Below are 72,089 nucleotides of genomic sequence, written 5' to 3' on the forward strand. Positions count from 1 at the left end.
AGGTAATTGGTGAAAGTGTTGAGGAAGGAATTGAAGGACACCACTAAGTCCAAAGACTAGAATAGGTAGATATTCTCTATGACCTTGGCATTGGCATTGAAGGGGGACACCACTGAGTCCAAAGACTAGAATAGGTAGGTACTCTCTATGACCTTGGCATTGCCATTGAAGGAGGACACCACTGAGTCCAAACGCTGGAATAGGTAGGTACTCTCTGTGCCATTGGAATTGGCATTGGGTATATTTGGAAAGTTACCCCTTGTCTTTCATTTGATCATATGAAGTACAATGCCACCTTGAGGAAGGACATCTTAAAGCATCTCTCTTCTTCATTGTAGTCTTATAAAGGCAAATCATGCATTGTTGTTCATGTCTAGGATGTTGGGTCACCATGTTGATTGCTCTCCATATGCATCCTTTGGTCTCAATGCATGTTTAGCTCTCTAAGCCATACTATCCTTGCAATATTGACAAAAGCTTCCTTATCTAATTTTTTGAACAATCTCCCAACTGTAAAGATTCACATGACAATGAGTCAGTTGATGGTAATGATGTGTAGCACCGTCACAAGACTTTGAGGGTTAACAAAGTCAAACACAATGGGAACGTTGGGATTAAATTGTGATGTTTCAAACTCCTTAGTAGCTTGGTCAAACTCCTCCTCTTCAATCATTGACACATCAAATGGGATGTTGGACACACACTAGGTTGACAACCTCAACATTTTGATTATTCTGCTAACTTGTTCAAGGTTAAGTTGAGGAAGTGATTATTTCTATGATGGGGTGGGATCTCAACCTATCCAATGCTTCAAGTTGCACTTGGGATCACTCCATAGATGGCTCAATCATTGCATGTGTCTCCTTCTCCCAAGGATAATCAAACACTAGTAATGGAGGGGCCACTCTTGAGGGTTCTAGTGTAACTTTTCTTCCATCTTCAATGCTTGAAGATGGATATTGGAAGATGATGAATCTTTTAATTTGATTAGTCCTATTAATTTCATCTCTTTGATCTTCCAATTATTGTAGCTATCATATCTAAGGGTATAGACCAAAACTTCATTAGCACAATCATATTTTATCCTTGGAAGTGCACTAATAAAATTGTAATTGAGAGTAGCTTCTATGGTGGATATCTTCTTTATCAAACTCTGAATGTATTCCTCTTACACTAGTTTAATGGTTCTCTCTATGATATTCAAGCACATTTTCTATTGAATGTGTTATTGCCTCTCATTCCTTCAACAAATTATTGGCTATATTTATAGCATTCGTGTACATTTTCTATTGAATGAACAAGAGGTTGCTTGTTAGCATCATTCCCTCCTCTTCCTTTGAAAAATCCCTTTCTAGCATACTTTGTGCTATTAGATTAGAAGCAAGCCTGCAAATAGAGCCCTTTCTTCTTTCTTACTCTTGCTTTGCCTCATTCTATGTATAATTCTAGTGCTTCAAATTAAGGAGCCCCTCACTATTTCTTACAATGCCTAAAGTCTACCTCCAAAAAGTCACTTGACTACTTGTTGAATTGAATTTTTGGACTAAGCAAAGTAGTCATTGAATGTTCATGTGCTATTAGTTGTAAAGGCATATCGATCATCTCTAGGGCTTCATTTAAACTTTGTATTCAATGGTAGTAGCATTTAATTATGTTATTCTACTTCTCCAAGGTCTCTTTTGACCCTTGTATTTATTGAGTTACTTCTATGATGTCAAGACCTAAAACGGGCCCCGACATTGGCTCTCTAGTACTAGCCGAACCTCTAAGACACACAAGACACCCCGCACGGCCTCGCAGCCAGGCGCATCTAAGGCTCACACTACACTAAACTCTAATATCGATTTTGCGTGACATAGTCCAATGTTTGCCTTTCCCTACTCCTCAGAGGGAGATCCCATAACACACAGGTATAATACCTTGTATCACATACATAGGAGGCAACCTCTCGGTTGAAACACCACGGCCTCACTACAGCTCTCCTACATGTTGGGGATTGGCCCCAAGATGCGTTGCTTCAACATAAAGAACAAGCGTACAAGCTCCACTCTTTGATTTACTGAACGATCCAGGAGTTGATGTTTCCTCATTGAACTTATCCCAAGGAACCGCTCGTCTAACCTACAACAAGGACTTCCTCACACTCTCAACGTTGGTCAATGTTCGGCATACAAGTGCTATGCATCCAAGAGATTATACCATGTGGCATGTAAAATGCAGAGGTGGATGCCTATTGTGCACAAACATTTATTATTAAAAATTAGCATAGTGAAGTGTAAAACGAGTCCTTCAATGATTTTCAATCTATGTGTTGTTGCTGCGTTGCTTGAGACTAGCACCAAGCTTAATTGTTCTACTAGCACCTTAAAACTTAAATTTTTATCGTCCTATATGACGTGCACAAACAAAAGATCTGACTTTACCTCATTTTCAGCACTTACATGCTTCCACAACCCTTCTTTCCCCCTATCACTTATGTGTTGTATCGTTGCATAGGTGTAGGGTTTTATTTTTTGTCATTTTCGGTGTATAAAGCAATAAAAATGCACTAAAACATAAAAACAAGGGTGAGCTGATGCTTAATCTCATGCCTCAACCTTGTCACACATCCACAAACATGGATCACATTTTTTCTCATTTATGTATTGCAAAAAACCTAAAATTTTCCAATTTTTCCTATTTTTTCTCAATAAAATAGAGTATTTACCGATTTTTTTGATTATGAAAATTGCGAATCACTCATTTTCCACATTTCATCCCTCATGCATCATTTTTATCTAACCTAAAATGACAAAAAACCCCATTTTCTTTGTAAAATGAATGTTTTTTTTCCACCCGAAACACACAAAATCACATTTTTCCTTTGTAAAATGCAATTTTCGGGTTTTAGAAATTTATTTTCAGTATTATGGCATTATGTATTCTGATTTTTTTGACATAGAATCATCAAACATATAGCAAAAAAATTCCTACCAATTTTCATCCAATATGAACATCATTTGGCTAACCAAATCTAAAAAAGAAACATTTTTCCTTTATAAAATAGCATTACCTAGTTTTTTTTATGGTTGCGGATTTTCAAAAACTAGATTTGGGATAGCAGAATAGTCCACCATTAATGCTAAGCCCATTTCCAATCATCCATCTCTAGTCCCAAGTCGACTCGAAAGTGATCTGGTACCACATCGGACAAGCATTCACCACCCGGGCTTCATCTCCCTTCACGTGTAGGAACTGCCCCTTGCAGGAGAGAGAGGCAGGAGAGAGAAAGACTAAAAATATGATTTCTCATTTCTCAATCATATGACACGTGCTTATAGCCAAAACGGAGAGTCCTCTATATGGATCAGTAATCCATCTTCATCTCTCACAACCCGACCAGCAAAACGGAGAGACACCAACCATCAGAGCGCCATGAAAAACTATGCCCCCTTTTGTCTTGACAGTTTCATGATTTTCTTCCCTTTTTAATCCTTCATTAAGGTTTAAAGATTAAAATAGCATGTTCAGCCTTTCCTATTCACACTGCCCGGCAAATGGATTTTTCAATTTTGAAGCCCCAAACGAACTCTGATTTGCAATCCGACTGGATAGGCGGCTTCATGGCATCAAACTCCATCAACCTGGCCTCTCCCACACATTTTATGGATTCTTGATTTGGTAGTTGCTTTATAACACCAAACCTTGCGGGGATTAAATGGGGGGGTCAAACAACCTCCAGTTTGACGAATCGAGACTTGCATTGAGTTCCTGACGTCGAAATGTATCTAGGAAAACTCTAGCTCGGTCATCTACCACCATTTGATTTTTCATGAAAGTTGGCTCTTTAATGCCTTTCGGGCACTTCCTGGCTCCAAAACGGGCTCCAGCGCTTGAAGGGGTCCAAATCGGGTCCTAAAATCCAGCTTTCATATGATCTCTTAGGATACTTTCTTTCTATTGGCTTAATGCTTAGCCTTCTTCTCACTAAATATCCTTGGGGCTCCCATCGCTCTCTTGTTTCCTTATTCTTGTCTTCTTGTAGCTCTAAGAAGAGGTCCTCTAGAGAAAATATCACTTTTTTTGCATATGAACCACTTTGGAGGGGTGGTCCTCTATTTCAACTTCCGTGTCACAACTAGTCATTTTGTAGGTGAACTGATTGTAACTTCATCAATTGATTTCTTTTCCAATAGCTTTATCTTCTAAGTTATCTTTTTTATCATTATTGCTTGGCACTAGATGAGCTCAAGGAGCTCAATTGGAAGACTATAACAACCAAAGGATGGAATTTCCTGGCATATCTTCTCCTTCCATTTCCTTAAACTTCTCTCCTATTGCTCCATATACCAAGCTTAAGCCCAACTACAAAAAACATTCATTGCACTAGTTGTTGGAGTTGGTGATAGGGCTGTTCTTTGTTGGTGGGAGTTGCACTCATGGTTGGCACAAGTGTTCATGTTCTAGGGATTCTGTGTGGACGATTGTTGGTGGGCTTGCATGATGATAAAGGATAAGAATTTAGAGTTGAGTATTGATGAAGAGCTGGTGATACTTTCGTTGGAGTCTTCAATACCTGCAATTGAAAACCTCTCATGTGTGGTCTCTCCCTAGGGGCAGTGCTAGTCTTCTTATCGTGTACAAGACGTAGTTTGATTAGTTTGGGAGACTGGTCAAGCCGAGCATAATGTCCTGCACTTGAGGACCCAAACTATGTATAGATTATGATGCAGATATTATGTGAGTGCACTTGCATACTTAGATATTACATAGTTAGAAGACTCCTAGTCTGGTTCCTCTTAGCAATGTGTGGATGCAGCAAGGGTTCAATGGGGTGGAAAAATTGTCGATGTTGAGGAGAAGTACACACGAAGGCTTCTTAAGACATCATTTGTGATTTTGACAACATGATGTAGTATAATTGAGTTCATTGACGATCGGCTGAGCTTTTGGTAGCTGATTGCTAAGTGTATTGTTTGAAGAGTACAATGTACTTTCCATGGTCTTTTGTGCCTTGCTCACCACTATTGATTGCAATGGTACTGAGATGGAGTGCGAAAAAGAATCGTGCAAATGGGTCAGGGTGACTAACCATAGGCGAGACAAGCTCCCTAGGTATGTCCTACCCTTGATGTGCCCTGAATAATTGTGGGGGATGTGTAAGGGCTAGGGTACTAGGGACGGAGCCAGTCGACCAAAAGTCACTTGACGTACCTAATTTGAGAACCCCTAGGTGTTGTGTTGTGATCGTGAGTGCTTTTTTTCTCTCTCTCTCTCTCTGTGCAATGCCACTCGAGGTGCATATATCATCAAGATTGTCATGTCTAGTCATCTTCGCAGTTGTAGCTTGATGTTGTTCCATTCCGCTTTGACTAGATGCAGTCTGAATGCAATATATATATGTTTTTGTGGTGTGGTCTTTTTGCCCTTATTGGCTAGATTGGCCCTTTGAGGTTCTAGGGTCTCTAGTTGTCTTTGTTTGGGCATGGACTCTTGGTTATTGTTTTGCAAGTGAGAATCTATACTTGTGCAAAGCCATTACTACACTAGGATCTAATTTGGAGGACCTATCATGGCGCGCGTTTTCTCTTCAACATACTTGGGCGAGGTGCAGAGGGGGTAGGGCCCCCTCTGCGGGAGTCCGGGGGGGCAGTCCCCCCAGCCCACAAGGCCATTACGCTAATTACCATGCGCAATTTGAAGGACTGTTCATAGCCAAGTTTTGAACTACTTGCTCTAGATTTTAGCTCGGTGATAGATCTATGATATGCTTTCGACTCTATATGATCTTTGGGTCAGTTTTAGGGCTTAGATATGTCAAATTTGTATTCTATTCACCTGTCCGATTTTGACAGTTTTTTGTCCGATTCTCAAAGGTCCGATTCTCAAGAGTCCGATTTATCATAATCAAATGTCTGATTCTGGGTTGGGTCTGAGTGGTCGATCAAACGGTTCGAGTCCTAGTCGTCCGATTATGGGTTGGTCCGATTTTTGTGCATCCGATTGGGCCAATTGGATGGTCCGATTGCAAGAGTTAGTCCAATCGGACGAAGGGCTTGGTTTGATTGTCAAGAGTGTCCAACTGGATGGTTGGTCCAATTGGGCCCAAGGTGACGATCGACTCGTGGAATCAGATGGTCCAAGTGCCCAAATCTGGGAGTCAGACCAGGACACAGTGGTACTATGAGGCGACGAGGCACACGCAACAATTTTGGTTGACTTCTTCTGGTCCACGGCTTCTTGCAAGGCTCTACAGATCACACCTATGCCCATCAAGGAAGGGTTTTGCATACTTGGATCCAAGGAAAAGCTCCAAAATCGAATGCCACGATCTCCTCTAGTCAATATATATATATATATATATATATATATATATATCTCTCTCTCTCTCTCTCTCTCTCTCTCTCTCTCTCTCTCTCTCTCTCTCTCTCTCTCTCTCTCTCTCAAGCTCTCCTTAATCTCTTAAATGCAAAATGAAGTCTCCCTTGCCACTCCTGGCCTCTTATTACCTTGCCCAAGTCTGCATTCACCTTAACCTTGCTCCTCTTACTAGTATTTAACCCAAGATTTCATTTTTTGCTCTTCTTTTCTCTATTTCAGCCTGTTATACAACAGCAAAAACCCTACTGTGTGCTCACACTGTTTTAATCCTATCCTACCTAATGCAAGAAAAAATCACAAGATGGCATTCATACTTCTTTAGCCTACTCATCTACATATCCAAATCCAAAAATACTTACTTGTTTTCGATTATTAACATGCCTAAATCTCCTATCTACCTCAAGCTTCGATTCGGGGATGAGACCCTTACTTCGATACTTGATTTGAAGCGCGCAAGTGCTCAAGCTTAAATCCGGTGGTCTCGGCAATGGAACCAAAATGTAGAGGCAAGCTCAAGCTCAAGCTCAACCGCCAAGACCCACGGACCGCTTATTATTCAAGCATTTCAAGCGAGCACTAATAGCTACCTCTCACATAGCTGGCACGCCATGCTTCTCTACGAGTGTAATGAGCTTACCTCCATGCCCAATCGAGTCACCTTCTCTCTCGAGCACTCCGGTAGCTCCACAATCCAAGTGCAAGCTCCATCCTCAAGCTCCATGCTCCAAGTTCCATTGCCGCGATCAAGAGAAGAGAAGAGAAGAGAAGAGAATAAGAGAAGAGAAGATGGAGAGCTTCTCCACCACAGTCCCTCACCCTCACATACTCACTTCCTCACACTCTCACACTGCCTCTCTCAAGCACAAGCTCAAGAAGAAGAAGAGGAGAGCTACTTTTGGCCACACACAAGAATGAGCTTCTCATTCACTTTTCAACTTTATATACAAAACCCTAAATCTCTTTTAGGCTATCCCCTTTTTTACATGGCCGGCCACTAGGCTCTTTTTCCCATTGTCTTCCTATCTTCCTAGCTTCCTTCCTACTGCCCATCTACCTTTACAATTTACATGGGTGAGAGCCTGGCGCTCTTAAAATAAATCGTGGTATACATTGCGCTCTTTTACAAAAGTATTGACTTGCACTTTTTCTTGTGCGTCTTTCTCCTTGATTTAGGACTTTTCTACTGTGTTTCCATATTTTTCTTAGCGTGCCTTCGTCTTCCGTTTCACTTTTGCCTTGGCCTTGTCTTCTACTTTAGATTTTCTAGATTTTCAACCTTGTTCTCATCTGAGGGTTAACATAAAGGCATCTAATTCTCATGAATAATCAATTCATTTTTTCTTTGATTTCATATTGACTCCATTGCATCATGTACTCATTGCTACTCTTCTCTATCTCTCTCAACATTTCAACATGGTATCTTAGAGCTTGAAGGTGTGGATCCATGGAGGCCTTTTGTTGCCCTATTTCAAGTAATACTCACACCTATTTGGCATCCTGAAGGTGTTGCTCTCTGATATCTTTGATGGTGGTTGACTAAAGCTCATGTTTATTACAATTGTTCATGACTATTTGCTACTCTTCTCACAATAATAGATGCTATATGCTAGACTAAATGAAACCTATGATCACCCAAAATCTCTCTACTTCAGCTACTAAAATGAACTTCTTCTCAAATATTAATCTCTTACCTAGCAATGGTGAAGTTCTTGTTGTTCACGTTGCTAGAATGGGCACCATTGTAGGTTAAGAAGTACAACCATTGACATATTATCAATTGCTTCAAATGAGCTACCTATAGTTTTCCATTGTTCGTATATCTACTAAACTTTGCTACCGTGGCTATTAAAACATGCTGAAGCTTGAAATTTGGTGCATATAAAACATCCAATCAGTTGCATCCCAATCGCTATGTTCACAATGAGCTACTCCAACTCCATTCTTACTAGTTTAAGTCACAACTGAAGTCAATAGTGCTAGTTTTCAAAGCATTTAAAGGTGCAAAGTAATGTTATTCCCATGAGTCCATCTACTCTTCATATTGCTTGCTTTAAGGATACCATCATACTTGTTGATGGTGTTGTCATAAAAAAGGCACCATTTCTGTCAATTAAGCATTGAATATGCTATTATTTTTTAGTAAGTATTACTTTCCATAAGTATATCCTTTGGCATGGTTGAGAGTTGCCCTCCTTCTTCTCCTATTCATGTCATTGCAACTAGAACACATCTATACCATCTATATTATTATACATATATATCTCTTATATTTTTATATCTCTTATATATATATATATATATATATATATATATATATATATATATATATATATATATATATATATATATATATATATATATATATATATATATATGAGGTTTGCCTTTGGGATCCCAACTAACTAGAAGGCTCTTAAGCCTATGTGGCACAAGGATGAGAATTTGGTTTCAAGAAATAAATAGGGTTTTTTCCTAAAGGATGAGTGGGGTTTTGTAATGTCCCCCCCCCCCCCCATCAGCATGAACTAGTATTATGGGAGGCAGTGGATTATAAAGTTAAAAAATATCTTAATAAATAATAAAGGGGGTGGATTACAAGGTTGAGAAAAACCTCAATAAATTTTAAAGGGGAAATAAAAGAAAAGTCAGTTGATTGGTTGACAAATTGCTAGATTGAATGCCGCCAATTGTCTTCTCAAAATTTGTCGCCACCCATCTCTACTCCATACAATTGTGCGAACAACAACCACCTCGATAGCATCACGGACAATGAAGAAGGAGAGTAAGGAGGATTGTGAGCCTTGATAAGGCTAGAAAACCTTAAGCCTTGTCTTAGGCTTGGGCCAATACTTTTATTCTCCCCACCAGTTGTGTGTGTGTGTGTGTGTGTGTGTGTGTGTGTGTGTGTGTGTGTGTGTGTGTGTGAAGAGAAGAGCTAGTGAAGAAGAGAAGAGAACGAGGAAAGGAGGAGAAGAGGCAGGAAACAAGAATAGGGAAAGAGTAGAGAAAAAGAAAGGAAGGAGTAGATGAAGAAAAGAAGAGGATAGAGAGGAAGAGAGTGAAGAAGGAGAGAGAGAGTGAGTGAGATGAAGAAGAGCAAGGGGAGAACTTCATCTACCACGAGATAGAGGGTACCACTACGGAACTACAAGATACTCGTCAACCTTTGCACCTCTAGTACCCATGGAGCAAGCCCTTCTCCTCTCTATAGAGCCTCTATCTTGCAAGGTTTGGTGTTCCTAATCAAGATTGTCAAAGCTCGAATCTAGTGCATGCAAACTCCCTTCTCGCAATGGCCTTTAAGAGACGGTATTCTAGAGCAAGGAGCATGGGAGCTACCAACGGTCATAAACGTGGTCAACACACCATCACTTGTAACACAAGACCAAGTTCCTTCATAGATTAACATTTATTTAATACATGATTAGGAACATAAATAAATGAAGTTCAATATTCAATAAATAAGTTATAGTTTAGCAAAAGTGGAAATCCAACAGAAAAGAATGTAGAATAAGTAAGAGTTATTAAATTAGAGTTTTAAAATTTGAAAGGAAGAATAAATTGCATGACATTGAATAAATTACCTTTAGTTGCTTACAAACAAAAAAGTTACATAAAGTATAGATTCATTAGCATTTATAATGTAGGAAAAGATGAAAATTTACATTTAAAATATTTTTAGCATTTATAAATTATATAAATGTTTAAAAGTAAAAATCATGTTAATAATATTTTTAAGCATCTAAAAACTGTGTAAATATCAAGACAAGTAAAAATTATATTGATAATATTTCTTTTATTACTTATAAATTACATAAACATAAGAAAAGATAAAATTTATATCAAATATATTTTTTGTATTTATAAATTTTTCAAATATGAAGAAATATTTTCTTAATATTTATAAATCATATAAACATAGAAAATAGATTTCTCTTAGTAACTATAATTCATTTAAAGTGAATTAGGATAATCAAAGTAGGTGATAAAAAATTATTGATTAGTACTTTTCTTTGAGTAAGAAAATTCTATTATCATTAATAAAGTTAAAATAATGGCATACATAGCATATCAAAAAATATTAAATCGAACATGTAGCTATTTTTAAATCTAGGATATTCAAACCAATTTTCTTTGCCAACATGACAAAGCGAAATATGAGTCCTAAATTATGAGATAATAAAAAAGGAAGATTTAATTCTGACAAGAATAAAAGTTTAAGAATTCATGGGAAAAGTACTCACCTTGTTGACTCATATAATCTCCAAGAAAAAATTGTAATTTCAATATCCAATTAATTCCTGTAAATTAGGATAAATTCTAGATTTGTAATGAGGTTAAGTGACAACCTTTGACAATAGTTGCAAGCAAAAATTGCAAATAAAGACTAACATAACCAAGGAAATACCCAATGAAGAAAAGTTAATTGAAGTTTAGATCTCAAAAAGGGGACTTAGAAAAGACAAATATGAAGAAAAACTGGAAAATTCCAAGAAGATAGGAAGAGGGCCAAGTCTAAAAGAATTACCTCTAAGTTAAGATCTTGCTCAATTGTCTCTCTATTTGTTAGGAATATTGCTTGAAGAAGAATTGCTTGTGCTTGTAGCGATGCATATAAGTTTAACCTGATGCACTTAGAAAGTTGATTGAATGGGATAAAAAATCCTCATACACTAAGTCTGCAACATGATAAAAAGAAAAGCACACTAGACCTTCCCCACCAAGGCTAGTTGCAGGTCCCTTTTTCAAGGAGGATTAATTGCCACCTTAGAGAGTTTTGAACTGACCATGATGGCAAGATGTTGCTCCATAGGGTTAAACTAAAAATATTTGATGAACCTCTAACCTACAAAACCATTGATATATTTGAATTTCACAGTTAGGATTGTTGTAACCCAAAACTCTTGATTCCCAAAACTATCTACTTAATGTAATAATGAAATCCAGTTAGCCTTGTTGAAAATCATGAATAATAAAAGAGTCTAAAATTTTTGTAAGATTGTGTACTTTAAACTAACCTTATGCTGTAAATTTAAAATTAATGGATTCAAGTATTTGGAATGACCTTAAAGAGAGATGAATATTGTAAGCTCTCAAGATGTACAACTAATCTTGCAAATGTTAACAAAACCAAGGTATTGCACCTTCCATGTCTATACTTACCATGGCCAAAGCACAAGAGAAGAAATTATTCTTCTCTTGTGCACAACTAATCTTGCAAATGTTAACAAAATGAGGGTATTGCACCTTCCATGTCTATACTTACCCCAACCAAAGCGCAAGAGAAAAAGTTCTTCTTAAGCAAATCAAATTGCTCGATTATGATGACAAAGGAAAGGATGTTGAGTCTGAAGCAGAAATTTGGATTGAATCTATGGAGGATTACTTTGTTACTATAGGTACTACTCCTCTAAGTCATGCAATGATAACTAAACTAAAGTTGATGGGAGAAACCAATATGGAACTTCAATCAACATCCAAGAGTCGAAGATTTTGGAAACAAAGTTCTCCATACAAAGGCTTGTGAGGGTATGTTAAGAGAATCTAAGGACAATACCACACCAATCAAAGGAAGAAAGACAAGACAATTGCAACTGGAAACACCATACCTACAATCGGCAATAAGGAGTTACCAAGATGTTTCCATTGCAACAAACCCAGCCACTTCAAAAGATAGTGCCTAAAGTTAGGTCAACCAATCCACCAAGGGTAATTTTGTGGCCAAAATCAAGCAATTTCAACCACTAAGGAAAAGTTGTTGGAGTAACCTTCAAAGGGAGGAACATAGAAATAGAAGAAGGTGAAGTTCCCACTTTAGAAGCAAACATGGAAAGATCAACAATACATACTGCCCTCAACAAGAAGGGCCCTAACGGCATCCAAACCCCACTAGCCTACCAAGGTAAAACTTTTGAGATTTTGATTGATTGTGGAAGCATCTATTCATTTATCTCACCGAAGTATGTAAAGAGACTAGGAATAAATACTGAACATGCATCTAAGTTATTAATGGAATTGTAAAATGGGAAAGAGGCAATTTTCTACTCAACAAACTAGAAGAGTGAAATTTAACATAGGAGGCAATCTTTCCAGCATGGGGTTTAGAATCATGAATTTAGGAGCTTATGAGTACTTGCTAGGAATGGATTGGCTAATTCCCAATGATGCTCATATTCATTGCAAGAAAGGTTAAATCACGTTTCTAGATAAAAAGGAGAGTTAGTAACCACTCAAGGCAAAGCTGAAAACCCTAGAATCCAACTAGCAAAAGCTTCTCCGATCATGAAGGGACTAAGTAAAGGATTTCCTATCTATCTAATCAAACTCAATGAGATTGAGCAAGGAAAGGAAGTTGAAGAAGAACCATGTTGGCTAAAGGAATATGCATATGTGCTCCTTGAATAGCTGACAAAACTTCCCCCACCAATAGAAGTTGATCATGAGATCAAGCTAATACTAGGAGTTGTGTCAGTAGCAAAGTGACCCTATCATATGTCAATTCTAGAAGCCATTCAATTGAAAGAAAAACTCAAGAAATATTTGGACCAAGGATACATCAGATGAGTAATTCACCATGGGGAGCCCCAATGCTATTCCAAAAAAAGGGCAGAACCCTCTATCTCTATGTCGACTACTGTGGGCTCAACCATGTGACAATCAAGAATAAATATCCAATTCCAAGGATAAATGAATTACTTGATTGTCTTCAATGTGAAAAGATCTTCCCAAAGATTGATCTACGATCAAGCTATTATCAGATAAGGATCAAAGAATAAGACATTCCAAAAACTATATTTAACACAAGGTACAACCATTACGAATTCATTGTGATATCCTTTGAATTAACCAATGCACCTCCAACCTTTAATAGGTTGATGCAAGATATCTTCTGGTCCTATCTTGATGACTTTATTCTTGTCTTCTTTGATGACATCCTGAACTACTCAAAGAAGGATGAAGATCATGAATCATAACTCCGAGTTGTCCTTAAAATAATGAGGATGCACAAGCTTTATGCCAAGAAGAAGAAATGTGACTTCTTTAAAAGGAGAGTTGAGTACCTTGGATTTGTAGTCTCTAACAAGGGGATTGTAGTAGACCCTACCAAGGTTAAAGATGTACAAGAATGGACACCCCCAACAACAATTAAGAAAGTTCAAAGTTTTGTGTGCTTGATAGGATGGTACATGATTTTCATCAAGGATTATGCCTTGATTGCCATACTCTTGACTGATTTACTCAAGAAGCAAACTGCCATTGTATGGACTCCAATTGAATAGTCTAGCTTTAAGAAGCTTAAACCAAGCTTGATCATAGCTCCTATTTTAAAACTAGCTGACTTGAATCGAGAATTTGAAGTTGTCGATAATGCAAGATCTCTTGCATTAGGTTGTGTGCTCATGCAAAAAGGCCATCCAATAGCCTATTCTTCTAAAAGCTAAACATTCATGAGAAGAACTATGCTATCCATGATTTGGAGCTACTCATTATAATTCACTCTCAAATTATGGAATTACTATTTGCTTGGAACAAAGTTCATCTTAGTCACCAACCATAAAGTCTTAAGTGAAATTTTACTCAACTAGATCTAAACATGAGGCAACGATGATGTATTGAAGTCTTACAAGAGTATGACTTCGAGATCAAGTACATGCCAGGTAAGGAGAATGCCATTGCGGATACCCTAAGACATAAAGCATTTCTCAACACCCTTATCTTAGAAGAACCTTCCAAGGCAAGGTCTCTATAACAACAATGGTGTCAATGTCCAATCATAAAAATGGCTAAGGAGGAAGCAGGTAAGGATCTAAGGTATCAACAGATCATAAAAGAAGTCTTATCCAAAGGGATAGACCCTAAGTTCAAGTTCAAGTATTTGAACTTATTCACAGAAGGAGGACTTATCTACTTCAAGATGAGGAAATTTATCAGCATGGATTTTATAGTTGGATTAACTTGTGTCCAAGGTGGGTACAATTCAATCTTAGTCATTATGGATATGCTAACTAAAATTGCTCACCTTATGCCAATTAAAACCAACTACAAGGCTTCAGATATTGCAAGGATATTTGTGAAGGAGATCTTTAGGCTACATGGATTGCCTAAAAGAATTATCAGCTATCATGATTCTCTCTTCACTTCTCATTTTTGGAAGATTTGAGGCCTTTGGTACCCACCTTTGTTTTAGCACTGCCTATCATCCTCAAAGAGTCAACCAAGTCATCGAAGACATGCTTAGAGCTTACTGTTGCAGGGAGCCTAAGTGGTGGATACAATATCTACCTTTGATGAAGTTTTCTTACAATGCATCCTACCATCAAAGCATCCAAATAACCCCATTTCAAGCTTTGTATGGACAAGAATGCTTAATCCCACTAAACTTTTCTAATCCTACACTAAAATTAGAAACTTCCAAGAAGATGTCGGAAGAGATGAATGAATAAGTTAAGGCTATCAAATAAGATATCTAGGCCGCCAAGGATTGACAAAAAGCATATACTGATATAAGAAGATAAGAACAAAGCTTCAAGGAAGGAGACATAGTTTTTCTTCATGTTTGGCCTAAGAAGAGTTATTTATTCCTTTGGAAAAGTTAAGAAGCTGAGCCCAAGTTATTGTGGTCCATACAAGATTCTCAAGTGTCTAGGACTCAATGCTTATAAGCTACAACTTCCTAAACACTTGAAAGTTCACAATGTAGTTCATATTATCCTTCTAAAAGGTTATATATCCAATCTTGATCATGTTCTTGATTATTAACAAGTTGTAATGTCAATCCAAGGAGTCCTTAAGCTTCAACTTGATAGTATACTTGATGTAAAGGAATGCATCCTTAGAAACATAACCACTAGGGAAGATCTCATCTAATGGAAAGATTATCCTAAGGAGGATGCCACTTGGATGGATGAGGATGTCCTATGTAAACAACATCCCCAGTTTCTTTTGTAATAAGGAACTAGAACCCAATTAAAAACTTAGAAAGTTCTTCCTAGATGTAATGAACCCTACACTTGCACTGCTTTATAATGACTAATCTAATTTACCCTTATAATCTTAAACTTCGATAATGCATGTAGTCAAGTAGCATGGTAGAAACGTTAATGAGTCCTAACCCTCAAGCACTATGATTTTCACTTCTGCTAATATCAAATCCTAAGTTCCTTTGAGATGAGGACATCTCAATTCCTCCAAGGGAAAGAGGATGTAATGTTCCCCCCCCCCCCCCCCCCCCCCCCCCCCCAAAAGCACTTCTTCATGAACTAGTATTAAGGGGGAGAGGGTGAATTATAAGGTTTTAAAAAACCTAATAAATTTTAAAGGAGAAAGAAAAGAAAATTCCATTGACTTATCAATGGACTACGAGATCGAGTGTCGCCAACCGTCTTCTCAAATTCATTGCCATCTCTACTCCATACAATTGTGCAAACAACAACCACCTTAATAGCATCACAGACAATGAAGAAGGAGAGTAAGAAAACACACTCAATCGACTGAGCCTTGATAAGGCTATAAGACCATAAGCCTTGGCTTAGGCTTGGGCTAATACTTATATTCTCCTCTCTACTAGTTTTGCTGAGAGAGAGAGAGAGAGAGGGAGAGAGAGAGAGAGAGAGAGAGAGAGAGAGAGAGAGAGAGAGAGAGGCCATAAGCCTTGGCTTAGGCTTGGGCTAATACTTTTATTCTCCTCCCTACCAGTTTTGCTGTGAGAGAGAGAGGGGGGGGGGGGGGGGGGGGGGGAGAGAGATAGAAGGAGAAGAAGAGAAGAGGTGGTAAAGAAGAGAAGAGAAGGAGGAAAAGAGGAGAAGAGGAAGATAAGAAAACAAGAATAGGGGAAAAGTAGAGAAAAAGAAAGGAAGGAGTAGATGAAGAATACAATCGTGAATGTGGTCGACACGCCGTCGCTCGCAACACAAGACTAGATTCCTTCGTAGATAACATTCATTTAATACACGGTTAGGAACATAAATAAATGGGGTGCAATATTCCATGAAGAATTTATAGCTTAGAAAAAATGGAAATCCAACAAAAAAGAATGTAGAATATGTAAGAGCTATTAAATTAGAGGTTTACATTTCGAAAGATAGGATAAATTGCATGACATGACATTGTATTGAATAAATTATCTTTAGTTACCTATAAACAAAAAAATCATCAATAATAATTTCCTTGGCATTTATAATGTAGGAAAAGGTAAAAATTTACATTTAGAATATTTATTTTTAGTATTTACAAATTATGTAAATGTTGGGATAATCAAAAATTACATTACAAGCATTTCTTTTTAGTATTTACAAATTATATAAATATTAAGATAAGTAAACATTACATTCAAAATATTTTTTAGTATTTACAAATTATGTAAATATTAGGATGAATAAAAATTAAATAAAAAACATTTCTTTTAGCATTTATAAACTATGACATAAATGTAGAGAATGTGAAAAGTGTATCAATGATTTTTTTATATTTATGAATTTTTTAAATATCAAGAAATATTCCATTAGTATTTATAAATCATATAAACATAAAAATAGTTTTTATTGATAATTATAATTCATTTAAAGTGAATTAGGATAATCAAAGTAGGTGATAAATTTTTTTAAATTAGGAGTACTTTTCTTAGGGGAAGAACTTTTTGCTATTATTAAATAAGTTAAAATAATGGTGTGCATAGCTCATTAAAAATTATTAAATCGAACACGTAGCTATTTTTTAACCTAGGATATTTGGACCAATTCGCTTTGCCAATATGACAAAGCAAAATACGAGTTCTAGATTACAAGATAACAAGAAAAGATAATATAATTCTCCTTGAGATGAATAAAAGTCCAAGAATTCCTAGGAAAAATACTTACCTTATTGACTCACATAATCTCTAAGGAAAAATCATAATTTCAAGATCTGCTTGATTTTCACAATTTAGAATAAATTCCAGATTTGTAATGAGGTTAAGTGACCAATCTTTGAGAAGGGTTACAAGCAAAATTTGCAAACAAAGACTACCAATAACCAAGGAAAGACCCAATGAAAGAAAGTTAATCAAAGTTTAGATCTCAAAAAGGGGACTTAGAAAAGACAAATCCAAAGAAAATTTGTCTCTAAGTTAAGATCTTGCTCAATTGCCTCTCTATTTGTTAGGAATAATGCTTGAAGAAGAATTGCTTTTGCTTGTAACGATGCATACAAGTCTAACTTGATGCACTTAGGAAGTTGATTAAATTGAATAAAAAATCCTAAAGATACTAAGTTTGCAATAGGATAAAAAGGAAAGTGCACTAGACCTCCCCCAAGGCTAGTTGAGGGTCCCTCTTCCAAGGGGAATAAATGCCGTCTTAGAGAGTTTCGGACCGACCCCAATGGGGAGAGGTGGCTCTTTAAGGGGATCGTTGGACAAGAGGAGTTCATGGTGCTAGGGGGGATCTGATCAATAAACTCTTAGACTTCTAGGAACCAACCAAGCTCCTACATGATTCAGGATAGACTTCGTGAAGCCCTGGTACTAGTCAGGGGTGGAAATCTTGGAAAAATAAAGACCTTTGTGATGTTCTTCCATATGGGCAAAATGTGAACACTTGTATAAGAATTTCTATTAAATAAAGAAGTTATTTTTCAAAAGGGTGTTTTTCATTGTGTGTTGTGATTTAAATTACGTGAATGAACATTGTGACTAAAAAGATTAATGAAGGAAGTTGACTTTATGTGTACAACTTAAATGTGTTAGGTAAGTAGACAACTAAAACTATCCAACCAAGGGAAGTGGGAGGGCGAGATTCCTAATGAATCTTCCCTAAGATAGGGTGGTCTTAGTAAGCTAAGAGCTTCTCACAAATTCAATACGTTAGAGTAGAGAAAAAAAAAAGACTCCTAGAATTACAAAGTGAGACTTTGTCTTATATGCAGAGGGGTCAACGTACTCATACTCCCCCTCAATTCTCACTCTCCTTGAACCAAGTGCAATACGAGTTTGCTTCAGTAGTTTGAGCAATCTAGCACAAGTAGTTACTCAAAGACCGAACCCCAATAGGAAACCTTAGCTTAAAAACCAAAATTTAGGTCTATTCTTAGAAGAACTACCAAGTTTAGGGAGCAATCCTCGTATTATTCAAAAGAGTATCAAGAGTGTCATTGCCTAGAAAATCATCTCTATGGACCACTAAATATTACCACTAGGGAGTCTCAAGCGGGCACATCATAGGCTTATAATCTCTCTATACTCAGAGTTGAGATCTAGATACACATTGAGCAGCTCACTTCAGGGATGTATGACTGATATGGATCAGAGATCATTTGGCCGTTTTCTGGGAGAGGCATGGCACATCAGAGAGTAGAGCACACAGCGGGTCCCAATCAGAGAGGGGCGCACCCAGACGACTATTACACAGTTCTTTGAGACAGATAGAGTGAGAGCTACTGTACCAGCCTCCAGCCAGACCTCCGGGCTCACACTACAGCAGGCTGAGGACCAGCGTACCCGACGCCGCACGAGGATCCGTGGGTTTCGGACCCCACAGCCACACCGACAGGAGATCCGGAGGATTCTTGATCTACATCGACAGTAGACTGAGATCCGACGACACTCGACACATTGGATCTCAAATCTCCAGTTTGCTCTTTCTCCACCGCAGATATACCACATCCTGCATCTAGGAGGGATCACCTGCTATTAGCGACTTCGACGACTGCTACTACATCCCAAGATAGTATATCTCCCTGCATCTGTTACATATACACATCGCACCACTTTATCACAGCCGACAGTTGTTCCCCTATCACAGCCGACATTTGTTCCCCTTTTGTAGCCATTATCTGGAGTACCAGAGCTGCATACGCACATACACATACACGACACTTATCACACTCATAGCACCGTATTTTCAGTTTCCAATTTTTAGCTTTTCATTCAACACTTTTATTTTGGATAGCTGGACCTCATCAGTTGTATCACAGTTTGTCTCATAGGCCAGTTTTGGTCTTTAGAAGACGTTAATATAACTCTCTCTCTCTCTCTCTCTCTCTCTCTCTCTCTCTCTCTCTCTCTCTCTCTCTCTCTCTCTCTCTCTCTCTAATGCGAATATATATTATTATGATTATTGTGTTCTTTCTCTTAGTAAACCACACACACAGACATACACACACACACACACACACGAATGTATGTTGATAGAGAGAGAGAGAGAGAGAGAGAGAGAGAGAGCGCGACGTGGACTCTTGTGTATGAGAATAGCCTCTCTCAATGGAGAACACACTTCTACATCACGAAACACTTAGATTTGCATTCATTATGGTTAGGAACTTATTGATTTACATTTATAAGCAAAGCTTTGTGTGAACCTTTAATGGAGAAATGTAGGAAAGTAGAAGGTATGACTACTTTTTAATGGCATATGTGGATATAGAGAAAATGTTATAGTCTATAAAGAAATGAGGAAGAAGAAAATACTAATGGCTGATGATGTTAACTACAAAAACGTGTGAATATAATGTTATCTACAAAAATATCAAGAACAAGATATAGTTTCTTGCAATGGTCATAACAAAACCGCCCTAATCATGGAGTTTACATCAGAGGCTAGGGCAAACTTGCCATACTAAGGACCGTGTTATTCTCTCTCTCTCTCTCTCTCTCTCTCTCTCTCTCTCTCTCTCTCTCTCTCTCTCTCTCTCTCTCTCTCTCTCTCTCTCTCTCTCTCTCTCTCTCTCTCTCTCTCTCTCTCTCTCTCTCTCTCTCACAAACTTTTTGTGAAGGTTAAACTAGCTACCAATGCATGGCATTACAAATTAGAAGGTTGTTGACATCGATATGGTGAGCACTCAAGTCTGTCAATCGTACTCTTTCTCTATCCATTGGTTAAAACATGGAATCAATGATAGGAGATAAGGCATCAATTGCAATGTTAAAAAATCGAGTGTTGCATGTCCTCATGTGAGAAACTAAGATATGAAAAAATAGTCATACCATACATACCTAGGATCATAATGTTCAATGCAACATAGATGGATAGATCTATCCATCACTAGGAAACATCTTATGTTTTTTTAAAAATTTGTATTCATACTTTGAAAAGTGAAAACATCTTATGTCACAATTTTTGTGCCTTCATACTTCGAAAATGATAGCCATAGAGTGCAAAATACAAATATTATAATTTTTCTTTATCCCTTTGTTTATGATTTTAGTTGAGAAGTAGAGAATATGGAATGCTTAGATGATTTTTGTCAAGCATAGGGGAGCAAATTCACTAACACAAGCCTTATATGATCCTATTTTAGATCTATGTCCCTTGCAAAGGATTGGAGTCCTTGATTATTCTCAAACTCACTTTTATTGGTGTTAATTGAAAGGCAACTAATGGGTGCCATTGTCCAATAAAACCCATAGGGAGTTTGTTATGAGTTAGTGTCTCTTTATTGCCACATGAAGTGCAATGCCATTTTATGCAAAGCACACCATTTATTACATGTGAAGCATAGTCTTCATATCACATTAAATATGTTTCTTCCCCATTTTTTGTGAGCAAAGGGAATTTGCATGGTTTGTTACATGTGAAGCACATCTAAGGAGCATCAACATGGTACAACCAAGCTAGATGCACTCGACTCTATTGGTATAAGATTATGTTGTATGGATCTTTTCATGACCCCTTACGATTTTCAAGAAGATGATCTTTTTCTTACCCTTTGAGGCCATGGCCATTATGGCATGCTACTTAAATAAGCACTTCATTGTATTGTCAAGGAATGGGACTAGGGATAGGGTGGGTAGTATCTACTAGAAGATTAGTGTAGTTTTCAGTTCACTAGCAATATTTACATGGCATGGTGATTGAGATCATTCAATATGCCATGTGAATAGATAGACTCTTGGCATGCCATTGACCATGTAGAGGGGTCATTTATAGTGCTAACTATGCAGGGTGTAGTCATAAAATAAGATTTAGAAAATACCACATGAATTTCATATCTATTAAACCATCCCTTGCACATTATAGAGGGGGTTATGGTGGGAAAAAAAAGTTTAGAATGGGCATACATGTTGAACTAGAGTTTTTAGATACTTTGTATCTCATGTAGCACATTCTTTATTGAGATAGCCCTACATGTTTTTTCACAGAGAGAGGGAGAGAACTTAACAAGGTCTTCTAGATTTGAATGATTTGTTATTATTGTGTATATCGTTAAACATTATAGATAATGACAAACGTAAGGACGTATGCGAATCTATCTAAGATTGAGGGTTTACAAAAATCAAGATATAGAAAGTACTAACCTAGTTACCACACATAAAACCCACAATAGGTTTTAAAAAATGTATCACTTTGCATGGAGCACACTGTTTGTTGTAGGTGAAGAGTGTTATTTTTTCCAGTTTTTGTGAGCAAAGGGTAGCTTCCCCTTGCTCACAAAAATGCGATGAGGCATAGCTTCACAATGATGCCAAGCCTTGCAAACCATAGTTAGTGGGCTTGGCCAACCAAGCCAGCTAGTTCCTTGTTATTAAAAGAAGTGATGCAATCTCTTCATACAGAAGATATGCACTAGTTTTCCATCTATTTTAGTCCATATTGCCCCATTGCATGGCTAAACATGTGTTTCTAAGAGCAATGTCATTATTGCTACTATGGTCATAAGTTCCTTTTAAAATCTCAAGATAGCAAGCATGTCATCAAGTAATGTAGAAGGAGGAACAACCAAGTTCAAAGGATGTGTTTCACACTTGGTAATCAAAGCTCAAGCCATCATCAAAGTTGGAGTTTGATGATATATATATCCATCACGTAGATGGGTGTGACATGGCAAAGGATACTTAGGGCTAGCTCAAAAGTTGGAGCTCAATCCAAAAGCTCAAATCTCAATGCTCATTGAAATTTTCATGTTAGAAATTAAACCTCGTATTTCTCTTGCATCTCATTTGAATCATATGAAAGGCTTCCTGGCTCAACTTGCAAGAATTGAACTCAAAGTGGAAGAAGACCTTGCTATTAGTCTCTTGCTTAAATCCTTGCATAAAGAGTATGATCATGTGGTCACTACTCTTATCAAGTTTCCCTCTCCTAAGCTATTTGATGCTAGAGCCTCTCTTCTAGAAGAAGATAAAATATTGAAGTTCAAGCAAGAAGTTAATGCAACACCTAAGTATGAAGCCCTCTACACCAAATCCAAATTCAAGGGAAGAACAAGATCAATCACAATGAACCAATTGTGTGTGACCATAGAACTAACCACAAGGAGAAAGAATGCTTTCATAGAAAGAGAGCCCAAAAAGTATACCTCATTAAGATGGTTCAAGAGAGTGATGAAAAAAGAGAAGAAAACAAGGAGGTAGAACGAAAAGAAGAAAAGCATCATGAAGCCCTTTCCACAACTTTCAAGAAAAAGCTAAAAAAGCTCCTCTTGATGTTCCCACTGATGAAGAACCACTCCAAAGTGTTTATCCTCTTTTGTGATTTCCCTCAAATCATATTGTAAATCCTTGTAACTTCACATGTATAAGCCTTGCGTAATACCATCATGCTTAAAGGCCCAAGTCTCCTAAACTATACACAACTCTTAGCCACAAGTGATCAAGCCAAGAATGCCTTTGATCATCTTGAGTAGAGAAGCCAATGAGCCTCTGGGCTTTCAAGGATGGACATTTCCCGAGCAAGTCATGTAGCATCCAAGCTAATGCAAATGTACACCATGAGTTTGAAGGGTGGTGTTGAAATATCAAACCCATGATGCACCAGGGAAATGCACAAGAGGCACATTACCTAGATTTAATTATTTTATCATACTCTTTATTCCCATCAATAAAGGGAGTCTTCATATACCCAATGCACCATGGGAAGGTTCCTGTCACCCACTAACCTCCAATCATCTAAGGATTCACCTAGAAACCACTTAGGTGTGATCCAACCTACCAAAACCACTATGGAATACCACCCGTTGTAGAGCCTTTTTAAAGGCATCTCATTCGCATCATCAATAATCAAATGACAAAGAAATCATTATCTGATCATTGACATCAAGTAGCTTCATCATTCAGGCAAAGGGATTGGAACCAAATTCAAAGGTGATTCTCATCATTATGGCTTTATGCATTTCCTTCACCTCACATCACCATGAGAGGCCTTGTGGATTTCTTCTACTCTTCTCAAGCCCAACGGCATATCCTTTGCTATTTTGATTCATTTGAAGTATAGAAAACCAACCACTCTTTAAAAAATGAGTAGCTATATCTATTGTGGTAAATGACTATGGTCAATCAAACTTGAGGAATGCAAAATGTTGCTAAATAGACTCGATCAAGAGAATGTCATCAATATAACGGATCCAAAAAGTAGATCGTTTCCAATCTTTCATACACAAAGGAGCTCTCTACTACACTACAAAAAACCATGGTCATCAATATTCATGCATCTTCTTATACCATAACCCTAGTGGCTAGGTCAAGCCACAAAGTGGAGCTACATAATGTACTCAAAATTTACATTGGATGATATAAGCCTCTTCACGCTACTCTCTTCAAAAAGGCATTATTAAAGTCCCATTCATGCACATGCCATCCATGGCAAGATGCTAAAACAACTATTAAACGAATGACTGTCATAAACGATGTTGCAAACCTTCTATTGTCAAGTGCAAAGATAACTTCTGAATCTATGTATGTACACGGGGTGGTTGTTTACTAAATAGAGTTGTGCATGATGCACATTAATGAAAATCTTAACCCGATTGTATTAAAAATCGTTAACTCTATTGTGATACAAAGTATCATAAGATGCTGAATGATGTGCCGTTGTGAGATAAACTAACAAAGCAACATTGTACCTTTGCGCTGAGAATTTTGTGTCTTGAGCACCTTAAAACTCCCTCTTGTATCTACAGCTTGCCCAAACAAGTGTGGTATCACATCTTATCCAAGTTTTGAGCCGCATCCTCTCTCATTTGCAATACAAACCCTCAACATGAACTGCAATCACAACAAACAACTATAACCCAGTGCAACAGGTTAAGGATCATGTTATGTACCAAGAGATGGATAGTGTTGAGAATGACCACAAGAATAGATATTTAAAATTAGGTTTCCTTAGAACAAGGTTGGCAACATATATTGTACATCAAGGATAACTACTCAGACATACAATCATCAGAACTAGGACATGCCACAAAATCATCATTTATAGCAGATATCTGTACTATCTCAGCACATCCACACAAGATAAGCCTGTACAAGCATTTGCACAAGGATTCAAGATAGCGGGTAAATAGCAAACAAATCTCTCTTTCTTGATACCCAGTGCTCTCCCCAAAGCCTCAGCAAGGCCTCTTTTCAGTCTGTATAACCCTCATTTCAGCATAGAACACAAGTCCCTCTTAATACATTTCAGCACATGGCCATTCAGTTAAAAAAATGTGCTGAAAGAGTCCATGAAATGATCTGTGGAAGGTCATCCCGGCCTCTAAAAGTGCCTTCATGCACCACGCCTCAATCCCAGCTTTCTCTCAGGTCCATCCAGCCACAAAATCAGCACCGTTCAAGGTTTTCTTCATGCTTCTCACAGTAGACCACAAGGATAAAAGAGGAGATGGCAAAATGCCTTGAAACAATCACCCCAAACACCTGTTCATGTCACCATGCAAGCTCAGTCATAATCAGTGATGTGCCTGGACTCCAGAATGATTTTGCACCATGCAAAACTACAAGGCTGCATAGGATCGCAAAAAGTGCCCTACATAAATGATAAGCTTATGCATGCAGGCCAAACATGTGCACAGCAGCCCATATCAATTCTTCACCCTAAAAATAATACATATATTTCAAAATATAATGCATTTAGCACCATACAAACACCATCAATTTTAACCTTTTGCTCTGCTTTTTTCCTTCTCCAGGGTTAGAATGTCAACCTTTACCCTTTTCCAAAAAGTCTTTGATGTCCTCATGGCACACTTATTACTTTGCATGCCTTTTCTGACATATGTGTCTTCCATACATGGATTCAACTAACCACATCACATGCATGTGTTCCATGGGTACAAATATTGAAACCAGGACAAGCAACTTGTATGATACAAAATATTTTCTGTTCATAGATTTGACTGACCACATCACGTGTGGGTACAAATATTGAAACAATGATGAGCAACTCGTACTTCCTGCTAGTGTGAGCATGGAAGCAAACATGAAGCAAAACTGACGCTGAAAATGCTGCCATGAACTGATTGGCAAAAGTAATGAAGATGTCTGAATACAAAGCAGCCCCTACACAACATGCACAGAATACCCACAACAAAGGCACTGAGTGAAGACCAGAAGGATGGCTAGCTATATATAGGCCCTAATGACAGACTGCCCCAAAGTGATACAATTATGACCAGGCAGCTCTCATAATCACACCAAGAACCATCAGCTGCTGCTATGGAAAGCTGACCTGTGCCGTAAGCAATCTTCTTAACCATATTCAGCCTTAGAGGGCCATCTGCTGTATGAACAGACACACAAATGGACAGCCCGTCAGGCAGGTGGTGGGCAGGTTGGGCAGTCCCGGGCAGGTCAGACAGGCAGCACAGGTCAGCCCAGCACAGGCAGTGCAGGCAGGTTGGGCAGCAGTCAGTGCATTTATGGTTGCAGGTCGGCCATATTCAGCTGGCTAACCTGATCTGTTTGGTTGCCTATTTATAGGCTGCTTGTCACATAGTCCTGTACACTATTTTCCAGTGAGAAAGTTTGATGTCTTCTGAGTGCCATACTCCTGACACACCCATGTACATGCTCTGCTTCAGATTTCAGTCTTTGGCATTCATTCTCTTCAGAGTTCCTTTCCCTCTCTTTTTTGCATTCCACTCTTCATCTCAGCACATGCATTTTCTTCTACAATGCTGCACTCTGAAAAAAACATGTAATGGATCTCCAGCTGTTTATTTCTGTGAGAATAGTGCGGAGCAATGGAAGCAAAGAGACACTGCTGATATAGACTGTAATAAGCACAAAGAACACAAAAGAGAACAGCAAGAACAAAAGAATTCTAAGAGAATAGACTTGGAAGGAGAGAGTCAACACCAGGGATCGAATGAACGTGACGGGGAGCGCGATGTCGTCGCTTGGTCGCCTCGCGCGGCCTTCGGCTGCCTGACCCGCGCTCGTCCTGCGTGTCGGGGACCCTGCCGTCGCCATCTGACTTGGGAGCCGTTGCCTGTCAGCCGCCTTTCGACTTGCTACAGCGTTCGTGCCTGCGCCTCTGCCTTCTGTTACCACTTGCGTCTACGCCTGGCACTCTCCAAATCGTCCTGCGCCCCGCCTTCTTGCGATTGTGCTACGTGGCAGATTGGAGGTAACGACAGCACGGCCCTGTCCCCCGCTGACACCCTAGTCGTCCTGCAGTCGTGTGGGATCTGTGTTTCCACAGGCCTGCGGCAGTCACAGTTCAGGAGCGGCAGTGCCTGAGGAGGATCATTGTCCTCCTTCCTTCCTGTGGCATGTGACTGAACGACTGCGAGAGCCAGAAGCCAGTTCACAGCTACTGCACCTGTGCACAAAATTTTCATATAGGGCCTGAAGAACGGAGTCCAGCTCCTGTAAACCCTAAATCTGGCGGTTGTCAGAGAGGCGGCATCCTGAACAGCGTGCCCACTGATCTATATAAAGAAGGCGAGAGAGAGAGAGAGAGAGAGAGAGAGAGAGAGAGAGAGACAACGAGAGAGAGAGAGAGAGAGAGAGAGAGTTCGTCCTCTGTGTGAAGACAGCAGTATGGCTGGCCTGGATTTGGATTTTCTTGATCGGACGGTGGTAGCCCTTGGCCCTGATTCCGATGCAGAGGAGCCGGAAGATATGGTGCCATGCACGGAGGAGTTGCCGCCGAGTTCTGAACAGCCGCCTGCCGGCAAACGCTCCAAGCCTATGCCTGATGAGCCCATGAGTCCTCCGGAACGCTCCTATGCGCAAGTGGCCTCTGATCCGGTGGATTCGCAGGAAATCGACTGGGAGCATTTGCTGGACTTCGCCAATACTCTGCTTGGCGATTATGTCCAGCATAATACCGAATCTTTTTCTGTTGCGGGAACGGATGATGTGCTGGAAGCCACGGTGGACCCCAAATCAGTCTTGCGATCCTTCTCGGTGTTCTATGACCGTGCAGTTATTCTTTTCTTCACTGGCAGGATCCCAATGCTTTCACATATTCGCCAGTGGCTGCACCATCTATTGCAAGGGGAGTCGGTTGAGGAGATTTTCCTTGGACCTCGCGGGTTTTATGAGGTCCTGCTGAAATCGGAAACGCATCGCGCTGAGCTCCTGTCCAAGTTGCCGCTATTCTTTGATCGCCGCCTGGTTCATGTTGTGCCATGGCGCCCCATGGCCGACTTCCAGCGTCTGCTTCAACGCGAATGCCCGGTGTGGGTAGAGGTGGAAAACTGTCCGGTGGTCTATTGGCCCATGTTGAAGGATGCGATGGCAGTTGTGGGAACAGTGCTGGTTCCCCCAAGCCTCAGGGCGACCGCAACCGTTTATGCATGCTATGGGACACGGCCAGGAAAAGGCCTGCGTGGCTTCGCCTCAATTGTTCGGGCATGCATCCTTTGTATTTTCGCTTAAAATGGGGCAACTTTGCGGGCCACTGCTTTTCATGTGGTAAATTGGGGCATTTCATGGCCGAATGCCCTGAAAAGCAATCGTCTTCGGATGATGCGCAGGTTGTGCTGCCCAAGGACGACATGGTGCTTGATGCCACGCCCCAGGAAGCCCTTCAGTCTCCTCATGTCATGGACAAAGGCAAACAACAGGTCCGAAGTGTGGATTCCCGTCGTACTGACTGGATTGAGGCACGTCCTCAAAAAGGTAAAAAGTTGAATACAGGCCTGGCGGATCCTGGGCCTCCCGCTGCCCAGGATTCCGTGCGCACGTATACGCGCCGGAAAGAAATGGCCACTTCACAGCAGGCTCCGCGTCCTAGGGCCCCGTCGGGCCCCCGCAATCAGTCTCCAAGGAGAGCCTATACCGACAGCCCCAGAGGCCCACCTGCCAAGCTGGCGTTCGATGCCAAAGGAAATGTTATTACACCCTGGGATCGGCGTTATCCCCGCCCCTCTCCCAAGGCAGTGGATTGCCCTTCTACCTCCAACGCAGGTCGCCAGAATTCTTTTGCAGTATTGGCTGATTTTCTGGATGAGGGTGTCCTGGATGCTCTCGCGGAAAAGGTGAAATCGAGGCAGCAGGTGCCTCGTTCCTGACTTCCTTCTTTGAGGATACATGAAGATAGCCACGTGGAATGTGCGAGGCATTTGCTCTCGCCATAAGCAACATGCCATGTGGACCGTCTTGCATGAGAACCAGTGGGATGTATTGTGTGCAGTTGAGCACAAAAGTCACGGTGAAGCAGGAAAAGTGATGGATTGTCATGGATTCCGCCTGTTTTATGCAGGGACCCATGCTACGCACTATTCGGGCGTGCTGATGATTGTCCATGAGAAATATCAGCCTGTCCTTGTTAAAAATGATGTGCAGGGCCGCTTTCTGGTGATCGAAGTCTTATTTGAAGGCGAGATTTTATGGCTGTTGGGCCTCTATGCTCCGAATGATCCCGCATCCCGGCGGAATCTTTGGTCCACTTTGCAGGGCTCCATGTCACTCGGCCGAAGGGGATTCTTGATGGGGAGATTTCAATATGTGTGTCGACTCTTCTCAGTCCACTTCAGGGCATTCGGTAATGGATACGCCGGAAAGCCGGGTGTGGAGTTCTTTTGCTTTGCACGTGCTCAAGCAAGATCTTTGGTCGTGGCTTCACCCTTCTTTTTCAGGGTTTACTTTTCATTCCGCACAATATGCAACTACCTGGTCGCGGCTGGACAGAATGTATATCATGCAGGGCAATGACTTTCTTCCCGACATGCTGGAAATGAAGGTCTTGCGGCAATATGCGTTGTCGGACCATTTCCCCCTCCAGCTTGAGATGCGGGCACACTCTATTGCACCTTTTGTGCAATTCCTGGATAGGCTCCCTTTACGTTTCAACTCCTCTTATCTGAAGCATTCAGTTTTCCAGGGCTATATGCAGCAGTTGATTGAGAGGTTCTTATTGGACTTCGCCTCTGAGGGCTGGCCTTCATTTGCACGGCTGCTCTCTAATGTGCAGCGGGTTGCTCGCCAGTATGGGATCCATAATGCCTCGCTTTGCCGCCGACGTCGACATGCAGCAGAAGACTTACTGGCCTTGGTCCGTTCCTTGCTCCTGGATTCCCCTGATGATGATTTTCTGCTCCTTCACACCATCATATGGGAGATTGGGGTTATTGCTGAGAGAAACCACCAAGGTTTCTCAAGAATCAGGTAGTGTCATGATCAAAAAGATTGCCCTCAACTTATCATCAAAATCCAAATTTGCATCCTTGAGCTGATTTAAAATGCCAGTAAATGCACTGAAGTGCTCAGCTACAGGCTTTGACTCATCCAATCGCATATTCACCAACTTGCGCTTTAAATGCACCTAATTAACAGGTGTGGTGATTTCATAGGTAGTTTTCAATTTCTCCCATATTGCATAACCTGTATCTAAACCTTTAATGTCTATCAAAATGTCGTCTCAGTGACACCCATCTTTATGTAGGCCACAGCTTTTTTGTTAACTCTGGCCCAATCTGCATCAGACACTTGTGCAGGTTTATCTTCCTACAAAGCATCCTCACAATCCTTTAAGAACAATATGCCCTGCATACGGTCTTTCCAAAGGTCAAAGCCATGACCATCAAACCGTTTGATTTCCATCAAACTCTTGATGTCTGAACTGGAAGAAGTTGCAACCATTTTTAGCACAAACACAAGTAAATGCACTGAGCTGCAGAAGCACAAGCTGAACCACCAAATACACTGCTGTTTTTCCCCAAACAGTAATAAATCTCTGCTGTTTATACATAAAGCAGCCACCACATGGACAAATACTGCAGAAATTTACCAAATTCTGCACAAAGCCCCAAAATTCCAGGTCCAATAGTGCATAAATGTCAGCCAATCTGACCCAACTAAGCAAAATTTTACCAACGCATGAGAAGCCCCAATTTTTCAGGGTCCAATGTCAAGAAACTTTACTCGAAAGAGCGAAATTCTGACAAATTTGGCAAAATCCCCAATTTGATTGAGGTCAACACCCACAATGTCTGCAATTTCTGACCTGAATGTCACTACCAAGCATAGACGATATCAAATCTGGGAAAAGCCCCAAATTTTTGGGCACAGAAATGACGACTGTGCTTCCAATGCTCGAACCCCCGTTAAGGCAAGGGGAGATTTTCAGAAATTAGAGAAATTTCTGATTTAAAAAACCCCTTTTGGGGGGGGGTCTCTTGACCCGCCAGGTGCGTCACATCGCGGGACAGGTGACGCTTGTCACTACCGGCCCGCTACTCCACACTGGTCGCCGCTAGTCCATCACGACTGGTCGTTGCGCCTGTTGCTGCCCATCACCACGCAACCAGTTGCTTACACGCCACACGTTGTGTTGCCCATTGAACATCCGACTCTGCCCATTGAACGTCTGACTCCCTACAGCCATCGCCTTGGTCTCGGAAAGCGTGTAGAACCTTGGGCTCTGATACCAATTGTTGGAGCTCAACTGGAAGAGTTAGCAATAGTTCGAGGAGTGAGAGTGACACACAGAGAGAGAGAGTGTGTGAAAGTACGACTAGATTTGGATATACCAACAAAAATGTTAATACACAAAGAATAAAATATATTTATACTTAGGGCACGTAAGTGCATTCACATGTACAACTAAATAATGCATATGTACTATACACGAAGGTGAAAAAGGGTCTTTATCCCAACAAAGTCAATCATTAGTAATCAAGATTCTTGGATGACCAATTCGCTTTGGAAGGTACTGTTTGAAAACATGGGTACCCCACTAAAATTCTCATTATCCTTCCACCCACAAACTAATGGACAGCTAGAGGAAGACATTTCTAGACTTGGATCTCTTAAGGTGCTACGTTTTTTAGCACAAGTCATAGTATGGGAATGGTTTTTGCCATTGGTTGAGTTTGTTTACAATAGCACAATGCATAGCTGCATTGATAAGGCTCCCTTTGAGATTCTGAAGGGTGGAAAAAAAGTTCCACCGATCTTGTACACAAAGGGTAGTAAGATACTTAAGGCTGATAGATATCTTGAGAACATGGATGTAGTCTATCAAAAGGTCAACCAAGCACTTCAAAGGTCTCAAAAGAAGCAAAAGAGGGCAGCTAATCACTGTAGACATGCTTTGTATCGTAAGTTTAATATGGTTACTATGGGCCCTTCTAGGTGTTGGAAAAGTCAAGTGATGTTGCTATAGGCTGAAATTGCATGACCTTTTCATAGAGATGTGCCAAAGGATGTATCTGGTGAAATTCAGCCAGAAGTTGAGGAGCTAGATGAGATTTTCGTACCCAAGCATACATTGGGACATGAGGAAAGAAAAATAAGAGAGAAAGTTTCTTGATGCTACTTGGTAAAAATAGAATTATTTACATATGGAGGCAAAACAGATGGAAGAGGGTGACTTGGTGGACTACCCTTAGTTATTGTAGCTTTACCTCAATGCATTTCAATTTAAGCTAGCTTTAGATCAAGCTCCTTCATATTCAATAGAGCAAGAGATCCAAAATATCACCTTATGCTCAAAGCAAAGGTACTATTTGCTCATGTATCATGTATATATAGTGGATCTTGGATGTAGTCACGAACCATCCTTTTTCCCAACCAATGACATTGGAGAGCAATGAGGAGATAAGCTAGACTGAATCAGCCCTGTTTGCAACAATTCATTCACTTGGCTCATAATTTCCTCCTATTGAACTGCACTCACCTTGTAAGGTGACTTGCTAGGAGGGCTATTGTTAGGAATTAACAAAATCTGAAATGGTAAACATACCTAGAATCGGAGAGAATAAGTATAAAGGCAATGGAATATACTCTGTGCCAGTTTCCACTTGCAGATAGACAGTCCTAAGTGGAGATTCCGCCCTTGGTGCATGGTCAATAGATCGGTACACCGAATCTAAAGGGTAAAATTCAAACTTATCTTCTATCTGCCGTTGGGCTCTATATATCAAAATAAGATCGTACTCAGCTCCAATGATCTCGTAAGATCGTGGAACTCCATGGCAATCCAATGTTTGGCCAGCCATGTCAAGAGCTTGTGAAGCAAGTTGTAAGGCCTACTCCGACTCGTTCCTCATTGGATCTAGCTCAGATGTGAGAAGTGGTGCAAAAGTAGTGTTTGAAGTCATCTGCCCTTCTGTTGTTCCTGCTTCTTAAGTAGAGCTTTTAGATCAAGGCCTAAGTTCCTCTTAGAGAACTCGGCTCTGATATCATGTGAAGAAATACCCTAACACAAAAACACAAGTTACATTGTACGACAAAGCACAGATTGATAGAAGAACACAGTTAGGGTTAGGGTAACTCAGAGACAATGAACACAGAGAATGAATGAAGTAAAATGAATATTGAATATACAATGCTCATGCAACAAACACACTATGTAGTGAATGAATACTGTACCTCGAACAACTGTATCTCAAAGATCACAACAGGGGTGATGAGCTAGAGAGTGTGTTATACTCCAAACGGATCCCAAATCATAACAAGGCAGCCTCCGAAAGTCGAACACTAGCAAAGGCAACCAAGTAAGGCTGGATCTAATGCAAACGGCAGTGCAAGAGAGAGAAAGACTAAAAACACAGGTGAGGAGAGAGAAAGACTAAGAATGCAAGCTGCAAGAGAGAGAAAACAGCAAACACAGGCTGCAAAAGAGAGAAAGACTAAAAACGCAAGAAAAACCAGCAACAATAGTTAGCATGCTGAAATCAACTCAAAACAGTGTATGGTAGGCTGGAAACAGGCGCCAGACTGTTGTAAACAGCAATGGCCAGCTTGGACCGCGATGTTCTCCGCATCCGGGATATGGAAAGCAAGCTGAAATACCTGAAATCTGCAAAAATGAGATTAAGACTGAATGGAGGGCAACATACCTATTTATAGAAAGTTTGGGCCCTCCCAAGTGGGTTTGTGCTTATGGGATATAGACACTCTCTAGAAACGTATTTCTTTTTAAATAAACAAGGTTTCTTTCTTAATTAAGCATGTTTTGGAGTTGTTTAAGTGAAGCTAATGCATTTTTAGCTCAACAACTAGTGTAGTAAACGCAGCCTGTAGACTATTATCAACTACAAACGCAGTCTCTGAAGGGCTAGCAACAGCAAAAGATAGCAATAGGAGGCACACACTCCAAGGTATAGACCAAAAACAAGTGTCGGATGGAAAAAAGTAATGTCGAGCAACTTCGATTGAGATGTCCTCCGTGAACGGGGTGTGGGCAATGAAGCTAGATCCCCTAAAACCTATAAAAACGAGATTAGATTGAATGGGAGGGCAAGCTATCTATTTATAGAAAGTTTGGGGCCTCCCAAATTAGGGTCTTCATGTGGGAAACCAAAACTCTCTCGAACTGCTCCCAGTTTTTAAGAAATGGTTACAATTCATTAATTAACTTAAGTTTTGGGCCCGTTTAATGAAAGCTAATGGTAATTTAGCTCAACAAACAAGTGTTATATCCTTGGACATCTAGGTGGATGCCAATAACATTAGTCACAGTGACCATGAAGTGACTTAGTGCAAATGCATTAAGGATACTTCAGGGCTAGGGTGAGAAGTCCTTTTTCTAGACTCTAAGGCCTTGTTATGCACATTCATTGTGGTGATCACCACTCTTGGACTCTTGGTCCGTTAGCCGATGCATCTGTATACTAGGATGGTATGGGTTGGTGATATGGGACACCAATCCTTGGGATGTGGTCGTGACTCAGAGTGCTGCTAGCTCCCACGCTAGAGGGTGAGCCCATTTGGCTCTATGGCTAGGAGGTGAGTCTAATGCCCGGTCCCCTTTATTTGTGGATATGGCTTGTGTTGTGTCTCATGCGCACGCAGCCAAGTCCTATTTATAGGACTCTAAGGCCCTATTATGCACATTCAATGTGTGATCACCACTCTTGGACTCTTGGTCCATTGGCTGACACATCCATACACAAGGATGGTTTGGTCGGTGTTATGGAACACCATCCCTTGGAATGTAGTCATGATCCGAAGTGTTACTAGCTCCCACGCTCAAGGGTGAGCCCATTTGGCTCTATGGCTAGGAGCTAAGTCTGATGTCCAATCCCTTTTATTTATGGATATGGCTTGTGTTGTCTCATGTACAAGTTGGTTCCTAGGGGGACGTTTCCTTGGATTTGATTATGGAAGGAACTAGATGACCTAGCACGCTCCACTATTATGTTGACACTCTCAAAGTCCATGTATTTTAATTTAAAAGACACAGCAAGTGCATATGGTGTATAGAAAAAGCTTGGTCACGACTCACCAAAAAAGTATAACTTGATGGACATGTATAGTCTTTCTTTACTTAACTTAAACGAAACTAGCTATATCATCTTTAACAATAGATTGCTATTACACTATGCATTTTTGTAAGGAGAGTATGAAGCGCGGAAAACAAAGCGATAAGTATATGATATCGCATGGGGTTCTAACGGATTAGCAAGACGGATCAACTATATTGATTTGTACGATTATACTTTTATAAAGCAGCCTCAAGTCTACAAGCTGTAACAAGGCAGGTCTCTGTAGGGATGTGATTTAGGATATAAAGTTTGGTTGCGTGTCCTGCAAAGGATCATTGGAGTATAACACATGATTCTTTACAAAGCTAACAATTCCAATGAAATGTCCCCCTAGGATCCAACTTGCAGACGAGACACGACATAAGAAATATTGGCAAATAAAAGGGACTGGACATTGGGCTCACCTCCTAGCCATAGATCCAAATAGGCTCGCCCCAAGCCTAGGAGCTAGCAGTACTCTAGGTCATGACCACATCCCAAGGGTTGGTGTCCCATACCACCAGCCCACACTATGCCAATGTGCGTACTATGGATGCGTCAACCAATGGGCCAAGAGTCCAAGATTAGTAATCACACAATGAATGTGCACAACAAGGCCTTGAGTCCTATAAATAGGACTCAGCTGCCCTAGCTCTAAAGTGTCCTTAGTGCATTCGCACTAAGTCATTTCATGACCATTGTGACCAATGCTACTAGCACCCACCCGGATGTCCAAGGATGTAACACCTCCCCCCATATGAATGATTGTTGTCCTCAGCAATATCCTCGAGGACAATGAGGAAAACAACTTTTCAATGCATTTTCCTCAGCAATATCCTTGTTTATCGTAAGTCATCGAAGGAACATGCAAAACATTTGCATATTGTCTTACGTCTCTTAAGACAAGAGCATTTGTTTATGAAACTATCAAGTGCAAATTTTTCTACACATAGCTATTATATATTGGTCAAGTCATCTTGATTTATGGCATTCCAATTGATCCCGAAAAGGTTTGAGTAGTGCTTTGATTAGCCTATTCCACAAATCATAAGGCAAGTAAAATCTATCTTAGGTTTTACTGGATTTTCTTAAAAGTTCATAAAGGACTATGCTCATGTTATTGAACCCTTAACACGTTTGTTTAAGGGCATCCGAAGCTTTTTTTTTTTTAACACATGTTAGTCTGCTGGTTATTTGGACTAGTGAGCTTGATCAATACTTTCAAACATTGAAACCATTGGTTACCACTGCACCAATGTTGTAGATTATCAATCCAAATAAACCTTTTAAGGTTCATACAAATGCGAGTGACAATACTTTAGGTGGTGTTTTTTATGAGGACAACGATCTATTGCATTTGAGAGCTATAAGTTCATTTATACCCAAATGCATTTCACCATCCAAGAGAAGAAACTATTGGCAATCATCCATGCGCTTAAAGTATAGCATCATCATTTATACAACACCCGGTTTATAACCACCATTCATTAAAATACCTTTGTGGTCAACCCGATCTCTAATTCAATTGAGTTATTGACTACCGGTAAAGACCAAAGAACTCTTATTCAATGAGTACCGATAAGTGTTATAACTAATCTTCGAGATATTGTGGTTCTTTCCAGATTACCAAGATAAGTAGTGTATTCTATTAGGTAGATTTACCTTCCGAAATTCGAGTTCACCCTGTGTTCCATGTTAATTGTTTGAAAGAACAATTGGAATAAGGTGAACTAACTGTTCCGAATGTGGAAGTCCCATGGCTTAAGGATACTGCTTGATTTGTTCTACTCGAAACCAAATTGGTTTTGACCTTAGAACTAAACAATCCCATCGGACTATTTATCCTAAGTATTTGGTTAAGTGGAAAAACCACCCAAAGGCAGAGGTTAGTTGGGAATTGGTATGTTCATTGTGTTAGAGTCATTCCCTAGACTAGCAGGCAATGCCACGCAAGCAGTCGGACTGCATTAGTCGGCTGCATTTAATGCAGCCTACCTGATCATTTATGGGCATTATTTTCAGCCTATAAATAGGCTGTGTTTCCAACAGTCTTGGCAATTGTGTCTCACAGATTTCAGCCTGCAGACTGTGGAGATTGCTCTCGGGGCTGACGGAGATCAAGATCCTCGAGGCGGAGACATACACAGATATTCTCTCTGCACCCGTGTATAATTCTGCATCCTTATACAGCATTCTTCACTATAGATTTTCTGTGTTTCACTATCTCTTTCTCTCTCTCTATTCACTCTTTGTCATGGTCATTCACTTCCACATTGCTTCACTCTGACATTGTATTAGAGCACTGAGGGGCTGACATAGGGTGGACCTATCTGAAGAGGAGTTTTCAAAGCGACACAAGGCTGCGTTTTCAGCGTTCAAGTGCGAGCAGGTGGGCTATGCATTAGAACAAGGCTGAGGAGAGCATGGGCGTGCGAGAAAAGAGAAGATTTGCTGATGCTGTTTTTATTGTTAGAGAAGGAAGAAGGCTGCGTTTTTTGCCTTCAAGTGCAAATTTTACCTTTTCATTGCCTCCAGGGGGTGAAGAAGGAACAGGACAAGCAAACCTCAGGCCTAGCAAGCTGCATTTTCACAGTTAGAGAGGACTGCTTTTTGTGTTTTGTGCAGGCATTGTAGGTGAAGATATCTTCTGAGGCCGAGACAGAGTTTCAGGTGATCATGGACTAGAAGGTGCCCGTTCTACTGGCTCTTCCTTCAAATCAAAAGCTCGATGGTGAGAACTACCGCATCTGGCGGGTCATGATGCTTGCCATATTGGAGTCCTACGATTTGGCAGAGCTTATTACGAAGACTATTAATCGTCCTTCTTCGCGAGATGAGTCCAGACTCTCTTCCAGTGAAAAGGTAGAGTTGGCAAAGGCTCACAAGCACATTGGGATAAACTCAATGCTCACATTCACTCGTTTTTATTTCTCTGATGTACTACAACTGTTATCTCTCATATAGAGCATTTGACGATCGCTAGGGAGATATGGCTGGAGTTGAATCAAATGTATAATCGAATGACCATCATGAAGCGAGTTTCTTTGGAAGTGCAAATGAGGACTATGACTGTCAACAAGTCATTATCCATGCGGGAGCATATCAACAAGCTAAGGCAGCTTCAGATGCACATTCAAAATGCAAGGAAGGTGATCACTTCTGAAGACATGGCAATAACTCTTCTTTCATAGTTACTGCCTCGCTTCAATGGTTTTTATTCCGCCTTGATTGCTTCAGGATGGTTTGAGACTCTAAGGTGAAAAGAGTTGGTTCCTATGGTCTTGGACCAAGAGAAGCAACTGAAAGGAACCAATGCTTTGAAATCTGAAGCTTTAGTTGGTCAATCTTCTTAGAAGAAGGGGAAGGACCAAACGAAGAAGAAGGAAGAAAAATCTAAGAAGAACAAAGACAAGGAGTCTACTTGTCACATTTGTGGCAAATCAGGTCACTGGAGAAGGATTGCCCTAACAAGGAGAAGAAGGAGAAGGAAAAGGAGAAGAAGGAGAAATCTTCAAAGGATTCCGGAGCAGTGGCTGCTCCCTACTCAATTGCTTTCCTCCATTTGGAGGTGGTTGAGGATTCGGCCCTGCCGGCTTCTAATGCTACATTGACAGCCCCATTTACTCGGGAGTGGATTGTTGACAATGGTGCCTCTAGGCACATGACTTCTTCCTCTGCAGGTGTTACTCATTTGTGGCCTTCTCATGGTCAGATTCTTATTGGAGATAGTTCGTCTATTCCTATTTAGGAATGGAGCAACATGAATCTTATTCCAGATGGGCGAGGTGGTGCCCATGCATCTGAGGTACTTTATGTGCCGGCTTTGGGGTATCATCTTCATTCAGTGCACAAGTTTTGTGCCCTTGGCCTCTTGGTCAAATTTGATGTGAATTCTTTTTGGATTCTTGATCGAGGATCGAGAGTGGTTCTTTCTTCAAGTTATGAGAAGAATGAAGTCTACAAGTTGCGGTCTTCTTCTGCCTTGACTTCTCTTCTTCTTATCTCCCAAACTCAATCCAAGCTTTGGCATGCTCGGTTTGGTCACCTCAATTATGAATACCTTTGGAAGCCGTCTAAGGACCAGTTTGTTTGAGGTTTGCCAGATATTGTGGTGAGTTAGCAGCCTTATGTATCCTGCATGCATGGGAAGCAGACTTGTGATGTTGTTCCCAGCAAGGCTTCAAGGTGGTCTTCAGCACCCTTGGAGTTTGTTTCTTCCGATCTTTGTGGACCGATGAGGACAGAATCCCTTCAAGGGAGTTTGTATTTCATGCTCATTGTAGATGATTACAACAGGATGACATGGGTCTATTTCTTGAAGCTGAAGTCCGAGGCTTTCTCCAACTTCAAGGATTGGTTGCTCTTTGAGGAGAACCGATTGGGGCGGAAGTTGAAGACCTTATGATCGGATAAGGGCGGAGAACTTGCTTCTAATGAGTTTGCTCAGTTTTGTACGCATCGTGGCATACACCAAGAGTTCGCCAATACAAGCACCCCTTAGGAGAATGGCATTTTGAAGAGGAAGAATCGTAGTGTGATCGAGATGGCATGTACCATGATGGAGCATCGTCAAACACCTCAATGTCTATAGGCTGAGGCTGTGGCTACTTCAGTTCACATCCTTAATTGTTCCCCTACTTCCGTGGTTGTTGGTATGACTCCTTTTGAGGCATACTTTGGTTCAAAGCCCGATGTTTCTTATTTCAAGGTTTTTGGGTGTGATACTTATGTTCACATCCTGAAGATTTAGCGTGACAAATTTGAAGCGGCTTCCAAAAGGCAGGTCTTTGTGGGCTATAGCTTGCAACCTCAAGGCTACCGATTGTATGATCCAGTTAAGCGAGATATCTACATGAGCCATGATGTTCAGTTCGTGGAGGTTCCAGTCCCAGAGAGGGGTGAGAATCACCTTGTACTTGGAGATCCCGATAGCAACTGTTCCTCTCGAGCCTGTGTCTCTTGAGGACTCTTCTTCGGATGAGAAGCCTACTCTCCAACCATTGAATTCACCAATTGGTCCTCCGTTGACGGTGAACCTTCAAAAAACTTTGGCAAATGGAGAGCATCGCGGCCTCCTCATTGGGCCTGTGACAGACTCCAAGATTCAAGGATCGAGGGGGTCCCTAATAAAGAGTGGCAACAGCAGGATGGACCGCAGAGGTCACGGCGGCACCAGGCACATACTATGGAGCTTGTTTGCTCTAACTACTGTTTGATGTCCCGTGTTATGCAGGATAGAGAGCCTACATTAGTAAAGGAGGCTTTATAGTCTGATCATTGGAGAAAAGCGATGAAAGCCGAGTTGGAGGCTATTGAGCGGAATGGCACTTGGTACCTTATGCCTCGTCCCTCTCATAAGAAGGTGATTGGTGTCAAATGGGTCTTCAAGACCAAGTACCGTAGTGATGGCTCTTTGGACAAGCACAAGGCTCACCTTGTTGCTAAAGGTTTTGCACAACGCCCAGGTGTTGATTTCCATGATACTTTTGCCCCTACTGCTCGCATAGCGACTATTCGCATTGTTCTTGCCTTGGCTGGTCATAGGAGATGGCATGTCTTTCAATTGGATATGAAGTTGGCCTTCTTGAATGGTAATTTGAAGGAGGAGATCTATGTAGAGCAGCCTCCTGGCTTTGGTTCCTCAAATGGGAAGGTTTACAAGTCGAAGAAGGCCTTGTATGGCCTGAAGCAGGCTCCGTGTGCTTGGAACAAGAAGATTGATTCGTTTATCCAAGCCAAGTTGGGATATCGGCGCTCTAGGGCCGATCCGTAACTTTATGTGCACACTTCTGAGGGTGGTCGTGTGTTGTTTGTTTTGTATGTTGATGACTTGATTGTTCAGGTGATCATGCCCAGAAAAATTAAAGAGACAAAGGCAACACTACATCAAAAGTTCGAGATGACATATTTAGAACTTCTCCATTTCTTTTTGGGCCACGAGATTTATCAAACTCAAAGGGGGATTTTCATCTCTTAGCAAAGATATGTACAGAAGCTCTTAGTGACTTTTGAGATGGAGGATTGTCAGTCCATTTCCACTCCTATGGATCCGAACTAGAAGGCCACTCCACACGCAGATTCTCCTTTGGTAGATGCTACCCACTACCTCAACTGATTGAATCATTGATTTGGCTCCTCAACACACCGGTTGATCTATGCTTCGCTGTAGGTCTTTTGGCTAGGTTTATAAGTACATCTCAACAAGTGCATTGGCAAGCTGCTGAAAGCATACTTAGGTTTCTGAGGGGGACCTCCGACCTCGGGATTTCTTATCCAGCAGGTACAGGTGCTTCTAATCTTGTTCTCGCAGGTTGGAGTGATTTGGATTGGGCTGGTGACGTGGACCAAAGGCTGTCTACTACAAGTGATTGTTTTACCTTGGGTGCCGGTGCTATCTCTTGGAGTAGTAAGAAGCAACCCGCAGTAGCCCTATCTTTGACTGAGGCAAAGTATCGGGTCGTGTCTTCTACCACATGTAAGACTGTGTGGCTTCAACGTTTGTTGGCGGAACTTGGCTGCCCCCAGACTCGTCCTACTAATTTGCAATGCAACAATGAGAGTTGCATTGCCTTGGCACAAAATCCCGTATTCCATGCCTAGACAAAGCACATAGAGATCCAGTATCACTTCATTAGGGAGAAGCTTCTAGATGAGACCATCGATATGGAATACTGTAAGATCGAAGACAATCGTGTAGATTTGTTTACGAAGACACTTCTCTCGGCTTTACTTCACCGCCAGATCCCTCCGTCTGTTGCCTTGTCCAAGATCTGAGGGGGGGTATTAGAGTCATTCCCTGGACTAGCAGGTAGTGCCACGCATGCAAGTGCCACATGGCAGTTGTCGGACTACATTAGTCGGCCGCATTTAATGCAATTGACCTAATCATTTATGGGCACTATTTTCAACCTATAAATAGGCTATGTTTCCAACAATCTTGGCAATTGTCTCTCACAGATTTCAACCTGCAGACTGCGGAGATTGCTCTCGAGGTTGACAGAGATCGAGATCCTCGAGGTGGAGACATACGCAGATATTCTCTATGACCCATGTATAATTTTGCATCCTTATACAGCATTCTTCACTACAGATTTTCTGTGTTTCACTATCTCTTTCTCTCTCTCTCTCTTCTCTCTTTGTTCACTCTTTGTCATGGTCATTCACTTCCACATTGCTTCACTCTGACACATTGACGAGTACTTTTCCTCACTTCATCCCTGAGGAGATTGTTGAGGACAACAATCATTCATAAAGGGGAAAGTGTTACATCCTTGGACATCAAAATGTGCCCTAGTAGCATTGGTCACAATGGTCATGAATTAGTGTGAATGCACTAAGGGCACTTCAAGGTTAGGGCAGCCAAGTTTACTTATAGGACTCAAGGCTCTATTGTGCACATTCCTTGTATAGTCACAACTCTTGGACTCTTGGCCCATTTGGCCAATGCATCCATACATCAAGATGGTGTGCGCTAGTAGTATGTGAAATTGACCTTTGGGATATGGTCGTGACCTAGAGTGCTGCTAGCTCCCAAGCTGAAGGGGAAGGCCATTTGGCTCTATGGCTAGGAGATGAGTCTAATGTCCAATCCCTTTTATTTGTGGATATGGCTTGTGTCGTGACTTGGGAGCAGGTTGGATCCTAGGGGACATTTCAATGGGAACAAGGATGGAGATGACGAAAAATAGAGGATGGGGGATAAGGGACCAAAAAGGCATTTGAAATTTTTAAAATATAATTAAAAAATAGCAAACTCTTACTTAAATTTGTTTAGAATGAGAATATGTATCATCAAAGTAGCATACAAAGTGTAACTTGAGCAATGATACTAATACATACTAAAAACACAATACAAATAGCCCAAGGGACCACCCCCTAGGGCAAGCTAATTAATGTTTAATAATAAAGTCCAAATAAGTTGTAGAAAATACAAAGTACATGTGTCATGACTCATGTGACAAGTTAGCATTTGCAATTCATGATCAAATTTCAATGAGTACATACTACAAAGCTAAAACATATAAAACGCAATAGCCAAAGGGATGTGACTAGCCACTTAATCACAAAAAATTGAATATTAAAGACTAAAGACTGAAGTAGACAATCTACTCCAACAAAGTCAAAATGACAAAAGGCTAAAGCAAATCAAATGACAAAATGGCATATCATATATGCCAAGGCCCATGCTTTTACCAAGTATGCACAAGCTAGCACTCACAAAAACCAAATCACTTGCCTTTTGTGTGCTTAGGTGATTTCCTTTTTTAGATGCTATATGGCTGTAGGAACTACTCCAGACAAGATGAACTAATTGCCTAACCAAGTACAGGAATGGTACCTGCCCAAAATCTGGGCCGACTGCATACCAAAAGGCCCAGTTTGGGCTGTGTGACTCCCGGAAAAGGAATGCAGACAAAAACAGCAGATACCAAGCTGACAGAGCTCCTCTGTCTCCTGCCAGACTCTGACAGGAACTCACAACCAGGAGATGACAGACTGAGAATGAAAATAGAGCAGGCTAACACCCCCTCTCAGATCCTGGGAGGGTCTGAAGACCTAAGAACCGCATGTGATGAAGCAACACGAACACAAAGGAGGAGAGAGAAAGCAGGGAATGAAGGAAGAAAATCTGCACTGACTGAAATGAATGCTGAATACACTGAAATGGACTGATCAGTCCCTGCATGCAGCCCGGAGCGTTAGTGAGGGCACCAGAACAGACTGAAATCAATGGCAGCACCAATGCCGGAGTGGGAGAGGACGGAGAGTGTGCTGAACCTGCAGAAGAGAATGCTGAGAATGACTGGGGGCCTGCTATATATAGCCCCAGGCCAGAAAACTGGCCGACCTGCCAAATCTGGCGGACTTGGCCAGATCTGGCCAACCTGCCAAATCTGGCCGACTTGGCCAGATCTGGCCGACCTGCCCAAAATCTGGGCCGACTGCATACCAAAAGGCCCAGTTTGGGCTGTGTGACTCCCAGAAAAAGAATGCAGACAAAAACAGCAGATACCAAGCTGACAGAGCTCCTCTGTCTCCTGCCAGACTCTAACAGGAGCTCACAACCAGGAGATGACCAGACTGAGAATGAAAATAGAGCAGGCTAACACCCCCTCTCAGATCCTGGGAGGGTCTGAAGACCTAAGAACCGCATGTGATGAAGCAAAGAAGCCGGAGGCAAAGGCTTTGTGAAGAGATCAGCCGCATTGGCCGCCGTAGGACAATAGGCCACCACCAACTCCGAATCCACGATCCGCTCTCGAACATAGTGATACTGAACCTCAATGTGCTTCGTGCGAGCATGAAACACCCGGTTCTTCGCCAGAGCAAGAGCACTCTCGTTGTCCACGCGCAGCTCCGTAGGTCCGGTCTAGGAAAAGCCAATCTCCGCCAGTAAAGCAACGGAGCCAAACTGCCTCGATAGCGGTCGAACATAAGGCTCGATACTCAGCCTCTGTAGAAGAAAGGGCCACAGTAGGCTGCTTCTTGCTGCTCTAAGAGACAGCACCGGATCCAAGGGTGAAAGCATAACTTGTAGTGGATCGTCTCGAATCCACATCACCTGCCCAATTAGAATCACTCCATCCAGAAAGGGTGATCCCATCTCCATACATGATCCCAAAGGATTGAGTCCCCTGTAGATATCGAAGAACACGCAAGGCTGCCTGCCAGTGATCCTGTGTAGGAGTCTTCATAAAAGAAGACAACAAAGCCACCACAAAAGAGATATCTGGCCGAGTGTGAAGCAGCCAGATGAGACAGCCAACAAGGCACCTGTAATGAGTGGCATCGGTAAGGGGGACTCCATCTGCCAAAAGCTTGGACTCAGGGTCCATGGGGCAAGAAATAGGCCGACGCGCAACCATACCAAACTCCGAAAGAAGCTCGGAGATGTACCTGTGCTGCGAGATAAAGATGCCCTGTGCCATCTGATAGATCTCCAGTCCTAGAAAGAAGTGAAGGATCCCTAGATCCGTCATGTCAAACTCCTGCTGAAGAATGGACCGAGTATGCTCCACTTGTTGAGTGTCGCTCCCTGTAATGATAAGATCATCGACATACAAAATAAGGAAAACACAAAGAGAATCCACAACCCGTAAGTAGAGGTTGGGATTATGAGCCGAGCGCTGAAAGCCACTCTGTAGAAAGAAGCAGTCAATCCGCTAGTACCAAGCACGAGGAGCCTACTTCAGGCCATAAAGAGCCTTCCGCAGCCTATAGACATGATCCTCCTTCCCCTGCACAAGAAAACCAGGAGGCTGTGAAACATAAATCTCCTCCTCAAGGACGCCATTCAGAAAGGCTGACTTGACGTCCATCTGATAAACAGGCCAACAGTGGTGAGCTACAAGAGCCAAAATAACTCGAATGGTGAACATCCGAGCTATAGGAGCAAAAGTCTCGAAGTAGTCCAATCCTGCTCGCTGTGCAAAACCCTTGGCAACAAGCCTAGCCTTATGCTTGTCCAAGGAGCCATCTGCAAGATACTTGGTCTTAAAGACCCATTTCACACCTATCATCTTTCGTTTCTTGGGACGCGGTACAAGCTCCCAAGTATGGTTTCGCTCGATGGAATCGAGCTCGGCCTGCATAGCCTGTCTCCAAATATCCTGTGCAAGAGCCTCCTCCACAATGGAAGGCTCGGAATCCAGAAGAATCTGAGACATAAGAGTATAGTTCACACACAGTGAACTCTCCCGCTGGGCCTGTAATCGAGCTGATCGACGTGGACCTGTAGAAGAAGCAGGAAAGTGAGTAACACCTGAATCCTGCATGAGCCGGCGATATCATAAGGGAATCCTAAGAGACTCCTACTACTGCGAGGGAGACCGAGTAGTCTCTAGAACCTGCAAAGCACCCATATCGAAGAGGGACACCCCCTCACCAAATGAAGATAAATCCTCCGCACCGGAAGAAGGCTGTGAATCCCGAGAAGACTCCTGAGGGGAGGCTGAAGGGATGGAAGAACTCGTAGAAGAAGGAGTCACATCCGCCAAAGGGAAAAGGGAAGCCGTAGGAGGAGGAATGGGTGGGGTGCTAAGGGGTATCCTAGAAGGAAGAGAAGGTAGAGAAGGTGGGGGGAGGTCCGGCGATGTTGAAGAAGCGCCTGTAATAGAACCATCAATCGGATCCTCAAATGCCGAAGCCTCATCAAAGATCACATCCCTGCTCACCTCAACCTTCCGTGTCGTCGGGTCGTAGAGCCAATATCCCTTCGTGGTCGTGCTATAACCCACGAAGATAAGCGTTCTCGACTTAGAGTCGAACTTCGTCTTCCTCTTCTTCTTGTCCACATGGACAAAAGCATCGCACCCAAAGATGCGAAAGTGGGACACGGAAGGCTTCTTCCCAAAGAAAGCCTCATAAGGAGTCATGTCCTATAAAGCCGAAGTCGGAGAGCGGTTGCGAATATGCACCGCTGTAGCCACTGCCTCACCCCAAAGGAAATGAGGAAGACTCCTATGCTCCAGCATAGATCGGGCCATCTCCACCATGGTCCGATTCGCACGCTCCACCACACCATTCTCGGATGGTGTGTTTGGATGGGAATACTCCACCCGAATACCATGATCCCTGCAAAACTGAGAGAAAAGGTGAGAAGTGAACTCGCCACCGTGATCAACTCGAACGCCACGAACTTTGGAAGTCGTTTGGGTCTCCACAAACACCTGCCACTCGCAGAAACGGGAGTACGCCTCGCTCTTGTACTCCAAGAAATAAGACCACACATAACAACTAAAGTCGTCCACAATCAGCATCAAATACCTGGCCTTCCCAAGGGAGGCCGTGCCCATAGGTCTGCAAAGGTCGGTGTGAACCAACTCAAGCGGAGAAGTAGCCCTCCTAGAGGCAACCTGAGGGTGAGGCTGCCTATGCTGCTTGCCCCTCAAGCAGCTAGGGCACAAAGTGTGAAGAGGAGGGAAATCTGGAAGTCCCTCCACCATCTTCCTCCGAGAAGCCCGCCGAAGAGAATCGAAGTTCAAATGACCATACCGAGCATACCAAAGCAGCCCAAGCTCATGGGAAGTCCTCGCAGCCAAGGCTGTGAGCTTATAAAGCCCACCCTCCTGTGTACCCGTCCAAAGAGCATCACCTGTAGAAGCATTCTCCACTGTGACTGCATCCTGTGTAAAAATGACTCGGGTACCTAGCTGAGTAAGGCCATGCACAAACAATAGGTTAAAACCCAAATCAGGTACATAGAGAACTTTGGCGGAAGAAGACCGCCTGTCAGAAAACATAGGTAGAGTCCCCACGCCTCGAACAGGAACTGTAGAATTGTCACCAATGGTGATAGTGCCCCTCTGGAACGAAGATCCTGAAGCCAATCCTGTCGGAAGGTCATATGTGAAGATGCTCCACTGTCCACGAGCCAAGGCTTCTCCTGAGTGGTAGAAGCTAGGGCTGTATCCTCCTCAACAAAGACATGCACAAATGCAGACTCTGTCGTGGCTGGGGCCGCCTTCGAGTCCTTCTCGTTGGGCTTCAAATGGGGGTACTTCTGCCAACACTTCTCCTCGGTATGAGTACCCTTCCCACAGTGGGGACATTTGGGCTTCTTCTCCTTCGCATCCTTCTTGTCCTCCTTCTTGTCCTTGGCCTTCTCCTTCTATTGTTTCTTCTTCTTGCCGCCACTTATACCTGCCGTAAAAGCCTTGGTGGAGCCACTCGCACCCACCTCTCCGAGTCGCTCGTCATGCTCCAAGACAAGCGGGGAAAGTTCCTCCCATAGGAGTTTCTCACGGGTCCTCGAGGTGATGAGGCTGGTGTAGAAGACATCATAACGGGGTGAAGGCAGCTGAGTCAACAGAATCATCGCTATATCCTCGGACGATATCACACGACCAAGAGAGGGTAGCTCGCCTCGCATGTCCTCCATCTTCGTGATGTGCTCCTTCATGGAAGAAGAATCATCAAGACTGAGCATCCGCAACTTCTTCTCCAAGGAAATCTTGTGGGCAAACGTCTTGTGATGATACAAAGACGCAAGCTTCTTCCACACTTCCGCCACGGTCGGTAACCTATGAACATGTACAAGAACAGAATCATGTAGACTCATAAAAAGAAAGTAACGGGCTCGAGAGTTGAGCCTATCCCACAAGGCTGCACAGTCCATAGAGGTGCCATCTGACGAATCCACAGGGGGATGGTCAATGGGCAAAGAAACAAGCTCCCAAAGGTCAAATGTATCGAGGATGCACTTCACCTTGCATGACCAGAGGGAGTAGTTGGAACCATCCAACTTATCTTCCTTCGGAAAGGAAGGGAGAATCGGCACCTGTATAGAGGGAATCAAGGAAGGCATCCGCACATCTGAAGCAGTCTTCACGGAAGACACCTTCACGGTAGATGGAACCCTCTGAGATGCATGGACTGAAGAGGGACCAGTGCGAGGAGGCTCCTCCCGACATCGAAACTCCTGATAATCCCGCCTCCGCTCAGAGGAATGATGAGAAAGGAGCTCATCCTCTGAGTCGTCAAAGCCTGAAAACTGGTAAGACATCTTCCAATCTGCAAAATACCAAACACCAAAGAAAACTATGCCGAAGTCGAAGTATGACCAGCAGTATGGTCACCAACCACCAAGACGCAGGCTATGATAGTCTACAAACACCTGGATCTGCAAAACACAAAGATAGCTGATGAAGATCACCAGGAAAGAAACCGCCAGTACCAAAACGCAGCCTGAAAGTGGGTCGCCAGCAGGAGATGAGCTGCCAGGAGTGGAAACGACCATCAGATCTACAAAACGCAGCCTGATGATGTGTCGCCCAGCTGAAGGAGGGGCTGCCTGATGGAAAACGCAAGCAGGAGGAGTCGTTGGATGACGTGACAACCTCGGGAGGAGTCGTCTGCAGCAAATACAGGAAGATTGGCCACCTGGAGGGGCCGCCTGGGCAGTTGCAGTTGAGGTGACAGCAGCAGAAGATAGGTGAGGTATCTCTCCACAAGGTTAGGTCCTCCGTGCTCTCAGTCAAGCGATGATACCATGTGAGAGTGCGCAACGGAAGAAGAACACGAACACAAAGGAGGAGAGAGAAAGCAGGGAATGAAGGAAGAAAATCTGCACTGACTGAAATGAATGCTGAATACACTGAAATGGACTGATCAGTCCCTGCACACAGCCCAGAGCGTCAATGAGGGCACCAGAACAGACTGAAAGCAATGGCAGCACCAATGCCGGAGTGGGAGAGGACGGAGAGTGTGCTGAACCTGCAGAAGAGAATGCTGAGAATGACTGGGGGGCTGCTATATATAGCCCCAGGCCAGAAAACTGGCCGACCTGCCAAATCTGACCGACTTGGCCAGATCTGGCCGACCTGCCCAAAATCTGGGCCGACTGCATACCAAAAGGCCCAGTTTGGGCTGTGTGACTCCCGGAAAAAGAATGCAGACAAAAACAGCAAATACCAAGCTGACAGAGCTCCTCTGTCTCCTGCCAGACTCTGACAGGAGCTCACAACCAGGAGATGACAGACTGAGAATGAAAATAGAGCAGGCTAACAAATGCTGCCCCAATCTTAAAATGGTCCACAAGTGCATTTGGACAGCCAAAGGAGTCCTCTCGCTCCCAAAACAGAGCCAACTGATTTCTAATTTCCTCCTCGTGTCAACATCAAGCACCAATCTATCCAATAAAATCCTCCAACCAGCTTGCACTTCTTTAACTTTCATTTGATTGCCGCCCTAAAACTTTGGATCCAATACAAATGTTGTTGCATGCAAGGGAGAGTAGTAAAAATTCCATCTACTCATACACAAGTCATGGATAGTCTCATGCATGTCTACAGCGAGCTCTAAATCTTTTAGTCTCTCTATCATCCTACCCATGGCCTCATACACCTTACCAATGATTGGCTACATACCATCCACAAGCCTTGTACCATAGCATAATACGCTTCACATCCTCCCAAAACACAAGATTTTCTACCAATTCTTTGTATTCTGTCCCAGTAGCAATGGTAGCCAATGGTAAAATAGTAAACTCATCACTGATAAAAAGCTGTCTTAAAGCACCACTACATGTGCTCAATCAAGACAACATAAGAACATTAAATTCAAACCAGGTTTTAAAATATTTCAAGAACTCCTGTTGGACTTCTTTTGCTGATGCAAGAATTGATTATTTGGCACAAATGATACTATCAAATTTGCATTGTCAATGGCAGGCTCTATCCATGGCAGCTTTCCAATATCTTTCAACAAGTTATTTAGACAATGAGCCATACAAATAAAAAACAATAATACGAGAATAGACATTCTGTAAAATAACACATGCTGCCCTTTTTACAGGCTCACCATCAACAACAAGCCCCGTAATAAGTTCTCTACCAATAAACTCCAATGCATCTACCCACTCAACAACAACAAGTATATCAACTATCTTCTCTGTTCTTGAAGCATCATGAGATAAAATAAAGTATATCTCGCCTCGAGAGTAAGCAACCACCCCATGGTTAGATCTCCTACATAAGTCACTCCATCCATCCGCAATGAGTGGCACATCATTATTTTGCCATGTATGCCTGGTTTTCTCACCTACTTGCTCCATCACTTGCCTTTCCCTTTGAAGCAATGTGGTACACAAGATCTTTGATAAAGGAGTATAAGTTGGGCCATACTTCCCAATCTTTTTGCATATTGCTTTAAAATATTCAAACCTTGCAACCTTAAACACAATTTGATCACGGAAAAAGAACCATGCAATAGCAACTTCAACTTCCTCTTTTTTTGCGGATCCCAAAAAGCTTCAAGATTGTGTGGTCACCTGGAGGATCAATCAATGCTTGCTCAACAAATGTTCCTATTCCAAATGCATCTCAAATAGATGATGTATGACTAGCATCGATACTAGATGATGGATGAGATACCTGAGAGATCGATGCCTTGCGAATGTAATAAGGTCAACGACTCACAAATGTTGATACTCTCCTTGTGCTGTGAAGATGATGCCTGTGGCCCTGCATCCTTCTCCGTGAGCTCTCTTTCTCTTCTCTTCTTGGTAGTGACCTTAGAGCAATATTGCATCTCGTATCCTTCAACGTGCAAGAAGTGAGCTCAAACTTCGCTTGTCCCACTTGTGTGACCATACAAGCACAATTTGAACATCCATGCATGAGATCCTCCACCACTTCCAAGACACTCAACATGCACCTCTTCCCACCGAGACCATGCATCAGTCCTACTTCCAAAATGATGACCCCCTTGATGAGAGTGGTATCCCCATGCTTGGGATGTTAGTGCCATGAGATGATGAGGAAGATTGAAACTTCAATGAGAGAGTGAGAAAGAGCCGTCGGGGGGTGGGGGGAGGATGATGGATTTGAAACTTGGGTCTAGATGTAGTAGAGAAAGAACGTGCACATGCATGCAAAGCTTAGAGAGAGAGAGAGAGAGAGAGAGAGTAGCTGCAAACAAACTATGGAGTCTAGACGTGGAGCTTGAAGCTAGTAGGCAAGAGCTATAATACCAATAGTCCAATCACAACTCACTAGTGATGGTATAGGCTAGGCTGCCATGTCAACACAAAACAAACGATGTAGTCGATAAGTTATACCACTAAAAAGCAAACAATGACGCATTGATTTGTCATCTCATTTAACAATCAGACTTATCAACCGTCATATAATCTATCACTTTACCCATCACAAACAAGATCAGCCATCATGTTTTGCATTCCACTCCATCACGTTATGATGCTGATGAAAGTGACGTCACCCTACAGAAGTGGCACATTACGTTACAAATGTGTCTAGGACAACATCCCATCGTCTCACAAGTCTGTCCCACCCATTACTTGTGATTCTGTGACTATGGCAACAAGTACCATTTTGATAGCTGTGGATTTGTATAGTTATGCTTGGTTATATACGAGTGTAGTAACTACTATCTTGGAGACATTGTACATTGCTAAAACATGGAGTAGCACCAGTATGCTTGGTTACTTGGAAACATGTATGGATAATTATACATTGGTAGTATATGGAGTAACAGCATGGTCAATTACTTGGAAACATGTATAAACAATTGTACATCGACAATATATGTAATAATGGCAATATGCTTAGCTGCTAGGAATCATATATTGATCAATTCGTATGCCATATTAGATCTTAATTGTGTGCAATCAATGTTAATTGCGATGTTTCAAAAGGGGGTTTGTCACAAGAATGAGAAATAAACTTTAATGATTCAATTAAACTTCATCAAGATTTTTAATTAAAATGAACTTTAATTATAGTATCCCTAGCTCTTAGCAAGGTGACCATTGCACCGGCAATGAAGAATTTAACATTGGACATACATTGGACAAGTGTACAAACTATGTATTATAAGTACAAGAACACCCAAACTATTGCATTTGAGATCATAAGCTCACTAATGCATCCAAACATGTTGCACCACTCTAAGAGAAAATCATTGGTAGTCATCCAAGTGCATAAAGTTGGTATCATTGTTTGTACGGCACTTCGTTCATTATTTGGACTAGCTACCATTTGTTGGAATTCCTCTACAATCAGCCAGATCCTTGTGGCTAATAGGCAAAAAGGGTGAAGCTTATGAAGAAGTTTAATTTTGAAATTCTTTACCCTAAGAATGTAGCCTATAAGATTGCCAATGCCCTTAGCCGAATCCCAAAAGTCAATGCTTTATCTTTTTTGAAATCCCAACTAATCTCTCTCTCTCTCTCCAAAGGGACATTGCCAAACTAATCCTCACTTTGGCAAGATTCGGGAATTAGACAAACCTAGCAGTCCAAGAAGCTTTGCCAATCCTAATACCCAAAAGTTGTCCTTAGAGAAAGATGATGGAAAAGGATACCATTAAGAATGGATTAATTCTTAAACAAGGTAAAATGTGCATGCCCTAAAGATTCCATGATTGAATTTAACCTCTCTTTCCTTAATTGTAAAGGAACAAAACCACGAAAGGATTAGAAATTATTAGTTCAAAGTAGAGGAACTCTCAATTGAGAGCAATATTAAGAGCATCCTCATGCTCTGCTATATAAACATGAGCTTTCCACACACTAGAGATCACCCGAACTTCAAACTCAACCCTTCTTTCATCAACCTTATGCTTTGCCTATTCTTCATGCTCTTGAACTTCCATCCCTGGCCTAGACCAAAAGCAAGCCCATATATACATTGCTTTCATTTCTTTTGTAGCATTACAATCATCTTCTGTTTAATATAGATGCTTCAGAACTTTGCTTTGTTCCATGTACCATTCCTCTTAGAGGTTGGGTTGCCTTTACTACATAGTACATTAGGGTAATTTGTCCAGTTTGTTAACTCTTTGTTCCCAATATTTTAGAGTCATGTATTGCAATTGTGATCATGGCCATCTTTTTCTTTGTACTCGGATAAGGAGGAGTCATTCATACTTGAACATATACTTCGTCAACATTTCAGAATACACATATACCCAATTAGACACCTAATTCAGGAACTTGGTGGAATGAAAATTGCCCCGAGCATATTTGTTCAGAGAAGCAAGATTAAAGGGAGAATATAATGTTATGGTATTGTGAGAATAAAGGGCAGTGTTGTTCATTGAGTCACTACCATTACATTATAGCTGGGTGGTGAACAAGAAAACGAAAAGCCTTACTTTATCGCAAACAGGCTTTTATATATATATGGCCAGATCATATAGAACTAATGCATGTCTAAAACCAAAATTTTGCTATGAAAGAAGCTTACCTTGTTCATAAGGGAACCTGAGGATGATCATGGTAGCAAGAAGAAAATATAGATTTGCCATAGCAAGAGTTTGCACCATGACAAGGGTTGAAATTTGGCTTGGATTGAAAGGAGCTTGTATGTTATAATCTTTATTTGCAAGGACAAGCTCATCCACTTCCCTCTACATCCAGTCATGTGATATCTCCAAAATCTGAGCACAGATTGTAAGTCCAAGCTTCAAAAACTGTCCACTTAGTTGCTTTAAACTTAGGAGATCACCACCATTTGATGTAAAGGTTAAGCCAGTCCATTTTAACATGGGAGACAACTGTCAACAGAGCTTGAGTCAATCAAGCAACACGCTAGAAATGTGAGTTGCCCACATATTCTTTTCGTCTCTCAACACCTAGAAAGCCCTTAATCTGGGGGTTGCTACTTACACCTCAGAACATGAAGACTCCATTGACCTTGGTGGCTTTACACACTTACTGTTCCTCAACCTATGATAAAGAGACATGACTTCTTGCAACCTCTCAGGTTTACTAAACCCTTCACTTATGGACACAACACTGGATCTCTGAATAGTCAACCCCTTTGCAATAATGTGCTCCCCAAGTTTCAAAATTTCATCAACCATCCCTCCCTCACATAGTCTTCTCATAAGATTGCTGGAGATACAGCTTGATTCTATGCCTTTTCCAACCATCTCCTCATATAAATGGTAGGACTCCTTAAGCCGACCAGCCTTGCTCAAACCACTTATTACTGGGCCATAACAGGAGGCATCAACTGCACACCCTGTTGAACCCATTTCTGAAAGAAGCCTTTTGGCCTCATCCAAGTCCTCCTGCTTGCAACAGCCTCGGATTCGAAGTGAGTAAGAGATTGTATTTGGAATTTCCTGTCCCTGTGGATCTTGAAGAAATTTTTCAGCTTCATCAGTGTTTCCACTTAACATAACTTGCAAAGCGTGCTTGAACCTTTTAGACCTTGGTAAACAGCCTCTGCGCTGCATTTGTTCAATGAGGTCCTTCGCACTATCTGTCTTATCTGCATTGTTTATGCACTTTACAACTGAAAAGATAGTTGTGCCATTGACAGCCAAACCTCTATCAGTAATGTGCTTACAAAGAGCCATAGTAGCATCAGCCATTCCTGCAGCACTCAAACTTCTGAGTAGAAAATCACAAGTCACATGGCTAGTTTGTATGCCCTTATCTAGCATCTCTTTAAATAGTTGCCAGGCTTCACTCTCTTTCGAATGCTTACATAACTCAATTATTATAGGACTGTAATTATAGTTGGTGGGCTTGCATCTTGCCTCCTCCATCCTTGAAAGAAGGGCTTTTGCAGCATCAATATTACCTGATTTGCAAAGGCTATTTATCATCAAAGCATGGGAAACCTCATTTGGAGCAGTTTGCCTACTCAATCCTTCAGAGAAATATGTAACAGCTTCATTCACATTTCCATCATCGCAATACCTTTGAAGAATAGAGTTACATACTTGAGTATCAACATTGCCATATCTAGAGTACATGCGTTTTGCTAAATCATTCAGCCTGTCAATGTCACCAGCTTTTCTAAGCTCAACAGAGAAAATCCTGTAGCTAACATCATCTACTCGGCCTTCTCTTTGCAACTTTTTGAAAAGCTCATCAGCTTCTACTGTCTTTCCTGCTTTCAGAAGGCCACTAAGAAATGTGTTGTAGGTGACCTGGTTCGGCTTGCAGCCTGTGCTTTCCATCTTACGGAAGATGTGGTCAACATCACCAAACTTACCGAGTCCACAATACAATGCAATCAGCAAATTGTAAGTGTAGACATCTGGCCTACAACCCAATCTTTGCATGGACTTATAAAGTAAAATAGCGTCTTCTGGACACTCTGTTTCACAAAACCCAGATATCAGAGAGTTGCAAATGTAAACATCGGGATTAAATCCTTTCCTTAGCATGAAGTCAAAGTAAGACATGGCTTCTTTTACTCTCTTATTCTTGACAAGACCATGAATGACAGTGGAATATAAACGCGTATCTAGATCAATGCCATTGCTGACTATTCTGGAAACTACCTCTTTAGCTTTGTCCACTTTACAATTATCGAATAGAACAGCAAGCAGAGTTGTATAAAGCTGTGCATCAGGCTTGCAGTTGAACCTCGGTGCAATGTCCAGGGTTTTCCAGCAATCCTCTAGCATGCCTGCCTTGCCATAGTACTTAACAATGATCGACAATGTCGACGTAGTTATCGGGCAACCCTCCCTCTGCATTTTATCTAGGAGCTCCCACATTGCATCAAATTGATCGCATGGACCGAGTTTCATGAGATATGCATTGTAGACGTAGGTATCATGCTTATAGCCTTCCTGCTGCCCTGCCCAAAGCAAGAAGCTTCTAGCCAGGTCCAGGTTGTTGAGCCTGTTCAAAACCCTAGCAACAAGCTGCGTGGAGAGGCATTTTACGAAAGGCTTGAGGAAATTCTGAGTTCTTGAGTTCCAATCTGCACTGTTAAGGATGTTCCATATCTTGATGCTTTGGCTCTCGATACGACGGGCATGCTCGGATTCAGCAGCTGTGGCCAGCCCGCGTTTGATGATCAGAGCATCAACTGTATTCCTTATGAATGCATTGAAAATGTCTGGTCTCCTGCTCAATGTTGTTGATAAGCCATGCCACAGCTCTTTCATGAAGATCGTCTGAGCCAAGAGAGAAACCGGTCCAGAAGGAAATTCAGGCAGGCTAAGCTGTCAGGTGGCGGGGCATGGACGCCATTATTATGTTAGAATTTCAGAGAAGCTCATGTTATTGCTGCACTGTGTTCGCTCGAAACCTGAGGTTTCATGTACTATGCATTTGTAAACCTTGGCATTGTAAACCTTTGGGAAAACCTTCAAATTTAAAACCTTGAGCTTTACAAAACTTTTACTTACAAAAACTTCAAATATATATTATTTGATTTAAATATATCCTCAAAATTTTGAGTCCAAAGGTTTCGGTATTTGTTATTAAAAACATTTTTTTAAATATTGTATAATATCATTGCAAAGAGTTGCGTCACCCTGTGGAAGTCTTCAACAGCCAATGATGTGAAGAATGTAGCTTGCCAAAGAGAAATTTTCGCATTGGAGTTTAATGTACGTCACACATCCCTTGCAAAAACTCACAAGTTGACACTATCACATAAGCATAGAATAGAGTTTCTTGTTATGGAACATGAATAGAATTTCTTCTATAAAGTGAAGAGGAAATTCATAAAGTGAGCTTGAAGGAAAATTCATGTCTAAACAATCGCTTATTCTCTTCTCACAAGATGTTTGAAAGTGAATCTCAAAGTTATAAGGGGTGGAGTGCATTTGAGAAACTTTGCAAAAATAGCCAAAGTTTGTGAAAGTTTTTGAACACTTCAAAATAAACCAAATTAAGCCATTGAAATGCAAAGCCATAAAGCCAAAAGACCTTGATATTGACATAGGAGGAACATGGTAAGTTGTGCAAGTCCACGATTATTTTGTCTTTTTTAATCACGACTATTTTGTCTTTTTCTAAGCAAGTTTATTTTGATGTCATTGAGACTACTGGTAGTGCATGGCAGTTATGGGAAAGTATATATTATCATTATGATAAGTAGAGCCCGATTTTGCAGTTATACTAGCTCAAGAAACTTGTGAACATTTGTACGAAGGAACTCCTATGTCTATGCATTTAAATGAGTTCCATTCTATTTGCAACCAACTTACATCACAAAAGATTTTATTTGATGATAATATTAAGTCTATGTCTTTCTTGTCACTCTCCTTAAGTCATGGGACACATTTTGTACTACCATAAGATTTAATGCCCTTAAGGGTGGCTTTACATGCTTAGATGTAAAGAGAGCTTTACTCACTGAAGAAGTTAACAAGAGGAATGCTGATGTAGCCTCTACCTATCATGCTCTCATAGTTCAAGGCACAACTGATACCTGAGGCAATAATGACCATCATGATAGAGACCCACAGTAGAATAGGTCTAAGTCTAGATCTCGTTGGGTAGCCTCGTAAAAAATCCCATGGTTTTAAGAGTTCACTTACATGCTATTACTGTGGGTAGCAAGGATACATACAATCACAAATGCATAAGATACATCGGGATAGGCATGATAAAGGCAAAGGAAAAATTCATGATAATGGCAACTCATCGGATGAATGATGCATCACTAAATCCATTGTCAAGATTGAAGAGATTAATGCATTGGAGTACAATTTAGATTATTACATATTGGTTGCTTCTTCACTTGTTGCTACCACATAGTTGATTGATAGTTAGTCCTCATTCTCTTAGTGTTGGTTACTTGGTTCATATGACCATGCATTGTAGTTCCTTTCATGGTTACTTGGTTACTTGGTTCAAGAGCTTCCTTTCATGTGACCACATGTGACCATGCATTGTAGTTGGTTTTACACTTATCATACCATTTTAGGTTCTATATGACTAGGAGATGATCATGTATATGACATTATTGGCATTGGTAATCTTCACTTGCAATTTCCTATAGGTAGTTCTTTTATTTTTCATGATGTATGTCATGTCCTAGCTTTAACAAAAAGCCTTATTTTTGCTAGATAGTTGGATGATGCTTATTAACATGTCTCTTTTGGTGATTCTTCTTGAAAGATTACTTATAGCAACCTCATTTTTTCTAGAAGTATAAAAGTTGGTAGTCTTTATTCCTTGCTTGTTTCAAGATCTACGGATCATATATTGGCTCATTGATCTTCCTTATGTATCTCTATGGTATCGCTACCTTGGGCACATGTCAGTTAAAGGAATGAAAGTTTTTGACTCGTTTGTAGTATCTCTCGCCTCTAGACTATTCTTGTTTTGATTCACTTGATCATTAACTTATATGGTAGGTAGACTTGTAATGCTCATAAGAAATTTGACTTTATGTCCATGGGTAAGCCATTGGCTCTTCTTGTTCATTCTAATGTTTTTAGTCCCATGCCCTATTAGTCTTTGGATTTTGTTGTACCTACTTTGTTACACTCATTGATAATTTTTCACATGAATTCTAGGCATGTTCCATCAATGAGAAATTTGATGTTTTGGCTACTTTTCATTGCTTTCTTGCCTTGATTGAGAACCAATCTAGGCATAGGTTGAAATGCGTGAGATAGAGTAATGGGGGTGAGTATGTATCATGTACTTTTGGAGCAATTTTGTGATGATTGAGACATTGAGCATCAGTTGATCACTCCCTATACACCATCCTAGAATGGTATTACTGAGCACATGAATAGGAACATTCAAAAGAGAGTCCATGGTATCTTTAGTCATGCAGGCTAACCCCATATTTTTTGGGCTAAGATAGTTACTAATACAATTCATTTTATTAATAGATTCCCTTGCACTGCTCTTGGTGGTAGAGTTGCAAAGGAGGTATGGTATGGTAACCTCCTTTATATGCACACTTGAGAGTCTTTGGATATGAGGCATTTTGCCATATTCCCAAAGACCAAGTATAATAAGCTGGATTTGAAGACAATCAAATATAATGTTATGTTCCATGAGGATAAGATGCATAAGAAACATGAGTAAGTGATTGAGGTATGCACGGTGATCTTTTAAGAGGAACCTCCTATTACTATATAGCCATCCCTCATTAGATAGCCTATAGTTGCTATTGATGCTCCAATGGCCAAGGATCTTGCCTCTTGTGCATAGGATCACACTAATATTGGATAGAGAGCATTTGATATATTGGCTTCACAATCAGTTTTGCAATGCTCTACTAGAGCCTCATGTCTCCATGATTTCTATGAGTCCTCTATAGATTATGTCATAGTGATGGATTCTAATGAATCATTACAAAAAAACCATATGTGAGATTTGGTTTCCCTACCTAGTGGAATACATGCATTGCCATGCAAGTGGAAGTATAAGCTAAAGAGTACCCTTGGTTGCCCTAAGCTAGTATATATGGCCCGTTTGATCGTTGCAAGGGTCTTAAATAAGAAAAGGGAGTTGATTTTGATGAGATCTTCTCCCTTGTAGGGTTAAAATGACTATCTTTCACTTGATTTTGGACTTGGTTGCTAGATTTGGACTTGTATTAGATGGATTTTAAGATGGTTTTTCTACATGGGGACCTACACGAGGATATTTATATGCTACAACTTAAGGGCTTTGTGGAAAAGGGTAGGGAACACATAGTGTGCAAGTTGAGGAAGAGTGTCTATGGACTTAAAGTATGCATCTAGGAAATGGTATCATAATTTTGATGTCTTTATGCATTCACAGTCTTATTTCCATAGTGCTATGGATTCGTCTCTATAGAAGAATGCCCATAATTATAGCTTTACTATTTTTTTACTCCATGTTAATGATATATTGATTTATTGGGAGTGCTCATGATGAGTTGGATGCTTTAAAGACTTAGCTCAAGAAGAGCTTTGAGATGAAGGACATAGGGCATGTTTCTCATATACTTAATATGCATATTATACACAATTGCTCTAAGGGACAACTCTACTTGTCATAGAAGGAATACATTCACAAGATACTTGAGCAGTTCCATATGCATGGTGGTAGACCATTAGCACCCTTTACGTTCTCATGTGAAGATCAATTAGGTAGATTGTCCTTAGTCAAATTATGAGAAGACGGAGATGGCCAAGATTCCATATGCATCGGTAGTGGACAACTTGATGTATGCCATGATAGCTACTAGACCTAACATAGCATTTGTAGAGGGGGTTATGGCTCATTACATATGGTAACACCTAAGTAGTGATATTGGGAGATTGTGAAGGGTATCATGAGACACCTTAAGAGCACTGCAAACTTGTACCTTTGTTGTGGCAGCTAGGATACTGGAGTCATGAGTTATACTGAGTCAGATTATATAAGACATGTAGATAGTATGAAGTCCACCTTTGGCTATGTCTTCATCTTTGTTGGAGTTGTTGTTTCTTGGATGTCTAGGGTACAAAAATACACTCACTACCTTGTCTAGTATTGAGGCTAAGTACATCGTAGCCATTAAGGCTTGTAAGGAGGTCATATAGTTATGTCAACTGGTTGTAAACCTTGGTATTACTTTTATGACTCCTATCTTGCATTCATATTCTATAAGTGTCATTCAATTGACATGCAATCTAGTATTTCATGGAAAGACCAAGCACATTGAGGTACATTATCACTTCATTAGAGAGGTGGTCGAGGACAAGCACCTAGAGCGTATCAAGATTTCTATAGAAGAGAATCTTGTTGAACTGCTTACTAAAACTCTCATGGTGGAATGTTTTGCTTCCTTAGAAAGTCGATGGACATAGGATGAGATAATGTCTTTCCTCATCTAGATGTACTCATATGTACATATATTGAACCTTTTCTCTTCACTCCAAGTGCATTTTCCATAAAAAGTGGGAGGTTGTTGAGGGTTAAAGGCCACCTATGCCTAGCTATATGTATTTACCTTGTACTTAGTGCCCCACATACATGTACAGTACAAGTGATAACCATCCATCACCGTTCATATTTATTTCTTATTCTTTTCTATGACAGAATAATAAAGGAAAGGGATGGCACACATTGTGACTGTTGGAAGTTTCAGCATGCCAAGGTCTTGCTCTCTCGTGTTCAAACCTCCATAGCTCTTGCTCTTGCTTCCATTTGTACTCTTCTCTCTCACTCTCACTCACACTTTCAATTACCTTTATTACTTCTACCAATATCGATGGTAGGCTTTTTGTAAATTGATCACATGGTTGTTAAGTTGGCCACTTTTTTTAACCTTCATATGGTTGAAATGTAGCTCTCTTTTTGAGACTTTTTCACACCTTCTATTGTAAGGGGTAATAGTCTTCATTTTGTGACGACCATCGTGATAGTCATTGCCTAGGATAGTGATAGCCATTTTAAGAAAATGAATATATTTAATATAGCTCCTTTTTTGAGACTTTTTTACACCCTGTATAGTAAGGGGTGATAATCCCCCATTTTGTGACAACCATTGTAATAATCATTGCCTAGGATAGTGACAAGCACTTTGAGAAAATGAATAAATTAAATGTTACTATTTTTTTGAGACTTTTTCACACCCTGTATTGTAAGGGGTGATAGTCCCCCATTTTGTGACAACCATTATGATAGTCATTGCCTAGGATATAATATCCATTTTTTAGGAAATGAATATATTTACAAATCAAGTTATTACATCATCTTAGGGTGTAGCATGTTAGGCCACCAACCCTTCGATCTGTTAGAAAGGATATTGAAGGCAACATTATAGCATCGAGATTCCTTTCTCAAAGTTTTAACAAAGCTAAGATTTTTTAATGCACGCCTACACACACACATAGAGTCCACAATTACATTAATCTTTTGCTACTTAAGTGGCACATACACACGTGCATGCACACACATGTGCATGCATGTGCGTGTGTACACACACATGCACACATATATGAACACCCACATTGTTATACTTATGTTCACACCATACATGAATTTGTCTTTCTAGCACATGCAAGCACACACACATGCACATAAATACATCCTTAACTAGGTCACCTCTTCATAACTTGCTCTCTCTCTCATTCTCCCTATTCAATTTTGTAGGTAATAGTTGGTGCCCTTCCCTTGTGAACTTATTCTCTTGGTCTATGTCTTATTCTAATCACTTATGTTGGACCACCTTGCCTATTGGCTTCTTGTAATTCATCATTCTTCTTATCATTACATTTGACTCAATTGGCCAATGTGTTGCACATTGCTTTTGTTATAGCAACTGCTTGCTTTGTAGAAACACACACCATGGTCCAATGTATTGATCATTACATTATAATTTTAGCAATTTGGGCTATCTCCCTCATCCTTATGATGGCTTACATTTTTGCTAATTCTAGGTCTCCCTCCTCAGATGCCATTTTCACATAACCTAGTACACCTTGACCTTGATGATAATCTTACTTTATTACTTTATTATCCTTTACCATAGTCAAAACATTCTCTTTGTTTATTTTTGGTGTTGGGTGGGCCAAAACTAAACCCTAACCCTAACCCTTACTAATGCCTATTTTAATAAACCTTATTTTAGGGCTTTCCTCTCTTTCATTTGGCCATTACTCATTTTTGTGCTTCGTGATGTTGCTAGCATACTACACCTTGCAATTTTCTCCTACACTAAAGATCTCTTGCTATTGGGGGTAAATACGCATGTGCCTAGGTGCTTGTGTATTAGTTACACTAACAATAGCCGCACCATGCATTAGTTACTTGCACCATGTATTAGTTACCCACGCACTAGTACATTGCAAGTGGTGGGCATCCATCATTGTCACTTTATTCTTTATTCTTTTAGTGTCATTTGAATAAAGGAAAGGCTAGTCACACATTGTGATTGTTGGAGTACCCACATCTTGTGTCTCTCTCTCTTACTCTTGCTCCTTCCACCACAGCTCTTGTTTTTGCTACATGCTTCCATTTCAGGACTCATTCCCTTCAACTGGTATCAAAGCCATTGCACTGGCATTGAGAAGCTCAACCCAACCTTGCTTCAGCTTGTGGAGAATATTACAGTTCATAGGTTTCATTCGCAGCCATAGCCTCACCATTTGAGGTTTGTATCAATCATCCATTACTCTAGTACTCATCACGACCTCTTAAGGACATTGATGATGCTCATATGATACCTATTCATGTCTATTTGATGCTAGATCATCTATGTATGTTATGCCAATGTACTAGAATGCTATGGGACTGATTTGAGCACTCTTTTGTTTGGTTTCTACAAATGTTTTTTACTATTGTAATAAGCAAGGTTGAATGCTATTTTATTAGAGGAAATTTATGCCTATTGCTTATTGATGCTTTCTGAGCACTTTGGATGCTACACTGGGGTATACCATTGAACTTACATCCTTGGTTATTCTACGGCATTGATTTTGAGCTGAGATTGGAGCTTTGAATCTTGACAGTCATTGTCATTCACTGTTATGTATGTTTATTTGATGCTCTAGTAAGAGCCTTGCAAGTTGCTTGGGTCAGACACTCCCTGATTCTACTTGGATCTTGGATGTATGGATGCCTTTCACATGATGTTTTGATCTTTGTTTGTTCATTTGGAATTTGACTTATGTTCTAGTGGAAGCTACTACTTGACACTTGGATATTACATTGAGCATTTGGTTATGCAGTTGAGATTGATGGTCTTATAGTGAGATAGTGGGACTTGGTGACATGTACATGCTCTTGGCATGCTTTATGTATGCATTTGATGCTTGGTGGATTAATCTAACATTAGTTTTGGGCTAGCACCTATCTTTATCATGATATTGTTAGTGATGTATGCATCTTGGTTGGTTATGTATTGAACTTTTGTTACATTGCTCAGTTCATTGTTCCTTTGGTTAGTCTCCTTTGTTACCCACGAGACCCAATCTATGCATAATGGTTATGCCTATGGGATGTATCTTAGTTTAACACACTAATTCTTTGATAGTTTTTGGTGCTAGTCACATATTCATTCACTGCTAGTTGGAGCTATTCCATGGCAATTGTAGTTTGTCTTATATCAGTGATTGCCCCTCTTTGACATTGATTTCTTATTGTTGTACTTCATTTTCAACATGCTATAATTGCAGTTTACTACACTGTTTATGCGAGCAGTCACCTCCATTTGACAGATCTTTACATTGAATTTGTGGACAGTTCATTACTTAAGAAATACCCCTTGTTTTCAGCTTGATTTGGTAGTGGTTTTGGGGCTAATTTGTAGGTTATCACAGCAACCTATTTTTCCCTTCTATGCATTTACTTGGCCTTAGTATGGCTGGTGGTTTCAATGATAGTGCTATTGTTAATATTGACAAGTTAGATGGCACTGACTACAACTATTGGAAGGCACTATTGTAAACAGTGAATATACAACATACACTAGATCTTGGTTGAAGCATTGAAGCTATTTGACATGCATTCTTGGCTCCATTGAAGTGTAGATACATCTTGGAAGACATATGTATTGTGTCTTATGCATTTGAGTTGCAATTTCTTGGACAAAAAACTTAGATTTGAGAGTGTATGACAAACTAAAAATTGTCATAAAACTATGGACAGCAAGTATTCATTGGTCCTGAAGCATCACATAACATCGATTAACTTTTGTCAAATGTATGACATGGCATATGAGTGCTAAATGTGTGGAGGACAGCGATGAGCATTGTATGCTCATGAAAACTAAAGTTTGGAGTAGAAAATAAATGCATTGACATTGTTTTGGCTGGTTACAAACAGGGAATGCATTCTATGACATTGTTTGTTGAAGACAGAGTGTCTATGGTTGTCTGTATGGTCATGTATTGACCCCTACATTTGATATCACATGTATGAAGTACTTTGAGGACATTTTGGAGCTAGATAAACCTGGTTTGATTGAGTATTGACTGATTACAACCTGCAAGCAAGGTATTTAACACTTGTACTTTATGTATATGCACTGAACTATGCCCGCATGATCATGTATGGACTCCTACATGTACTAGCAGATGTCTGAGAGTTTTTGGAGCATGTATGACATGTATACATCTTAGTTTTGGCCTTGAAAGTGTTGGTGGTCATTGACAATCCGTAGATTTTAGACTGCATGTTTGGTTGACTGCAATGAGGTTGCATGATACAGAGTTATAGCAACTACATGGTCTATGTGTTGATTGATGTACCTACAGGTTATGGCACATGTTTGTGGATGGACTTGAGAAGTTAATCGGCTGAAATATCCTAATTAAAGCAGTCATTTTGTTGCAAAAAACTATCATAAGTAGTCAAAGACTACAATTGGTTAGTTAGACTTGTTGGCTTGCAGGAAGTCAGTCATTGACTAGCCATTGTCTGTTACAATATGGCAAATGCAAACATGACCGACAACATAACCTAGATAGTGGGGGAAAAGCTTGACATCAATAATTATGCCATATAGAAGTTCTGCATGGAGAACTTGATAGGTAAAGAATATTGGGACTTGATGACATGTGTTGAAGCTGAACCTGAAATCCCGGAGAGGAATCCTACAACTGATTAAAGACGAGCACACTGAGCTTGGTTGGAAAGAGCTCGCAGGGTGCTACAATGGTTATCTTTGTGTATCTTGGATGCTATGGTAATGCAAATCATGAACTGCAAGTCACTAGTAGATGCATGGAACATATTGATCAGGTATTATGGCACAACTACCAGAGCTAGGAAGATACAGTTAAAGCAGAATTTCAACAACATGGAGAGAAAAGGTAGATCTATATAGGATTATGTCATAGATATTAAGACGATTGCAGATCAGCTAGTATCCATTGGCACATAGGTTGAGGATGAAGACATTATTGTAGTGACATTAAATGGCTTGGGATCTGAATATAAGTCATTTGATACTTCCATATTTATGTGGGTTGAAATGCTGGATTTCAATGAGCTGGTTGCATTGCTTATTCATGAGGAAGTTAAACTTGGCTTGGCTACAGGCTCTAGCAGCTCCAAGAGCAAGGAAGTTGTTCTTTTATTCACATCAACACGGTCGTGGCAGTCATGATAGAGGTTATGGTTCTAATAGAGAAGGCCAGAAAAATGTATCTTATGGCAATAATAACCAACAAGGTTCAAATGCAAGAGCAGGGGGAGATCTAGCCCTAGAGGCAGAGGCTCTTGGCAGCAACAACGCCCATCTGACAATCCTAATAAGGATAAGGATTGTCACTACTGTGGAAAGTACAATCATATTTCCAAGGACTACTAGAAGAAGCATGGCAATCAAAAGGGCAAGCAGCATGGACATTATGCATAGTCCAGTCAGACAAATGATGCTTTTGGGGATAGACTGTTTGCCATGACATATGTGAGAGACATGTCTTGCTTATGTGCACATCCCTGATGAGAAGAGGAAGAAGGTGGATTTGAAAGCACATAAGTTCGTCTTTATTGGTTATTCATAGGAGAAGAATGCATATAAATGCTATGATCCCTCTACTCGAGAGACACTAGTGAGTAGAGATGTTATCTTTGATGAGATGGCATCTTGATATGCATCACCTACTGTAGTGCCATCGAATATGCCTTCTACACATGTTTCTACAATTGATTCACAGCAGAGTATTGCATTGACAGGCCCTAGTGGTACGACAGTATCTCCATGGACAGGGAGTTTGCATAGCTCTAGCTCATTGTCCCACTGACACCACTATGTCAGTGAGGGGGAGATATGATGTGGTGGACAACAAAGGGAAAGAACAAGCTTCTGATGATACATCTGGTGTGATGACACTTGGCAGGATGCCTTTAGGCTCTATGACTCATTAGCTGATAGTCTAGATAGTGAGCTTGGTATTTCGACTATGTATACGCTTGGCACTAGGCAGAACATGTATATTCCGCCTCATGAGAGAGGGGAATTGAGTAGTGCACCACAACTTAGATGCTCACAGAGAGTTAGGTATCCTATGGATAGGTTGACTTACAGTGGTTACTTTGCGAAGCATTATGCTTACATGACAAAAGCGATGGAGGTCAAAGAACCTGCTACATATGTTGAAACAGTGATCGATAAAAATTGGTGCATAGCTATGGATGAGGAAATATTTGCCTTGGTGGAAAATAGAATATGGGATCTTGTACCACTACTAGAAGGAAAGAAGACCATTAGCTACAAACGGGTCTACAAGATTAAATGCAAGTTGAATGGTAGTGTAGAGAGGTACAAAGCCAGGTTGGTTGCTAAAGGATATGCTCGGTAGTATGGGTTAGACTATGAGGAAGCATTCGGCCCTATTGCCAAGATGGCAACCATATGAACAATGATCACATTAGCTGCTACTAAAGGCTGGAAATTATAGCAGATGGATATTAAGAATGTGTTTCTCAATGGTGATTTAGCAAAGGATGTTTATATGGAATAGCTTGAAGGGTATGTACACCCTTATTTTCAACATTATGTATGCAAGCTGAAAAAAGCATTGTATGGGCTAAAGCATGCTACGAGAGCTTGGCATGCAAGGATCGGTAATTACTTGCAGAGTTTGGGATTCACTATTGGCAGGGCTGATTATAGTCTGGTAGTGCTGGTTATCTATGTTATGTTGATGATTTGATAATCACAGGTGATGATGACTTGGGGATACAACATGTTATGCAGATGCTAAAACTTGAATTTGATACGAAAGACTTAGGTGAACCGAAGCATTTCTTGGGTATTGAGGTGACCAAGGCTGAGAATGGTTTATGGCTAATGCAGAAACACTATGCCATGTGAATGCCAAAGAAATATGGCATGGCTGAACGTAAACCATTGGATACACCTCTTGATCAAAATGTCAAGCTAGACATTAGCACTAGAGTTGAAATTGATGATGTGACTATGTACAGGTACATGCTGATCTACTTGACCATCACCAAGCCTGAGCTGAGTTATGTTGTTGGGCTCATAATTCAGTTCATGCAGAAGCCCAAAAAGCCACATTTGGATGTTGTTAGGAAGATGATGAGATATGTAAAGTCCACCATAGATTATGGGTTGTTTTATGTGAAAGCTAAGCCTTGGACACACTGGTTGGATACAAGGATGTAGATTGGGCAGGATGCTCATATGACCATAGATCTACAAGTGGTTATGCCTTTGGATTTGGAAGTGGAATGATCAGTTGGAGCAGCAAGAAGCAACCTATGGTTGCACTATCTAGCACTGAGGTAGAGTATAGGGGTGCTACATTGGCAGCATGTGAGATTGCATGGCTGCTCAAGCTATGGCTGATTTGGACATATAGGTGGATGCTCCAGTGACCATGTTATGCAACAATCTCAGTAGTGTACTACTGACAAATAAATCTAGTTTATCATGCCATGACTAAAGACATTGAGGTACACTGCCATTTTATTAGAGAGATGGTTCTTACAGGGAAAGTAGATCTTATGCATGTGAAGACTAATGAACAGGTTTGCAGATATCTTTACCAAGTCGTTGGGTAAATATAAGTTTAGTTTTTTTTAATGGCTACTTGGTGTGCAAAGGCTGTCTTGAGCTTAAGGGGAGTGTTAAGACTTTAAGCTCTTTTATCTTTAGTATGTGTGTAATCAACACTTTGTCACCTGTCATATGTCTAGATGTATCAGCAAGTGTGGGACATTAAATAAGTTGGTGACTTTAGGCTATGTGTGAATGGTCTGTAAGATATTTAGTGTGTTGTATTCACTTTAGTTATGTGTTATGGAATAATAAAAGAAATGAGACGAGAGCACGTAGCTCCTTTTTGTTGCTTCAACCCTTCTCTCTGTCTCTCAACATTTTGGGAAAAGATTTGCAATGTTTATGACAAGCAGAGCCTTGCTTCTCAGATGTATTGGCTAAAGCAACTCATGGACCTTCACATGAAAGAGTACACTTTCATGTTAGTCCACTTAAATTAGTTTCATTCTATTCCTAGCCATTCACCTTCGCAGGGGATTGAATTCAAGGGCAATCTCCCACCTTTGTTCCTCTTGGTTACACTGCATGAAAGATGGGATACATTTCATACTATTATGTATGTAAACATGCCTACTAATGGGCTAGAGTTACGGGGTGTAGAGGGTGCACTCTTGAATGAAGAGATTAATAGAAAGAATGTCAATGCTTCATGTACCTCTTATGCTTTGATAGTTAGAGGAAATAATGGTAGGAGCAGTAATGACCGCCGTGGGAGAGACTCTAAAACAGTCTTGTTCTTAGTTAGATGCATAATTTTGTAGTGAATCATGTGGCAATAAGTCCTCATTGACTTATCATTACTATGGGAAAGTACGACATATTTGGCCACAGTGCCATAAAATATGCAAGGATAAGCATAAGGTAAAGGGCAAGGGTAAAGTATAGGATAAAAGTGATGATCATAGTGCAAGTCTAGTGTTAAGATTGAAGAGATTAATGTCATGTAGACTAATTCTGATAATGATTATTCTGATAATGATTATATACTTGTAGCTTCTTCTCTCTTGATACTTCATAGTTAAATGATGCTTTCTCAAGGTATACGCAGTGGTTGCTGATAGATTCATGGGCTTTCTTTTATGTGACCCCTCATAGAGAGTGGTTTCACTCCTATCACAATTTAAATGGATCTATCCATTTGGGTAATGATTGGCACTAGAGATAGTTGGTATTGGTAATGTCCAGTTTGGTTTAGGTTGCATGTTTTTTCTTCATGATGTATGTTATGTATCAGCTCTCACAAAGAGCCTTATATCTCTTAGCACTTTGGATGATGTAGGTTATGTAGATTCTTTTAGTGATTCCTCATGGAAGATTACATGTGGGAATCTTGTCATTGCATGTGGTGCTAAGTCCAATACTCTTTACCCCTTTATTATATCTAGGTCAGTTGACTATGTTTTGGCAGTAGATGTAGTTCCACATGTATCTCTTTGGCATCATCACCTTGGCCATATATCCTAGAAAGGAATGAAAATACTTACCCATTTTTAGTATCTTCCACGCCTTGACTGTAAGTTCTTTGAGTCTTGTGAACATTGTTTATATGGCAAGTAGACATTTAATATGCATAAAAAGTCTGCTATGATATGCATGGGTGAGCCATTGGCTCTCATTCACTTAGATGTATGTGGTTCCATACCTTACAAGTCATTAGGTGGTGAAAAGTATTTCATTATCTTTATGGATCTATATGCGTAAGGTCTAGGCATATCCTATTAAGTAAAAATCGAAAGTCTTGCCTACATTTCAGCGTTGGTTTGCTTTGGTTGAAAACCAATTTGGGTATAGGCTGAAATGCCTAAGGTCACATAATGGGGGTGAATATGTCTCTAAAGCTTTTGAGCAGTTTTGTGATGAGAGGGGTATTAAGTGTTAGTTGACCACCTCATACACACCATCCCAAAATGGTATGGTTGAGCGTATGAATAGGACAATTTAGGAGTGGGTTTGCAATATGCTTAGCCAAGAAAGCTTACCATAACATTTTTTAGATGAGGCAATTAGTACTGCCATAGACGATAAATTGGTCCCCATGTACTACTCTTGACTTTCATATTGCAAAGGAGGTATGGTCTAGGAAACCTCCCTCATATGCTCATTTGCATATCTTTGGTTGTGAGGTTTTTTGCCATGTACCCAAGGACAAGCACAATAAGTTGGATCCTAAGCCTAAAAATTGCAACTTTCTTGGTTATGGAGATGCAAGTGAGATGGTGGGCTATCACCTACGGGATATGTAGGCTCGGAAGGTTGTCCATAGCCACAATGTTGTTTTTGATGAGAAGAAAATGCATGAGCAACCTGAGCATATCATTGATGTACACAAGTTGATATTTCATGAGGAGCCTCCTACTATTGTATAGCTAACTAGACAACCTATAGTAGCAAAGCTGATGCCCTAGTGGCATGTTGAAATATCAAAGTGAGAGCAAGAGAGTGTACATAAGAGGGAGAGAGAGAGCTCAAGTACACGAAGAAGATCTTGCTTAATGAGTTGTTCACAAGTACAACTGGTATACTCTCCTCTACATTGAGAGTGACCTCAAGGTTGTTTAAATATCCTTTGGATGGCTAGGGTCATGGTTTATCCCTACCCTCTAGTTCATTCACACCCAACTACCCTTATCCAACCTTGCATACATGGGGTTCACATGCCTATCTCTCAACACCCCCCTCAATGCCAAAGTGGCATTGAACTACAAGACATGTTAATACCTGTCCTCAAACAAAATGAGATGCCTTTATAAATCAAGCTACAATAGTGCTTATAAGTAGAGGATTTTTAGAAAAGTTGATCATCAGATGTTTTGGAGACAAAGTTGGTCTCCAATTCTTTTGGTACTTTAGGGGTGATAGGACATTTGTTAGTAATATGCATTGTCTTCTTATATTTGTTGCACTTCATTTTGTCAGGATATTTTTTCCAACATGTTGAAGTAGATCCATGACTTCTTGCCTCCTCATCTAAACAAGATTGGATGGCTCTTTCCAAGGTTGGATTAGGAATATTGGTAAGAGTCATTACAAGGGTTGGGAATACCTTCTTTATAGCTTTCAAGAGAATTGCAAGGACATCTTCATCATGAATTGAAGCTTGAACCGAGGATAGCTCTGCCATGAGCCCCTTCAATGTGAGAAATGAACTTATCTAGGTCTTCTCCTTGTTTATACTCCAGACTAAAAAATTCGATCTTAATGAAAATTTTAGAGTTCTTTCCTTTAGCACCATATAGCTTTTCAAGCTCGTTCCATTTCTCCTTTGGTAGTGGAGAGTTGGTCAATGTGATGTATTAAGGTTTCATCTAGATGAAGTATGATTATGGCATGGGCTCTTTCATCATCTTCTACATCAAGTGGGTTTGATGGATTAGTAACCTTGGTCCCTTTGATGAAGGGCCATAAGCCCCATTCCATCATTTTATACTTCACTAGTACCTCCCATGGATGAGAGTCTTTTCCATCAAACTTATGGATTTGAGGTCTAACATTGGCATAAGCCATGGCCATGATAGGAAGGTCTTATTGATTACTCTAGGGGCAATGGCAATGTCTAGTCCTTTACATAATGACCAATAAGTACGGAAGCAAAAAGAGATGATTAATATGTAGCAAGCTCTTGTGATGTGTTACAAGATGAGATGGGGGATGAGGACAATGGTCTAT

The 72,089-nt window shown here is 40.8% G+C and overlaps 1 protein-coding gene across 3 annotated transcripts; it reads right to left on the reverse strand.

Moving 5' to 3' along the window:
• Nucleotides 1-24,016: 24,016 nt before the first annotated feature.
• Nucleotides 24,017-56,293, reverse strand: LOC148033828 (uncharacterized). 3 transcript variants are annotated; one of them, XM_087681839.1, is made up of 3 exons: nucleotides 55,513-55,648; nucleotides 53,457-55,325; nucleotides 24,361-24,964 (listed from the first exon to the last, which is right to left on the reverse strand). In XM_087681839.1, the coding sequence occupies exon 2, from the start codon at nucleotides 55,288-55,290 to the stop codon at nucleotides 53,875-53,877; it is 1,416 nt and encodes a 471-aa protein (XP_087537965.1). In that variant the 5' UTR covers nucleotides 55,291-55,325; nucleotides 55,513-55,648; the 3' UTR covers nucleotides 24,361-24,964; nucleotides 53,457-53,874. The 3 variants fall into 3 exon arrangements, with proteins under 3 accessions (XP_087537964.1, XP_087537963.1, XP_087537965.1); XM_087681838.1 differs by lacking the exon at nucleotides 24,361-24,964 and adding an exon at nucleotides 24,017-24,313 and having other exon boundaries at nucleotides 53,457-56,293; XM_087681837.1 differs by having other exon boundaries at nucleotides 24,360-24,964; nucleotides 53,457-56,293.
• Nucleotides 56,294-72,089: the final 15,796 nt, after the last annotated feature.

Source organism: Lygodium microphyllum, chromosome 7, assembly GCF_053477565.2.
Source record: "Lygodium microphyllum isolate KBCC chromosome 7, Lygodium_microphyllum_v1.1.10, whole genome shotgun sequence".
In the NCBI taxonomy this organism is placed as follows: Eukaryota; Viridiplantae; Streptophyta; class Polypodiopsida; order Schizaeales; family Lygodiaceae; genus Lygodium; species Lygodium microphyllum.

Bases quoted from the DNA above. Each gene is read 5' to 3' on its own strand.
- LOC148033828 (XM_087681838.1), bottom strand. From the start codon at position 56,127: ATGAAAGAGCTGTGGCATGGCTTATCAACAACATTGAGCAGGAGACCA.